General features: G+C 34.7%; 1 pseudogene; it reads left to right on the plus strand.

Moving 5' to 3' along the window:
- Positions 1-15008: 15008 nt before the first annotated feature.
- On the plus strand, positions 15009-42686 carry LOC129516805 (cell cycle progression protein 1-like; annotated as a pseudogene).
- The last annotated feature ends 29403 nt before the right edge of the window (positions 42687-72089 follow it).

Genomic DNA, 72089 nt, shown 5'->3' on the forward strand with positions numbered 1-72089 from the left:
GATTTATTTTAATTAAGAAGACATCTTTCTTTATTTCCTTTTATGTTTCAAAAGAAAAAAAATATATTAGGAGAGGGGTAACGTTTCAGGAATACAATTATTATTTCATATGTTCTGTGCCAAAGAAAATGGATGAATTTTTTCGTCTGCCATATGAAAGCTATAATATTTGATCAATCCTTCCTTTTCTAAATATTAGAAAAATTTCTCAGATAAATCCAAGAGATAATTAATTCACGCAATCTCATTCTTAGTGAAGAATCAACAAATAAAAAGAGCATTTTAAGTGAAATCGCGGTTACATATGCATGTTAACTACGATGGTTATTACTTCTTTTTTAAAAATTTTTATTTATTTATTCATGAGAGACAGAGAGAGAGGCAGAGACATAGGCAGAGGAAGAAGCAGGCTCCCTGTGAGGAGCCTGATGCGGAACTTTGTCCCAGGACTCCCCGGGATCATGACCTGAGCCAAAGGCAGACACTCAACCACTGAGCCACCCAGGTGTCCCTGGTTATTATTTCCTTAGCTGACATTTGAAATATGAGAGAACAGTAACATAATTTGTTATATATCAGATCTTCATGACTTACATTCCTAGCTCCCTACAATTGAGAACAATCATTATTTTTTATTTCAAGTTTTTACTTCAGTTTTAGTTAGGTAATATATAGTGTAATATTAGTTTCAGGAGTAGAATTTAGTGATTCATCATTTACATATAACACCCAGTGCTCATCACAAGTGCGCATCACCCGTTTAACTCATCCCACTCCCCCAAAGACTTCCCCTCCAGCAACCCTCAGTTTATTCTCTATTCTTAAGGGTTGCTTAGGGGTGCCGGAGTGGTTCAGTCAGTTAAGTGTTCAACTCTTGATCTCAGCTTGGGTCTTGATCTCAGGGTTGTGAGTTCAAGGCCCATGTTGGATGTGGAGCCTACAAAAAAAATTTGAGAAGAATTTCTTATAGCTTGCTTCCCTCTCTTATTTTCCCCTTCCCCTGTGTGAATCCATTTTGTTTCTTAAGTTCTACATATGAATGAAATCATATGGTATTTATCATTCTCTGGCTTGTTTTGCTTAGCATAATACTCTCAAGCTCCATCCACGTCATGAGAGCAATAATTTAATTACAAATATTTCCTTTAAATCATATTTTTCTAATATTCTTCAAGCTGTTCTCATCCAGTCAGAATTTCTCTTTAAGTTTTTGAAAGTGTGACTGAAAACTTTAACAACAAGCCAAATAAATATATAGTGATATGGCAAGCAGGGAAGAAATAAATCCAAGTCACTTTCACCCATCCAATCACCCGCTAGAAGATGAATTATAGGTATGAAAGCAAAAGAAATATGTGTTGCACCACTGGGTGATAAAAAAGAAATATGAAAGTAACAGAATAACTGGTCTTAGGACTATTTTATAACGGCCACTTTTTCCTTACCAATTTCCCCCCTTTGTTCTCTCTGTCAATTCTGGGGGGAACTGCATCGCAGTCGCAAATAAATATGTAACCAAAGGCCATCTAGAATTGTAGGTTAAAATAAGGAGTAATCCATTATATAAGGTCCTGAATGTCAGCATTCTCTCTATTATCTCAGTGGTAAATTGTTTTCGTTTAGAATAATTATAAGTTAGCAGTGCATTGTGCTCACTGTTTTCCTGCTGAACACTAACTGCTGAATGCTGAGCTGAACCTTGTCTCCATGGAACAAGAGAGGTATCAGAATGTAAATGAAGCAAAAAGAGGGCACCTTGGGGATGTAAAAGCCATGGGGATTAACGCTGAACACAAATCATAGCTCCTCAGTGAAGAAGCTCTATGGTTTTAATTTAGCACACTTATCACTGGGGAGCCTCAAATACTGGAGAAGTGATAGTATTTAGGAGTGATAGGACAAGGCAATGGCTGGAATCTATGTTTTGTGTTTATTCCGTGTGACTTTTTTTCTCCAGAAAGACAATCCCCTAAAGAATCTTCAAGGATAGACCCTGTACATTCTTTTTGATTTTTAGTATGTTGTTTTAAAATAAAAGCAAATTAGATGTGAGTGGACAAAGTACATTGGAAAACAGTATTTTTTTTTCCACTAAGGTAGGGTGACAGGTCTGGGACAAGTTGCTAAATGTGAGACCAAGAAATTGTATTATTTATAAGTGTACTGGAAAAGTGTATTGGCTTGGGTATTAGAAGTAAAGGTATTATGCTTACCCGTCCACAGTAAGCAGCTGTGAAACTTGATAAAAAATATGAAGTGGGACACCTGGGTGGCTTGGTGGTCGAGCATCTGCCTTCAGGTCAGGTTGTGATCTCGGGGCCCTGGGATTGAGTCCTGCAATAGGCTCCCTGTAAGGAGCCTGTTTCTCCCTCTGCCTATGTCTCTGCCTCTCTCTGTGTGTCTCTCATAAATAAATAAATAAAATCTTAAAAAATATATATGAGGCAACTGCTTTTAGGCATTAGCAAACATGCTGTGATCTTTTAGAGAAGATGTAACTCAAGGTGAGCTACACAGTTATCTCAATTTTTCGCCCAGAGCACTTTTCAAACTTTATGCAGAGGACTGGATCGCAAGCAGAGATTAACGGAATTTCTGGGAAGAGGAAGCAGAAATCAGGTATCAGGGTTGCTGAGGTGTCTGAATCTGTGGAACAAGGTACCAAAGATGAGTTAGCTCTGCAAGAAAATGAGCACAGAAATCTGAAAAGGTGTTTCCTTGAGTTTTTGGCCAAATACTAAGCTGTATGTACCCAGGGTAAGACTCCATGAGGCCCAGCAGAAAACAAACAAACCATTCCAGAGGGCTCTGAGCTGAATAGAGATCTTAGAAGTCAAACAGTGCAGAAAAATACCAGTCAGAATGGAGAGATCTTGGGTAACATTTCAAATATTCAAAGAAGCTCCTAGAAGACAGGAGGGCTACCCTAGCCCCAGGGTAAGGGCTACTCTAGACGTGTCCTTACAAAATTTAAGAGTTATACCTATTTTTTCTCATCTATATATTTTATTTTTAACACACAAAATTTATTAATAGCTTAATTGGATATATGTCTTATTAGTTAAAACATAATTCATTCTATGGTTAACTTATTTACAAATTTAGTTCTTATATGATTTCTTTTTTAAAAAATGCAAAGCAAATATTTTATTTTCAATAGTTAAAAAAGCAATTTACATATGGTCAAGGACAGTAATTTTAGTAAAAATGGAAATCAATCACTGTACTTTTTCTTGAGCTCTTCAGAGAATTATCTTTTTATTTGTCTGTGTGATTGATTAATACATGTGTTTTTTTCAGATTTGACATAAACATCAGTTAAAAATCATCCATAAATTCACTCACTGCTAAAACAAAGCTTAATATTCTCTAACAGGGAGAAAAACCAGACTCTAAACAGAGTAGCACCGGGTAGAGCATAAGAAATGCAGTTGATGGTATTATAATAGCAGTGCACGGTGACAGATGGTAGCTATGCTTGTGGCGAGCACAGCATAACTTATAGACTTGTGGAATCATGTTGTACACTTGAAACTAATGAAATATAGTGTGTTAACTATACTACAATTAAAATATACAGCGTAATATCCACAAGTCCACCATACAATAAAAAATACAATACAAAGAAGCAAGAAAATGTGATCTGTAACTTGAACAAAAATGCAATGAATAGAGGGGTGCCTGGAGGGGCTCAGTTGGTTAAACAGCTGACTCTTGATTTGGGCTCAGGTCATGATCTCAGGATCCTGAGTTTGAGCCTTATGTTAGGCTACATGCTCAACACAGGGTCCACTTGGGATTCTCTTTCCCTTTCTCTCTGTTCCTCCCTATGCTCATGTTCTCTCTCTATCTCTTTCTAAAATAAAGATGTAAAAACATTTTTTAAATGCAGTTAATAGAAACAAACCTATAGATGACAAAAATGTAAAAACAGCTACTGTAAAAATGTCATTATTTTAAAGGAAAAGATTAACATAATGGACAAAGAAATGGGGGGTGTCATTAGAAAAATAGACACAGTAAGAAAAAAAACAAATGTAAATTCTAAAACCACAAAACTGCAATAGAAGAATTTTTAAAAAATCACTAGGTAAGCTTAAAAGAAGTTTGGGTACTGCAGGAGAAAAGATCAAGTAACTTGAAGACTGACTGACCAGTAGAAATTACTGAAACTATAACACCAAGAGAGAGAAAAAAAAGAACCACAGTAATGTGTGGCATAATATTAAGTGGTCTACCGTTAAGTAATTGGAGTCTGGGAAGAAAACGGAAGAGAAATTGAGAAATAAAAATTATTTGAGGATATGAGTGTCAAAATGTTCCAAATTTGATGGCAAATATGTTCAATATCCTCCAGACAAGATTTAAGAAAAATACAGAACACTCAGTTAGTTACATTATAGCCAAATCATTGGAAATCAGAAATAAAGAGAATTGTATCAAAAAGATTAAAATACCTAGGAATAAGTTTAACCAAGGAGGTGAAAGACCTGTACATTTAAAACTATATAACATTAATGAAATAAACTGAAGAGAACACAAATAACATTAATTCTTCCAATTACTAACATAATTCGTATTATTAAAATGTCTATGCTACTGAATGTAACCTACAGATTTAATGCAATCCTCATCAAAATACTAATGACATTTTTCACAGAAATAGAACAATCCTAAAATTCATATGGAATCACAAAAGACACAAAAAGCTAAATTAATCCTAAATAAGAAGAACACGGCTGGAGGCATAATGCTTTCTGATTTCAAATTATATTACAAAGCCATAGTAATCAAAACGTATGGTATTGACATAGAAACAGACACAGAGATCAATGGAACAAAATAGGGAGCCCAGAAACAAACCCATGCATATATAGTCAATTAATTTACAACAAAGGAGCTAGGAATATGCAATGAGGAATGGACAGTCTCTTCATTATTGTGAAAACTGGACACTTAGATGCCAAAGAATGAAACGAGACCACTACTTTACACTGGACACAGAAATCAACTCAAAATGGATTAAAGACTTAAATGTAACACCTCAAACCATAAAATTCCTAGAAGGAAATATAGGAAAAAATCTCCTTTGTATCAGTCTTAGTGATAATTTTTTGGCTGTGACAGCAAAGGCAACAAAAGTGGGACTATGTTAAAGTAAAAAGCTTTGCATAGTGAAAGAAATCAAAAATATGAAAACGCAACAACCTACCAAATAGGAGACTGTATTTGTAAAACATATATCTGATATGGGGTCAATAACCAAAATAAGGAACTTTCTACAACTCAATAGCAAAATATATAATTCCATTAGCAAATGGGTAGAGGATCTGAATAGATATTTTTTCCAAAGAAGACATACGAATGGCCACTAGGTACATGAAAAAGTGCTCAACGCCACTCAACATCAGGTAAATGTAAGTCAAAACCACAAGGAGTTGTTACCTTATACCTGTTATGATGGATTTATTTTGGTGTCAATAGATAAAAAGTGTTGGCAGAGATGTGGAGAAAGGCAAGTCTTACATTATTGGTATAAATTGGTAAATTGGTGCAGCCATTGCGAGAAACAGTATGGAGGTTTCTCAAAAAATTAAAATGGAACTTCCATATGGTTTAGCAATCTCGCTTCTGTGTATATATCCAAAGGAAGCAAAATCAGAATTGCAGAGGAAATTATCTGCACTCCCAAGTTTATTGTAGTAATCATAATAGATAAGGTGTGAAAACAACCAGAGTGTTTATAATAAGTGGATAAAAAATGGAATATGTATGGAATGGAGTACAATTTAGGCACAGAATAAAGGAAATCTTGTCATTTATGACAACATGGATGAACCTGGAGGACATTGTGTTAAGTGAAATAAGCCAGACACAAAAAGACAAATACTGTATGATCTTGCTTATATGTGGAATCTAAAAGAATTGAACTCATAGTAAGAGGAAATAGAATGGCAATTATGGGGAGCTAGGGCACGGGGGAAAAGAGGGGGTTTTGACCAGGGTACAGATGTTCAGTTATAAGATGAATAAAGTTCTGGAGACCTAATGTACAACATGACTGTAAGGAGTAATAATTTATTGTTTAGTTGAAATTTGCTAAGTGAATAGATCTCATGTGTTCTCACCACACACACACACACACACTCAGAGGTAACTATATGTGATGGGTATATGTTAATTAGATTGATTTCATTTCACACCCATTTTATATGGATACCAAAACATCATGTGGTAATGTTAAATATACACAATTTTTGTTTGTCAATCATACCTCAAGAAAGCTGGAAAAGTATATATATATTAGGCACTCATAGAATAGAAATGAAAGAATAGAAAATTTATATACCATGCACCTTAATCATAAGACACCTGAGGTAGCTATATTAATACCAGATAAAATATATTTCAAAAGAAGAGCTTTACCAGGTATAAAGTGACATTTCATAGTGGTAAAATTTCATCATGAGGACATAAGTGCTTTGAAGAAAGGCTAAGAATTACTTTAGTAGTACAAGAGAAATAACAGGATATTTTATTTCTTTTGTTTTTTTAATTTTTATTTATTTATGATAGTCACACAGAGAGAGAGAGAGAGAGGCAGAGACACAGGCAGAGGGAGAAGCAGGCTCCATGCACCGGGAGCCTGACGTGGGATTCGATCCCGAGTCTCCAGGATCGCGCCCTGGGCCAAAGGCAGGCGCCAAACCGCTGCGCCACCCAGGGATCCCCTTTATTTCTTTTGTTATTCTCATACTCAGAATTGTTTCTCAGACCACCTGTACTTATAATTGTATATCAGTTTTAGTAATTTCCATGGTTTTCTTTAATGATTTTTTTCTTTAATTATTTTTATGATTATGGCAGACCTCTCGGTCTGCATACTAGTCATTTCCTCTGTCTTCCTTGCTTTCAGAATCCTAATTTTGTTTCGATGGTGATATGGCTCATTCCAGAGGTAAGTCATGATTAGTTTATAAATCAGAACAATCCATTTCCATTCCATAATGATGGAAATATATATAGGCCTTTGTTTCTCATCTGGCAAAGAGAATATAAAAAGATTCTGCTTCTGTGAAAATTTGTCATTACGTATAAGGGAGTGCTGTATAGAGAAAAAAATTGTCCTATGCTTTTCATTCCTATTTGGGGGCACTTTTGTAAAGACATGTTTAGAATTGCAGCAGATATTCTGAGACATTGGTGAAGGCACTCCCAAATCTTTGAGTGGAGCAAAAAAAAAAAGTTGTAGTTTTTGGTAAATGAACTAAACTTTAAATGACCTATCTCTAGACATTTTGTGATATGAGACTATTAAATGGCTTCCTTGTTTATGTAACTAGTTCTTGAGAATTCTGGATCCACTTATATTTTAGGCTATTAGTCAACATGAAGAACCAAGGGAAATAATATATCTAGATATCTTATATTCCATCCAAAGTTGAAAAGGTTGTTAAATAAAAATGAGGGTTTTTCCCCCTATTTTAATAATATGCTTCGTGTATAATAATCTAATCCACTAAATATTTTTACTAATATTTTTTGAAGATTTTATTTATTTATTTGAGATACAGAGAGAGAGTGAGAGAGCATGAGCAGGGGAAGGGCAGAAGGAGAAGGAGAGGGGCAAGCAGACTCCTCACTGATCAACGGAGCTGTAGTCAGGGCTTGATCCCAGGACTCTGAGGTCATGACCTGAGATGAGGTCAGATGCTTAATGGACAGAGTGACCCATGAACCTGAACTAATGTATTTTTCAAACAATGCCATATATTAATTGAAGTAGTCACAAAAACTTTCCTATTATTTATGCCTTTTATACTATTTTTAGAATGATTTTGATTTTTTAATATTTACTACTTTTATATTATGTTATTTTATGTTATAATATCTTAAGATTTTTATTACAGATTAAATAAAACAGATTATTTGAATCAACTAGACTAAGATGTGACTTGTTAGAGACTGATGGTATAATGTGTGTCTAATATCCCTCTCTTTTTAATTGATCATCAAATGGTGGATCTCTGATTGTATGCTCAACTGCCTTTTCTTAGGACCTTTTCTCTGTTCTTTTAAATAAATGATATTTCAACTACTCTCTGCATTTTGTACCATTATAAACTCCATGATTATTTTCGATGAATTTTCAAAAAACTAAAAATAAACTTTCATCTTTCTTTTCTTCCTAAATTTTACTATATTATGTAATTTTTGATATATCATTTTATATCTTTTTATACTGATAAAAAGTCCATATTAATTCATTCCTTCTTTCATGTATTCTTGGATTTTTTTTTTGTTTTATTTGGCAAATATTTCTTGAATGCCTACTATATTTAGTGTCCAGTGAAAACATTATAGATACCAAGGTGATTTCACATACATCATAGTTTATTTATATGAAATAAACACAGAAAATGAATTAAAACAATTATAAATAGTTAAGTTAGCTTTTAATGTTAGTTAAGTTAGTAATTTAAGTGCTGTAAGAGTAGTTTGTCTATGACATTATGGTAACATTAAAGAGAGACATATGATTTAGTATTTCTGAGGTTAAGAGTAGGAAAGATATAAAATATTGCTTCCAATGACATTTTCCCTTTATTTTGTAGAGAGTTTGTGAAAAAATAGCCAAAATTTGTATTAGATCATCACCATCCCATAGAATAGTGTCTGTGATGGTGAAAATGTTCTAATAAAGCATACACTAGCCACATATGGCTAATTAGCCTTTTAATTGTAGCTAGTGTGACTGAGGAGCTGAATTTTAAATTTTGAGTTAGACTTATATAGCCACATATAGCTAGTAACTATCATGGTGGACTATGAAGCTCTAGAACAGGAAAATGTGAAGAAAGGGGCATATAAGTTTGAATTCTATTGATTTAGATATGGTGTGATAAGACACTTTGAGAAAAGAGGGTCACTCTTCAAGGTATAGAGGTTTGTAAAACTGCAAGAGAGTTTGAAATTTTAAGTTCTAAAGGCAATAGACTCATTAAAGTCTTTATGGTAAAGACCAATTTACATTTCAAAACACCATTATGACAGTAGAGGAGGGAAGGAATGAAGTCCAAACACTGGATTCAGACACCACTAAAATTAATGCACATGCTACATTATGAGGGCAGGAACTAAAACAGAAGCAGTAAAACAGGTCGGGGAGAGGACAGGAGAGTGGAACTGAATATATTCACTTGATATTTGGGAGGTAAAACTGGAAAGAGTAAGGGTTATATTAAATGTAAATTGTCAGGGGAGAGAACATTATTAAGGATGACCCAGGTTTGGCTCAGAGGAAGGTGTGTTTATTTTACTTAGACTGGGGTTGAAAAATGGATCTGAACTTCAAAACAGGGTTGACCTCTTACAATATTAATTAACAATTATCCTTCTGTCTTTCTGACTGGTTCTGAAAATTGATAGAGTGCTCCAGGACTCAGTGCTACTCTTCTCCCCATGCTTCTCAATTTGTGATCATCCCTATCACTCAACCTTATAAGCTGATAGCTCTTCAATATGTACTTCTACCTCGATAACTCCACTGACCTCCAAGCTCTTATGTTTGTTGTCTACTTGATATTCTAACTGGATGTCTCATACGCATTTCGTATTTAACACGGGCAAAATGAAACTCTTGATGACCACCACCTCAACATATTTCTCCAGGCAACATCATTTCACTCAGATGCTCAAACTCAAAACCTAGAACCCATCCTCAATTCCTTACATCCCTTACCCCACTGTATCCAAGCCAGTAGGAGGACATTTTAGCTCTGTTAAAAACAGGCCTGGCATCTGTCCACTTTTCTGTATCTTCACTGATGCTTCCCAATTCCAAGCAAACCTCAGTTCTTAAACTGAATTATCATATCCTCCTACCTGGACTTCTAGCACCTTCTCCCACCTTTATACATTCTGTTCTTCAGGAAGCAGACAAGTGTAATGTCAAAATAAATCTAATCATTAACATTTACATGAACTAAACCTTCCTTCTGTTTCCCATTAAATACTGAGAATGAATTCCAACTTCTACATATTTTGTCTACCACTCTCCCTCATTATCTATAACCTTGCTTAGCTTTTTTAGGTTTCTCTGTTTTTCCACCAACCAAGTTCATTGTTCCATTAAGGCCTTTCTTTACACTTGCTGATTCCATTACTTGGAATGCTTTGCCTCTCATTATTGTCTTGATCAGTAACTCCTTAGTATCATGAACGTTATCAGCTCAATTCTGCCTTTTTGACAGTGACTAGTCTGCTCTAGTCACTGGGACATGACAATGTGTTGCTTTACTTATGCCACAGCACTTAAAATTATTATATACATCTATTTATTTACTTATTTATTCTTTCCTCCTCCTAGCATGTAATAACTGTGAACATACATATTGCCCAATTTGTGGGTTCATTTTCCTATAAATACAGGTTAGAACAGATGAGATACAGGGTCTTCAGTGTCATTTCATACAGATCATAGTGATGTACATTAAGACATTTCATCTTATAAGAGAAAACATAATTCCACTAACTAGTATACTCGTGTGTCAAGATTCTGATTCTCTTTTCACTGATCATGACCAACATGACAATTGTACTTCTCCAAACTGTGCTTCTATATATTTTCCAGCTTCCATTCTTCATCTTTCTTTTAAATATCATTAAATTAGGTAGTGGTGGTCATTCAAATATCTACTTTCCTTTTCCAGGAAATAACAGATCTGGTCCCAATATAAACTGATGCAATTATTCTAGTCCTCCAAGGGCCGTCTTATGTCTTTGTTTTCAATTCTTGAGGGATGCTTTATTATCAACTCCATAAACTATAAATATCAACCTAAAGGGCAATTGAAGGGTGCCTGCCTGGCTCAGTTGGCTAAGCACCTGCCTTTAGCTCCTGTCACAATCCCAGGATCTTGGGATAGAGCCCCACATCAGGGTCCCTGCTCAGCGGAGAGCCTGCCTCTCCCTCTGCCTGCCGCTGCTCCCACTACTTGTGCTCTCTCTCCCTCTCTCTGTCAAATAAATAAATAAATAAATAAATAAATAAATAAATAAATAAATTCTTAAAAAAAATAAAATCTTAAAAAATAAATAAAGGGCAATTGAATATATAGATTTCGAGTTCAGGAGGGAGAAGTACTGAAAAGGAGATTTGGGAAATCACTGATATACCTGTCCATTGTTCCTAAACCTGTGCCATTGCCAGAATCATCTGAGCATCTTTTAAAACATAGGGACAACTGGGTGGCTCAGTGATTGAGCATCTGCCTTTGGTTCAGGGTGTTATCCCAGGGTCCTGGGATCGAGTCCTGCATCGGGCTCCCTGCAGGGAGCCTGCTTCTCCCTCTGCCTGTGTCTCTGTCTCTCTCTCTGTGTCTCTCATGAATAAATAAATAAACTCTTTAAAACATGGATTCCAGGAGTTTGTCATCAGATATTGTAGTTCAGTGGATCTGGGCCAGGACCTGAGAATTTATATTTTTATATAATCAATAGGTATTTCTAGTAAAATAATATCAGTGTGGAAACACTTTTAGAGATGGTATTGTAGCTCATGCATGCATACTGAGTGACGATACGACTGAAGACAGAACCCTGTGGAATCCTGATAGCTGTCAGGAGATGGATCAATGTTGTCCGATGTGTAGACTTGGTTATGAACGCAGGGAGGCAAAATGGACAGCAGACAAAATGATAAACCAGATCAAGGGATGGCTGGCTATTGTTGTTTAAGGTTGGAAGGGGACATATTTACATATTAAGGAGATTTAGAGAGAGATTCACTGTAGGAGAGAGAATGAATGATTTATTAAAAAAAGATTTAGGAAGTGATTGGAGAGAGGAGGTTAGCTGAGGGCTGATTGTCATTTAGTGACTTCCATCTATCAGCGACTGTAGATGTTAACTATTTATCCTCACATAAACCTTACAAGGTAAGTGTTAATATTCCCTCTAGCTAATAAGAAAACAGATGTTCAAAATCCTTAAATAAATTGGTCTTGTTCAAGCAAATACATAGAATATATAGGAATTAGATGTGGATTTCCCTGACTTTTCCCTGTTCTTTCATTTCTGAACAATGTTTAGAATTGAGGAGTATGAGGGAAGGGAATGCATATTTGAGAAGAGGAAAATTTCTTTTTTAAAACTCATGGTAAGAAGAAGAATGCATGTGAATGAGGAGAAATAAAAGGTTGAGGAGGCAGTGTCAGGATTTAAGAGAAGCTGCAAAACTTTAGAATAGCCATTGAGGGAAATTAGGCAAGATACTTGACCGCGTATAAATGAAGGTATAACTTGTCAATATTCTGAACCACATCTTTAGGGAAAAAAAGTCTATGTTTTGAATGATTTCTCAAGTGCTTCTGGAGCTAAATATGAGTACACATTCCTAACAGCAATTAGTCACAGATTTTCCATTATTTTGTTATATCTATACTTGAACAGTAAGCCCCAAGAAATGTACATCATTTTAAAAAGTAGATTCTTGCCTTAAAATGGAATAAATTAAACTTAAATAAGCCAAATAATATTTTACATTCATTGGGGAAGCTGATTATGTAGGAATATTTTCTTGAGCATCATTTTGTAAAGCAAAAAATCTTATAATCTAAATAATCACCATTTAATACATTTTTATAAATATGGATTTTTCTACAGTGAGCATATATTTTTTAAGTAGGTCATACTTGCCATGAAAAATGTTAACTAAAAGTAGGCATAGTTTTGAGTATGTGTTTGCATACTCATTTATCATTCACATTTCTAGTATACAGAAGCACAGAAAAACATATAAAATTGCATATATATATTTGATCTTGTCTAAAATGTCAAGAAAATAGCATTTTTGATAGAAAAGTTATAGGACATATTTTTAGATATAATTTGCATTCAACCCACATGAAAGCTGTAGAAATCCGTTCTGTTTGAAAATTAATTATTCCTGTCCTCAATATTGCCTTTGACAAGGTAAGAAACAGTTGGATTCATTCTAATTTGCTTCAAGGAGTGGTAATTAGAGAGGGTGTGAAGAACAGCTCTCCACTCAATTCTCTCTAATTATTATAAGATACGTAATAAACCTCTTAGAAAAGCAAATGCTTTGAGTCCATTATCCCCACCTCTCTAGAAATATAAAGTAACATGTTCTTTCTCTCTTTTGGTTTCATTTAAAGAGAAATATGTTGACAACCTTTGCACATTTTCATGGGAAACCTTTTTGGAAGGTTTTTAAGGTTAAGATATGAAGTAAACTAAAATTCTCTGAAAATTTTCACAAGTTTTGTTATCACATCCTATTCTCACATCTTGTGTTATTAGAGTGACCTTATGTTTCATTCTTCATGAATTTAATTTGATTTCTCTCCTGCAGCTGAGCCTATTGAGATATGCTTGAATCCAGATTGTTTTTATTATTTTCATGCCTAATTTTCAGTCATTTGCAGATATCTTAAACATCTTCATTCTTTTTTCACTGCAATAGCACATAAAAAATCCAAGCTCTATGACACTTTACTAGACTTCCCTTTATGTTGACCAGGCGTCAGTAGCCAATTTTTACTGGTGTCAGTTGCACAATGTGGTTCAGTCTCACCTAATCACAGTGTGATTGTTCCCTATTTTAGTGAAACTTATGTTCTAGAAGAGTCACAACGTTTCCATAGTTTTCTTGTGACTAATGTCTAGAATTGGCAAAGTCCACAAACAAGAACTGAAAAGGCAGAGCATGAAATTGGGATAAGGAAAGACTGGGAACTAGGCTTTAGATTCCAATATATACATGATTTTACATAACAATGGAGTTTTGGAAAGACCAGTACTTTTTGTCCTAGAATTAGGCAAATGTGGTAAGCCAAATTGTGGTCCTCCAAAAATGGTGCACTAATCTCTGTTGCCTGTGAATATGTTAACTTGCATAGCAAAAGGATCTTTGAAGATATAAATGAGGTTGTACACATTAAAGTAAGGAAATTATCCTGGATCATCTAATTTCATGAGCCTGTAGAAGCAGAGAAAAATCTTTAGCTGGAAGAAGGTAGAAGAGAGATACATCAAAGGGGGGTATCAGAGAGATTCTGAGCATAAAAAGAATTTGGCATGCTATTTCAGGCTCTGAGATGTCAGAGATCACTTGCAAGAATAGGGGAGAGGCTTCTGGGAACAAAGGGGGGAGTCCCTAATGGATAGCTAGTGGGGAAATGGGGCCTCAGTCCTACAACCAAAAGGAATCAGATTTTCCTAACAACCTGAATGACCTAGAGAACAGATTCTTCTATAGAGCCTCTTGATAAGAACCCAGCAAGGTGACACTTTGATTCTAGCCTTGGAATCCAACCCAAAGCAGAAGAAACAATTGAGCCAATACAGACTATGGTGTACAGAGCTGTGAAAAAATAAATGTGCTGTTTAAAGCCACTCGATTTGTGTTATCTATGTAGCAATGATAGAAAATTAATACAACAATTAATATCTTTAACAATAATTTGGGTGTGAAGTTTAGTTGACTTTATGTAAGCAAAATGACCATAGTGATTTCTTAAAATAAAGCGTTTACTTAATCACATCAAAATTCATTGATTGCCGTTTTTATGTTACATTTTTACTAACCTAAAAGTTTACTTGTGATCGATATTAAATATGGGCAATATTTGCTAGGCTTCAGTTTCATGGGAAAATGTTTTCATTTATGTTTTATCAAATTGCTACAGAAATTGAAGAATAAGAATGGATTACTTTGGTTTTATAATGATCAGAACAGTTTTTATAAATAAATAACCAGTTGCAGTTAAAAGGGTTCTTCATTTGGGGTACCTGGGTGACTCAGTTGGTTAAGTGTCCAACTTTTGAATTGAGTTCAGGTCAGGAAAAAGTGTTATTCACTGAATATCAGGACATCTGAGTTCTTTGATGACTGTGACTCACATCAACTAGTGTCCTTGAGCAACTCTCTGATCTCTCAGGATGCCAGCTGCATTGTCTGTAAAACAGGAGAATTTGTAAAAATGATCTGCAAGACCCTTGCCAGCGCTGAGAGCCTGTGGTTCTGGGAACGTGCAATCAGGGACAGGTGGAGACTGACAAGTAAGAAATGGAAAAGGGGAAACTGTTCCTACTTTATCTTTCTTAGAGAGTAGTTGTGAGGATAAAAATAATAACAAAAATATTGTCCCTTTCTACCTTCAGGTATTTTCCATCTGGGATTAGATTTTAATTCATTTGGGCTAGCCAGGTGTTCACTTACTATCCCATTGTCTTTCCCGGGCCTCATATCCCTCCATATGTTGTTTACTTCACCTTTCTGATTTGAAAAATGTTTAACATTCGCTTAAAAGAACCGAAGCAAACACAAGTTTTGATATTTTCCTTCTGTCGGTCATCCATTAACATTTACTTTTTTCCCAAATCGGTGAAATCTGTCCTTGAATTTTTCTGTCTCCACATTGTTTTTAAAGTCTTTTAAAACATTTTATTACATTTCTAAAAAGAGAGAGAGAGAGAGAGAGTCTTTGTTTTATTCCGGAGATAACATAACTGAACCAGGGATAAGAGTCAATAATATTTTGTTAGAGAGATATTTACTGCCTATTTTTAAAGTATGCCCAGTTGTGCCTTATCATCAAGTGCATGTAGCTACAATTGGGGCTGGCATTATATTAATGCAATGAAAAAATGACCAATGCGTTAAGTAAAACAAATGGAAATAAAATTATCTCAAATGCCTGAATCACTTCAAATTTTGAAAACTCAACTATTATAAAATTCTCTTCTAAATTAATGTATTTTGTACAACATAATAGATTGCCTACAGGGGTCTGGGAAATATTGTTAGACTTATTTTATTATATAGCTGCTTAAGGTTGAGATTTTGTGTTGCAGGAAGTATTTTAGGATAAATATAGACCTAAGGGATTGGAATTTTTTCTTAATCTGGATTATAGAGGCCATACTTGTAAGGAGTTATTTTTTCTCAGGATATTGTTTCTTATAAGTGTGTGTATGTGAAATTCAGGCTAAATGTTGAGTCCTCCCATAGCCTGCTTGCTTTTTGACACATAGGAAAGACCCTCCCTGATACTGCTTAGCACAGCAGCAAATGGTATTAGGCAGGGTCTTCCCCATGTTTCAGAAGGAGCAGCCTAGAGCACACTAGACTACGGTCAGGTTCCTATAGCTGCATACACCACCCCTTCATTCATTCCTAGCAGTTGACTTGGGCTTTTATTCAACATAAATTTTCCTGAACTCCCTGTTAGCAAACCTTACCATGAACCCTAACAACTTCTATGTGTGTATGTGGTAAAGCATCCCTTCCACATGGAGCACCCCCTACCACCGCCACTAACCTGTGCTTCATAATTTCCCTTCCTACCTCTCACTAATGACCTCTCCTCTCCCTAAGTTTTCCTTTTCTACCTCTTATTTGGATTTTTTCTGAGATATTTAAACATGATTAAGTTTCTCATATCTTAAAAAATCCTTTCATTTCAGCTACTTCTTATTTCTCTCCTAATATCCCCAATCCCCCAATTTGGTGTGTAGTTTCTGTTTTTCTATTTCCCACTTCCTCCTCAGTCCACTTCGTTATGACTTTTAATAGCACTAGTCCCTTCTAAGTGGTTAAATGCACTGGAAATTTTTCCAGAACTCATTTTATTTGACCTCTCAGTGGTGTGGGACCTTGTTGGTAGCTCATTCCTTATTGAAACTCTCTTCCTTTTTCCCAAAGCTATATCCCCTGGTTTTCTTCTGTCTAACTGGCTGTTTTGTCTCCTTTGATGGTGAATGCTCTTCTCGTACTCAGGTCATGAAATTTCTCAAAGCTGTGTTCTGCACTCTCTATACTTTTCTTCCTCTGTACTCTCCCTAACTCAGACTTCAGTCACATGTGCAGAATTTCCACGTTGTTTCTCCATTGCCTTTTTTGCCCCCCTCTCAGCCCCATAGGTAACTCCTACTTGCCCTTTAGCTCTGATGTCAAAATATCTTCTTCACTGTGCTTTCATAGATTCATATTTTTTTGTGCTTTTGTGTTTTTTTACTCCTCATTTTGTGTGGCAGTTAATCTCAGCTTGTACCTACACATTGATTAATATGACACTGGAGTAATTTCCTCATCCCACTGGATTGTTAAGCCCATGAAAGTTGAAAATATATTAACTTTTGCTTATAACTGAATCTTTTGTTTCTAGGTACTCAAGAAAAGTTTTTATATTGATTGAATGATTCTTGTCATCCTTAAACTATACCCAAATTGCAAGCTTCTCCATACCTCTGCAGGGCCCCCAATTATATTTTTAAGCTTTCTTACCCTCATCCTCCCAGCACTAACTCCTCACTCCTTGTCAATACTTCTCATTAGCTTACATTTCCAGTAAATATTCCTATACTCTTTACCCCTTCAAAAAATGTCTTCTACCTATTTGCCTTATGGCTACTTCTCATGCATCTAGCATGAGTTCCACTGAGTGGAACAATGTGGAATGCTACAAATCCTTCCCTATCTATTCCTCTTCCACAGTGCTTGCCCTTTTTTCTGCTTCCAGCACCCCATCTTTGCCCCATACACAAGAGGAATATCTCCACCTTCTGGCTCCTCAAGAAAGTTTCTTATAAGTTCATCATGCATGTGTGCATGCACACACACATGCATGTGTTAGGGATGTGGCTGAGAGTTTTATGATTCATTACTTCCCTTTTGTTTCTCTGACATCTCTACCACCACCTTGTAGTTCACTCTGTACTTAAAAAAATAATAATAAGACTACCAGTTATCTAATTGCACATGAAAAACACAAAGCAAAACAAAACAAAACAAAACAAAAACTCTTCTTGGTCCTAATTTTTACTTGACCTCAATCTCTGTAAGATGTGAGTCTGTTAACCACCCTACCACTTCTTAGAACTCCCCTTCTTAAAGATTCCACTACACCATTCTCCTCTGATCAGTGATCCATCCTATGTGTTTCTAGATAAAACTCAGTGTCTTCAATATAGCACATACACCCCTTTTATTCCTTTCCGCCATGGCAGACACATTCACCACCATACTGGTACCCATCCTGTTACTCAATCCTGCTTGAGTCATTAGTCACCAATATGTGCCTTGTGTCTGTCTCTTTCTTGATTATCTTGTTTATCACATGCTGTTTTGCTTGGATTATTGCTCTTCTCCACCCTTCTCTCTCCCATCTCCTCAGCAAACTCTTTTCTAGGGTGGGGGGGTGGGGGGGGGGACAAAAAATAGCATTTATACTGCCTGCATCATCTAGCATGCCAGAACTCTTTCCTTTGTTCCCATATTTTGACTTCATCATTTTTTCCATGTTGCTCTAGTGTTCATAGTTTGCATCTTGTCTTATGACTCTATAACTAAACTGTGAGCTCCTGCATGGCTTTGTTCCTACAACAACTTGGGACATATACTAGTTAGTTAATAAACATTTGTTATAGTAAAATTTGAAGAACAATAAATATTTGCCATGGGCAAGATTCTTGTAAAAATAACCAATTAGTATATTGATAAAGTAATTTTCATAGAAAAAATGCAGTTTCTTTTTGTTGCTGTTAAACTTCCACTTTGCAGACAATAATATTGCCAACTTGCAAATAGGTTAGAGCCAAAATTTTTGGATTTTTCAGAAGCATAGATAATGTCAGAACAAAAAAAATTAGATATCATTGTAGGGCACTTGTTTATTTTTAGGAAAAATCTTTGCTATACACACGTATTTTATATTGGTATATTAGAGATACTATTTATGTACAAATGTTCCTTGGCTTACAGTGGAATAAAGTCTTGATAAACCTGTTGTAAATTGAAATATCATAAGTCAAAAGTACATTTAATATGCCTAATCTGCCAAACATCATGGCTTAGCCTAACCTACCTTAAATGCGCTCAGAACACTTACATTAGCCCCAGTTAAGTTTTAGTTGGGCAAAGTCATCTATCACAAACCCTACTAAATAGGGTTAAACTGTTGAATATCTTATGTAATTGATTTAATACTGTACCGAAGGTGAGAAACAATGGTTGTGTGGGTACAGAATGGTTGTAAGTGTATGATCACATGATTGAGTGGGAGCTGCCATTGCCCAGCATCATAAGACAGTATTGTACTGCATATCACAAGCCTGGAAAATATCAAAATTCAAAATTCGAAGCACAGTTTCTACTGAAGGCATCTTGCTTTTTGCACCCTCGTAAAGTCAAAAAATTATAAGTAGAGCCACGGTAAGTCGGAAACTCTAGTTTCCATTAGCTGAATTTTGAGCATATTTGTATCATAGAACAACAAAGAAGAATCTACTAAAAATAAATATACCTAACTTTCAGCTACCTCTTCCCCCTTTAAGAATCTCAAATGCAATTTAGAGGAAGATAAAGTGCTGATAATACCACAAAGGAGGCCATTCATTCCTACACAATTAAACTATTTTTCTATTTTTCAAGTGCCTTTGTGTTTGAAAAATAAAGTTGTTTAAAAGAAAGTCTTTCCTGGAGGCAAATTAACCAGAACATTCCTTCTCTCTCTACCAAGGTGGATGATATACTACTGCTAACGGGATTGCTAAGGAAGTTTAAACTCCAAACAAACAAAAAGATCACTTACAATTACGTTAAACCCTTTCCCTCTATCTACTTGATGTAATATATTTTTTTTTATTTTCTTAAGCTTTATGAGATATTCATGCTTGCCAGTACTATTCTAAGAGGCTCTGCATACATTATTTTTTTTTAATAAGAGGTAATTTCCCTTTCATTAATGCCAACAAGATCTATCTACCTTTTTTAATTGATTCAAGATTAATCAGTCATATTTTCTAATAGATATTTATTTTGATTAAAAGGTAAAAAAAAATAACCTGGAATAATTCCCTCTTCATCTGATAGGCACTCTTATCATGTCAGTGAACTTAACTTATTTTGAATCCATAAAACTACTCCCACTTCAGTTTCTATTAGTTTTCTGCATATTTGGCAATTAATACTTTATTTCTTACTGCTACCTATGGCTGCACTAATTTTCTTGCAGATGAGATTTGTCAGTCTCGTTCTATATTTATCCCACTGGAGAGGGACTTATTGGTCTTTTGGTTGACAAGCTTCCTGATCCTCAGTGTGGTCCCAAGGTGGTTTACATGAAGACAGAAGCAAAAGCAAACTCACTTTAAATCTGTATCCTGTTGCCAAGCACTGATTATTGCTAGAATTTTAAGGGTTCATTTTCAAATTCTTGCCCCAGATGGATATGAAATCTATGTTGTTATGCTGATTTTAATGGACTGGGCATATTAACTGAATGATAATGTAGTTTTTGCATCAGAAATGAAGTCTCATAAATCCTATTTGTCTAATTTATCTGTGCAGCTTTTCTGCTCAGCTTCAGTTAATATCATTAAATTCTTATCTAATTATAATGCAAGCAATCTGACTGCCAGAACCAAGACTGTGTCAGCATTTTCTTTGCAAACTTCTAATCTCAAAGGCTTGGAATAAACCAACCCAAAAAATGATGTTGGCTGATACACCTTGGAATGCTAATTCTCATAGCCAAGAGAGTTGTGTGCTTCTCGTTTCAAGATAAGCTTATGTATGAGAAATACAATTATTTTAATGGCAAATATTTCTCATGAGAGGCTGTTTTCTTTTTTTATATCTGAAAGATATCATCAGTTATTGCTATAATCGTAATATACAGCATTCCCCTTCTTGGTAATCTCTATGTCTCATTCAGGACTCTCATTTTTTTTTTTAAACTCTCATGTCTTTTGGATAGAAGTCCTTTGTAAATTTCCGGGAGGCATTTCTAACTGCAATGTATGATAAAAGTACAAGTAAAGTTGCAATAACCCAAAAGTGCAGGTTTGTTTTGTTAGTTGGTCTAATGCCATCCACGAAGATTTTGAACATATTGTGAGCTATATAAATTGTGCCATTTAAACATCACATGAAATATTTAAAATTCTCTGACTATTTTTGTTGAGATGTATCTAACAAAACAACGCACAAATCTTAACTGATCAGTACGGGAGTTTGACAATAGCATATACCCTATACCTACCACTTATAGTGAGATTAAGAACTTCTTTCTTTCCCTTTCAGAATGTTCCTTGATGTCCCTTACTAATTATTCTATAATGCTCCTTCAACCATTATCCAATTTCTGTCCCTTTAGAATAATTTGTTTTATAAGTTTTATGTAAATAAAATCATATTGCAAGTATTATTTTGTGTCTGCTTTTTTGTGTGTAGTAAGTCATTGTGCTTATCATTCTTTTTATTACCAATAATATCCTGGTGTACATATATAACCCTTCCCTTGGATGTCTGGCTCACAGAGCAGATACAAGGTTAACTTTATAGATGTATATCATAGAGTTGTCTAAAAATGTTGAACCATTTTATATTCCCATCAATAATATATGAAAGTACCAGTTGCGGTACATTCTGATCAATTGTTAGTTTTGTCAGTTTTTTGGATTTTTGTTTTTCTACGTGGTCTGTAGTTGTATCTGATTGTGGTTACAATTTATATTTTTCTAGGAACTAATGACATTAAAAACCTTTTCATATATTTATTATCCATTCATAGCTTTTCAAATATTTATTATCCATTCATAGATCTTCTCTTAAAAAGTGTTTATTCAAGTATTTTGCTTACTTTTTGTCATGTTGTCATTTTTAAATTATTAATTTGTGCTTTTTACATGTTTTTGAAACAAGTGCTTTGTTAGACATATGTACTATAAATACTTTTACCAGGTTGTGGCTTACATATTATTTTCTTACTGGTGTCTTTTCATGAGCAGGGCAGAAATTTTTACATTTCAAAATTTGTTATCTATCAGTTTTTTTTCTTCTGGAATTTGTGTTTTGTTGTTGTCAGTCTCAGGACTCTATTTTCTTTTAGGTTGTGAAAATGATCTGTTTTCTTCTAGAAGCTTTACAGTTTTATGCTTAGGTCCAAGATCTATTTTGGTCTAATTTTTGTGCATGGAATAAGGTGAGAATGAAAGTTCATCCTCCCTGCCCCCACCAATATCCAGTTGTTCTAAGAATATCCATCGAAAATATTTCTTTACCTGATGAATGGACTTAAATCAATTGTCCAGGGTATATTTCTGGACTCCTTATTCCTTTACAATTCTACTTATCTGTTTTTTTTGCTAATAAAACCCTCTGTCTTTATTATTTGGGTTGTAATAAGTCTTAAAACCAGGTATTGCAAATTATTTAAATTTGATCTTTGTTTTTCTTGTCAAACTTGTTTCAGCTATTCAAATTGTTTTGGGTGTTCAATGCCCTTTTCTTTCCATAAAAAAAAAATAATAATAAAAGTTTTAGAATAGGCTCATCAATTCTGACAAAAAAATACTTGTTAGAGTTTTTGTTGAGATTGGTACTAATCTGTAGATCATTTGGGGAAGATTTGACAACAGCAATAGTTAATTCTACATGTCAACTTGGCTAGGCTATACTGCCCAGTTATTTGGTCAAACACTGGTCGAGATATTGTTGAGAAAGTATTTGTGGATGTGATTGGCATTTAAAACCAGTTACCTTTGATGGATCCCTGAGTGGCTCAGTGGTTTAGTGCCGCCTTCCGCCCAGGGCGTGATCCTGGAGTCCTGGGATCGAGTCCCACTCAGTATCCCTGCATGGAGCCTACTTCTCCCTCTACCTGTGTCTCTGCCTCTCTATCTCTCTGTGTCTCTCATGAATAAATAAATAAAATCTTTAAAAAAATAATATCAGTTAACTTTGAAAGTAAGGCAGAATACTCTCATCAGGCCTTATCCAATTTTTTTGAGAGTCTAAAAGACAAAGTCTGAGATTTTCCAAAGAAGAAGGAATTTGCCTTGATATTGCAGCATAGAAATCTGCTTGACTTTCTAGACTGTTGGCTTGCCCCATGGATTCTAGACTTAACAGCCCTCACATTATGTGAGTCATTTCCTCAAAATAAATCTCTCCCTCAGACACACACATACATACACAGATATATATATATATATATATATATATATATATATATATATATACATGCATGTGTATATATATATACACATACATATACACACATTATATGCATGTATATATATACATTTGTGTGTGTGTTTGTTATATGTGTGTGTGTGTGTGTGTGTATATATATATATATATATATATAGTTTGTTCTGTTTCTCTGAAGAACCCTGAAAAAACTGTGTTTTGAATTTTATTTTGCTTATTTTATTTTATTTTTTTTAGAGAGAGAGAGAAGGGGGAGGGGCAGAGATAGAGGGAGAGAATCCCAAGAAGGCTCCACTACCAGCACGGAGCCTGATGTGGGTCTCAATTTCATGACCCTGAGATCATGGCCTGCGCCAAAATCAACAGTCAGACACTTAACCAACTGAACCACCCAGATGTCCCTTGAATTTTATTTTTTAATTGTGGATTAAACTAAAGAGAAATTCAAATGGTTTTATGTAATGACATGTTTTTCTTTGGTCATACTATTTTCAATTAGTTCTAATAATTTGTAGATTTGTAGATTTGTACCCTATTTATTGTTTGCAAACTCTAAGAGTTTTACCCCCCAACAATGTTTTGCTTTTCATTATTTTGCTTTACTTTACTCATTAGTTTTTCCATTTATGTTCATGAGTTATTTAGTTGATTGGTTGTTTGTTTTTAAGCAATGCTTTTCTCTGATTTTAGGATTGGAATAATGAGTGCTAATAAAAGTACTTCTCTCTTCATCTATTTAAAGAGAATGGACACTATTTCTCCTTACGTATTTGTATAATTCACTGATATAGTCATTAGTGTCTGTATTGTTCTTTGTTGGAAAGCATTGCAGTTTATATTGACAAATTATAATAAATGTGGATTTATTTCAATTTTTAAAATTTTGGGCAGTTTTTTAAATCGATGTTTTTCAAGAAAATTGTCCATTTTATTTAAGTTGCTAATTTTATTACCATAACGTTGTTCAAAATATCTCTTTATTAACTTTTTAATGTCTGTTTCACTCTTACTATTGACTTGTCATGCTAAGAGTTTATCAGTATTTTTTTTTATCTTTTCAAAGAACCAGACTTTGTTTTTGTTAGTCTTCTCTATTTTTGTCTATTTTCTATTTCATTCATTTCACATTTATTTTTATGATTTTATTTATTCTGCTTTATCTTCCTAAGACAGAACCTTAAGTCACTGATTTAACTATTTTAAAATACATTTTCTAATATGGGCAATATAAAACTGTAAAAATAGCATTAGCTTATATTCTACAATATTATGCTGTTCCTTCATTATCATCTAGTTCAAAATATTTTCAAATTTTACTTGCAATTTCTTTCTTTTTTTTAACCTTTGGATTTAAAGTGTGTTATTAATTTTCAATTTTGTGTGAATTTCTTTTAGATATCTTATTGCTAGATATCTGATTTACTTCTCTTATGGGCAGAAAACATTATCTGTGTGAGTTCAGTGCATTTTAATTTTATTAAGATCTATTTTATGCTACAATACCTGATTTATATTGGTAAATATTGTATGCAAACTTGAATAAAATTAATTTCTCAAATTTTCAGTAGTAATATTCCATAAATGTAAGTTAGGTCAACTTGGATAATACTATTCAATTTTTTTTAACTTTACTGCATTTTTTTTCTGATTTTGCTACCAATTTCTGAGGGAGAAATTTCTGAGGGAGATAATATCCTATTATCATTGTGGGTTCTTTTGAATTTATCCCTAAAGTCTTCTCAATTTTTGCTTCGTGTAACTTGAAGCTCTTTTGGTTGGCATGCACATATTTAACTTTGTTATGTATTCTTAATGAATTCATTTTTTTATCATTATGACTTGCCTCCCTTTATTTCTTTGTCTTGGAGTCTATTTTGAGTTCTATTAATACAACATGCATTTTCTTAAACTAAGAATTTGCATTTGTTTGTCTTTTCCCATACTTTTAGTTTCAGATTGATTCAGCTCAATCCCAAGATCATGACCAGAGCTGAAGACAGACACACCTAACAGGTTGAATCTGTACCCCTGTACATATCTTTTTAATTAAAAAAAAAAAAAGGATTCTTGCAAATTGCATATACTGGAATCTTGCTTTTTCTATAATCCAATTTGACAATCTTTTGCTTTTAAATGGGGTGTCAGTCCATTTATTTTTAATGTAGTTTTTGACATGGTTGAGTTTAAATATTCCATCATGACTAGTATTTTATACTTGTTATTTTTCTTATGTTTCTCAATTTCTGCTTTATTTTAGTAAATTTTTAGAAATTAAAAATATTCTATTTTATCTTCTGCATTAGAGTTTTTGACTATGACACTTTGTGTTAGTTTTTATTGGTTTCTCTAGAGTACAATGTAAAAACCTTATTATATTTACCATTCAACCACCTCGTTTTTGTTGACATGTATTTTACTACAGCATATGCTAAAATCTCACAATAAATTGTTTCCATTTTTTCTAGAATGCTTAACAATCTCAACGATCTTTAACGATAAGTAAGGAAAAATGCAGATATATGTCATATGTTATATATGTATATGTAACATTATATTTACATATATATTTATATGTATATATAAAACCTTTTACCCTTACTCTGGTTATTATTGCCCATAATTTGGTTATATTTTGTTAATTTTCAACAGCCTTAATGGACTTTTAATACTTTAATTATTAAAATAATAAATACATATTTTATGCAAAAGTTTTTTTTTTAAGATTTTTTGTATTTATTCATGAGAGACACAAAGAGAGAGGCAGAGACATAGGCAGAGGGAGAAGCAGGCTCCATGCAGGGAGCTTCCATGCATACTCGATCACGGTACCCTCAGGATCATGCCCTTAGCTGAAGGCAGACGCTCCCAGGGATTCTCAAAAGCTTTTAAAAAAAAATGTTATTCAATAGCAATTTGCTTTGCAATTTGCTAAGATTAAAAATCATAGTATCCTTATTTATAAATAAATATATTTGCCAGTATTCCCATTTTTATTTTTACTGTGTAATTATATGTGACTCCGTGTGAGATTTTGCCATTCTTTGCTTGTGAGTCCATCGTTGTTGGTTTGGTTTTCCAATATGCATTTCAGACCCCTTCTATCTTCCAGACTCCTTTCCTACAGATACTAGGAAGCTTTTTTTTTTCTTCAGATTTTGTTTATTTATTCATGAGAGACACACAGAGAGAGGCAGAGACACAGGCAGAGGGAGAGAAGCAGGCTCCATGCGGGGAGCCCAACATGGGACTCGATCCTGGGACCCCAGGGTCATGCCCTAAATGAAGGCCAATGCTCAATGGCTGAGCCACCCAGGCGTTCCCAGATACTAGGAAGCTTAAAACTACATTTCTGAGGCCCTCTTGTAGTTAGAGTTCTTTCTGAGACTGATTCTACTACTCTGATGTATGCTCAGTAGACTTGGATTTGGAACTGAGTCATATGAGGAAAGACATAGAATTTGGAGATCTATTTTGCTGCTGTGAAACACAGTGGAAATATCATCCTCCAGGAGGCGGCAGGTATACAGCCAACTTCCAAATTTAGCAGCATCTTCCTAATCCAGTGGCCTTTGGATCAGGGCAGGAGCGTGTAGATCCGAAGCCAATAGCTTCTTAATTCAATAGCTGTCACAAGTAGCTGCTTTCTTGGCAGGAGAGTTTGACATTGCAGGGTATCCCTGATAACTCATTTTAGAGTCTGTATCTGGAGTCCTTCTAAAGAATCTATAACTATTTACTATTTCCTTCATGTAACTAGAATGGACTCTCCTATTTAGCAAAATTCTGACCATTACTTGCAATTGGGAATTTCTTCTATAAGCAACCAGTTAGGAGCTTAATAGTACTAACAAAATTATACTAAACCTAAATACTTTGGAGACATTTTAAAAATGCCATGAGGGGCCTAAAACTGAAAAAGAAAATAAGGAATTTTAAATTTGGTGGAAATATCATGAATTAGACACACATTACTTTGTATAGTAACAGATTTATATAGCATTCTGTATCACAGGTAGTAAAAACTAAGAAAAATTAGGGAAGTCAAAATGCTTTCATTGATGAAACATCTTCCTTTAACTGAGTATATCAAATAGCTTCCTTTAACTGAGTATATCAAATTGTGATCCTGAGAGATTGAATAAAATATTTTAACTGCTAAGTTGATAAGGAATTAAAAAAAAGAGAGAGAGAAAAAGGGAGGTATTAGATGATAAAGCACTCAAATGCCGTTAAAATTAGACAACTCTGAAGTTTGGACCTGATAAGTGATTCCCCGTGGGTACTGACAGTCCCTTCATGCAGTATCATAATACACACCAGAAATGTGCATGGTTAATTTTTACTGATTATTTGCTTGGTAGGATCCAAATCACTAAGAGATATGTAGGTTGTTAGAAATTTGTGGAGGGCAGCCCGGGTGGCTCAGCGGTTTAGCGCTGCCTTCATCCTGGGGACCCAGGATGGAGTCCCACGTCAGGCTCCCTGCATGGAACCTGCTTCTCCCTCTGCCTGTGTCTCCGCCTCTCTCTCTGTGTGTCTTTCATGAATAAATAAATAAAATATTAAAAAAAAGAAATTTGTGGAAACGTGGGAAGCCATTCCTCTTTCTGTGTTTTCTCTTGCTTTATGTAAAACTCTATAAATTTGCATTGAACTATATATATTGGTATCTTTCTACCATTCATATTACTGTGTCAGTCCAGCAGGTTAATATATTTCAAATGGGTAAACTATTAAAATTCTTTTCCAGTTATAAGCTAACAAATTTGGATTTCAGATTTCTCAAAGTTTATCAATTTTCTATATATTTCTTGTATTTTCTATACTATTAATTTCTATTGCACATCAGTATTCTGTTTGTATTTTCTGCTTCCTTCATTGAATAAATTAATACTCAACTCAAATTGTGTTTCATTGGGGCCATTAACATGAATATGCTAGTGTTCTATATTTCTTCAGTTATGTATTTCTTCAGTCATAATGAACATTGTATTATGCATTAGAGACTACTTTCCCTTTATATTCAGTTATCTATCATCTATCTATCATCTATCAATCTATCTATATAAAACTATATTCAGTTATATATATAACTTTATGTTCAGTTATATATATATATAATTGTATGTATATGTGTGTATATATACACATATATGTATATTTATCTTTTATTCATAGGTCAACCTTAAAAGTTGTTCCTGTATTCATATTGATTTTTATTACACTTCTTTAAAATTGTTTATAGATCTATTGCTCTTCTTTTAGGTTTTATTTTTTTATTTTTTTTTATTTTTTTTATTTTTTTTATTTATTTATGATAGTCACAGAGAGAGAGAGAGAGAGAGAGAGGCAGAGAGAGAAGCAGGCTCCATGCATCGGGAGCCCAATGTGGGATTCGATCCCGGGTCGCCAGGATCGCGCCCTGGGCCAAAGGCAGGCGCCAAACCGCTGCGCCACCCAGGGATCCCTCTTTTAGGTTTTAGATAGGATTAAAGATGGATAACAATTTTTGACTTTGCCTGGAGAGCTGCACCAGCTATATCTGGACTTTACATTATTTATGTCTTCCTCTATGCTGAATGACTGAAAGTGTTTTCCCCAAAATCATATATTGAAATGTACGGTTCAATGTAATGCTATTAGGAAGTGGGGCTTTGAGAGCTGGATAAGTCACAATAGTGGATAGCACCATTTATAATAGAGGACCTACAGAACTCCTTAGCCCCTTTTCCCATGTGGGGCTACAGTGGTAAGATGGTCATCCAGGAAGTGAGTCCTCATCAGACACCAAACCTGTGGTTTCCATTAACTTAGACTTCTTAATCTCCAGAGTTAAATGTGTGAGAATTAAATGGCTGTTGTGTATAAACTATTCAGATTGTGGCATTTTGTTACAGCAGCCTGAACAGATTGATACTAATCAACCTAAAGTCCTTGAGGGATATGGTAAAGACTGAGTCAGACTAATCCTTAAGACATACCTCTTTAGGTCTACTACAATTTATATGAATTTTTATGTTGAGTAATGTTGGTGTTCATTTTAATGGTTATACATTATTCCATGTTGAATACTTAATAAGAGATTTTCCTATCAATATTGGTGTTTAAATTTCTTACTTTTACAAACAAAGCTTCAATAAACTTTCTTGTACCTGTCTTACAGACAACATGAACAGGATTTTTTTTCTCTAGGGTGTACACATTGAAGTAGAATTGCTAGGTTGTAAAGTATGTGCATCTTCAGTGTTACTAGGTTGTGACAACTTCTTTTTGAAATCTTATACTGCTTTATATTTTCATATGCAATGTGTGTTCCCACTAGTACTTGGTATCAGAATTAAAACTTTGAAAGGCTTTTCTCAATCACACTTTTGTTTTCATTTGTATTTTTCCAATGCAATGGCTAATATTTTTATATTTATTGGCCCTAGTTTTTCTATAAAATATATACTCAAGTGTTTTGCCTTTTTTTTCCAATTGTTCTTTCTTTCAGATTGATTTGAAGGAATTCCTTATATTCTGGATATTATTCTTTTGTTGTTGTTGTTTTTTTTTTCAAATATCTCCTCCAAATCTGTGGCTTAACATTATACTTTTTGTTTTAGATATCTTCTGTAATACAGATATTTTTATTGCAAAATAATGTAGTTTGTAATTTGTAGATTATATGTTTTAATAAGGAAATAATTCTGTCCTAAATTCACATAGACATATTTTTTATTCCAAGTATTTTTTAAAAAAGATTTTTATTCATTTATTCATGCGAGACACAGAGAGAGAGAGCCAGAGACACAGGCAGAGGGAGAAGCAGGGTCCATGCAGGGAGCCCGACGCAGGACTCAATTCCAGGGCCCCCAGATCATGCCCTGAATCAAAGGCAGACGTTCAACCACTGAGCCCCCCAGGCCTCCCTATTCGAAGCATTTTAAAGTTTAGCTTTACAAACTTTAATCTACACGGATATTACTATTTTCATAAGAGGTAATGTAAAAATGATCTGGTTTCACCTGTTTTAAAAACAGATAACCATTTGGCTCTGAACACTTATTGCATAATACCTCCTTATCCACTGATAAAGTGCCACTTTTGTTATATATCCAGTGTGGATATTCTCTTATGTATAGATATTTCCCTTTTCAAGTTTTTAATAGTTTAATTTAGGATATATATATTTAATTTCATAAATAAGATTGGCATGTAATTTTCTTTATAAAACTGTCTCTGTTTTGCTGTGATGGCCAGACATGGCCAGACATGATATTAGATCACAGAGATACGGACTAAATATTAGAAATGATAGAGAAGTGATCTGGAACATGGCTACTCCACAGCCCTGAACTGCTTGAACTTTTACATTAGAGAGCAGTAGAGTTCAATCTTACTTGAGCTCTATTTGGGGGATCCGTTCATTTTTTGTCTGAAAATCTAATCTCAAATGATCTTATATATCATATAAGCTGGTATTTTCTTGAGCTGGTCTTAACATTTTAAGTAAAACATATTCATTTTTAAAGCTTCCGATTCATTGCGATGAGGTTGTTCATAATAATCTCTTATGATCTGTAAAATGCTCTACAATTACATGATATTTTGCATATCGTATGTTATTTGCGAATATTTGCGAATCTGTCTTTTTTTCCTTAATGAGTTTTATTTTGTTTTTTGTTTTGTTTTGTTTTGTTTTTTAGGATTTTATTTATTTTAGGGGGGAGAGAGAAAGAGCAAGTGGGGAGAGGAGCAAAGGGAGGGTACAAGCAGAGCCTGACATAGGACCTGATCCCACCACCCTGAGATGGTGACCTAAGGTGAAATCAAGAGTCAGATGCTTAACCTACTGAGCCACCCAGGTGCCTCTGGTATTCATCTTTTTTTTTTTTTAAAGAATTCAATTTTATTCTTTCTTAAGATTTTATTTATTTATTCCTGAAAGAGAGAGAGAGAGAGGCAGAGACACAGGCAGAGGGAGAAGCAGGCTCCATTCAGGGAGCCCGATGTGGGACTCGATCCTGGGTCTCCAGGATCACACCTGGGCTGAAGGCGGTGCTAAACTGTGGAGCCACCAGAGCTGCCCTGTATTCATCTTTTTAATAATCTTTATTGATCATTGTTATTGATTCTTCGTGACATAAGAGATCATTGCTAATTTCTCTTCTCAGGAATAGATTCTATAGCAGTAAGCTTTATTACTTTAGGTATAAAAACCACATAACCTAGAATTCTTTTAAGGATGCAAGTCATTAAAAACTTGTTCTGTTTTTTTGTGTAGCTGTTAGGCTTTAGTTTTCCACAGCTTTGGCTTGGGTAATTGATACATTTAAAAAATATATATATATAATTTCATATTTATTAATTGTAATTATAAACATTAGTCTCATAAAAATCTTCTATGTTGTTGCAGTCCCATTCTTATTTCCAAATCTGTTTTTATTTTGTTTATATTTTCACCATGTGTCCTAGAGATTAGTCTGTTTTTCTGGTTTTGGAAGTTGTTCTAGCTTTTATTTACATAATGTATTATTTGTTGAATACATTTATTTGTTGAATACTACCTCACTCTGTTTTTAATTTATAATCTTTTACTTGTATTTTGTTCTGTTTGTTACTATTATTGTTATTATTATATAATCCCTCCAAATATTCTTTGAATCATATTCCTAAGTGCTTGGGATACAAGAGGAATGTAAACCTTAGGGGAATAAAGGGACTCCTTCTAATAGATTTTCCTGGGGAGCTAAGTTTTCATCATGTCCTTTATTTAGTAACTATTTAAATGGCTTTTTCAAAATGTTTGGGTCCTAGTTCTGTAAAAACTCTTCTCCTGTAGTTCTTTGATAAGATGAAAATCATGCAATTTCACTAAGAGATCTGCTTGGGGACAGACTGCAATAATATTCAAGTCCTGATGAATGCATTAGATATATTGGCTCTCTGAACCCTTGAGAGATAATAATGAATAAGAATTTTGCAGTGGAACCCCAAGTCTTTATTTTAGCACATTTCCCCAGGTCATTTTGATGCACAGCCAGGATATCTTTCCCACTGTCTCTAAACAGTAAAGTGTTTTGCTTGAAATAGGTAGAAATTTGTGTGGAATGAATGGACTTTATTTCCCAACCATATGCAAAATGAAGCTGAAAAAAAGTTTTATTTTAAAATCTAAGGCATTAAATGAAGTGCTAAAGGATTCAGTTTTGCTTCATTGTGTTATCTGGTCACAAGTGTCTGGTATCCCTTGTCTAGTCACAGAAGCAAAGATGGTTTCTGAACATGAGCTAATTGGCAAATATGATGCATTTTAAATGTATAAGGAGAAAACCTTTTTTAGTATATTTGATGGAGTTTAAATGTCTCAATTTTCAGGTTCCTTTATAAAAATGATTTTGGCTTTGTTAGCAGTGTGGTAGTGTCACACTAGGAGTGTAAGATTTGAATGACATTTGTGAAAATCATTCATTTTCTGCCAAACTCTTCATAGTTCATGCTCATTTTCAGTGGTCAATTATCTCCACCTCAGAGTCCTACACAAGTGATGTACTTATTCCCAAGGGATAGGTGTCACTTCCATTTGATCGTACTAATAAGATTCCACATAAGGGCGAGCAGCTCTTATGCATGTTGGCAGAGCTGGTCCTGCTGATTAAATGCCCTTCAGAGGCACTCTATAAATTAAGGCACAAATCGGAGCTCCTGATCACCACAGCTCTTGTGCTCTCACACTAATTCTGTGATGCTGGGGAGCTCAGACATATTTCATATTTTTCAATTTCTCTATTTCCATGATGCAGAATTTGGAGAATATGAAAATGCATAAAACACACTTGAAATCATATTAACATTTTAAACTCCAAGCTTTTCTCTGTGAGATAGTGGGCATTTATCAGCTGTTTGATGAACTGCCATCTTTCGAACACCCTCCTAATGTCACAGGATCAGTCCTTTGTTCTCAAGTTAGAAGCTAGAGCAGCATCTCTCAGCATTCCTATTGTCTACATGGTTCTGTTACTGAAAGTTAGAGTTTGGGGACCCAATCTGCAATCTTAAAGGTGTGAGCTATAATTCTGGTGCTCAGTGGCAGTGGCAGTGATGTTCTCACCGAGGCCACCTCTACATTGTGGTTGCTGGCCCAAGTTGCTGGGACTAGCTCTCCAACAGAAGGTTGGAGTTAACCAACCTTCTTAGATAACCTCCTTATATCCTTTAATAATGTACTAAATGTTACTTAGAATGGATTCTCAACTCTGCAACAAAGAACTCTGAACTTGTACTTTCTCTCATACTTGCTAACTGCATTTTGATTTTCTTTTTGTCTTCCAAAAAATGCCATTTGTCCCCATCTTGGGGCTCCTCATTTGATGTTCCTTCTGCCCCAAATACAGATATACTCAGAATTGGCACTTTTCATCTTTAGACTTCTGCTCTAACACCAACCATTCAAAGAAGCCATCCTGGCCATTCTTCACCTACCTAGTGGTCTCTACTATGTTCCTCATTTAGTTGGTTTATGTATGTTCATGTCTCCCTTAAAACATGAGGAGAGAATTCTAGTTTGTTTTGTTTACTGAAGTGTTGTCAGAATCTGAAGTAAAGCCTGGCAAATAGTTAATATTCACTTTATATGAATGAATGGATGAATGAAAGAATATGCTTAAAATATTGTTTAATTTTTAAAAAAGATTATTTATTTATTCATGAGCGATAGAAAGAGGGAGAGAGAGGCAGAGAGAGAAGCACGCTCCCCATGGAGCAGGGAATCTGGCGTGGGGCTAGATCCCAGGACCATGGGATCATGACTGAGGGGAAGGCAGACACTTAACCAACTGAGCCACCCAGGTATCCTGTATTGTTTTATTTTAAAGAGCTTTTTAAGGACAGTATTAAGAATCATAGGTTTGGGGATGCCTGGGTGGCTCAGTGGTTTGGTACCACCTTCGGCCCTGGGCCTTGGTCCTGGAGACCTGGGATCCAGTCCCACATCAGGCTCCCTGCAGGGAGCCTGCTTCTCCCTCCGCCTGTGTCTCTGCCTCTCTTGGTGTCTCTCATGAATAAATAAATAAAATCTTTTTTTTTAAATATAGGTTTATATTTTGGCCTAGTAGGAGAAAGAATTGAGAAATTCAAAGTAGAATTGAGCTAGAGGCAGAGAGGATATCAAGAAAAGTGAGACTTTTTCAAAGGGAAAATGGTGAAGCCAAAGATAAACCCAAAGTATAGTAATTTGAGATTATCACGTGTACATGCCTAGCAGGCATGTACTCAGAACCTCATGAGAAACTGCAATGGATAAAAGAAAATCTGAGAAGGCTAAGATGTCCCTGCCATTTTAATGCTTGGAATACTTAAGGAAAAGGAAGGACAGTTTAGGGAGCCCGCGTGGCTCAGTGGTTGAGCATCTGTCTTCCGCTCAGGGTGTGATCCCTTGTGTAGGGGTTGAGTCCCACATTGACCTCCCTGCAGGGAGCCTGCTTCCCCTCTACCTGTGTCTCTGTCTCTGTCTCTGTCTCTCTCTCTCTGTGTCTCTCATGAATAAATAAATAAAATCTAAAAAAACAAAAAAGAGCAGTATATAGAAATGGAAAAGGGAAATACAGTAAAACATGTGTGATGCAGTCCTGCCATTGTTGAAAATAAGTTTCCCTAAGAGTTTATTTTACATTGCTCTGAATGAAAAGTCTGAAGCCATGATTTGGGGATAGGTTCTCCATTATCAAAAATAATTGTTTAAGATTTGTGTTCTAAAATTTATTCCTATGAAATAGGGGATGAAGCACTAATAATTTTTGAGAGGAAAATTAATCTCTAAACTTTAATATGTAATAGTGGAATACTAGTTAAATCCTAATACTGACAAACTTGCAAATTATACCTTGTTAATCATTTTTCTAATTAGTGGATAGACATCTTGAAGCACCGTGATCGTTTAGATTTTAATTGTCAAATAGTGTTATCTACAGTTACTCCTTATGTTCTAAACAAAATAAAAAGAACAATTATGTCAAGACAGCAGCTATAGTTTTGATGATTGTAGATCATGGCTAATTGGGTAATGGGCATGATTCAGCTCCATTGCTTCTCTGGTCAAAACAATTATGACCATAATTTCCCCTATGCCATGAGCATATATATGTTTTTCTTTCCAAAAAAATCTTAGTGTATAATGTAAATAAGTACATAAAGTTTCTCTCTCAAAAGGAATTACAGATTACACTTCAATTCACTTAAAAGATATTCAGAAATTATTACATGCCAATTAATACATACTTACTACTATCCATAATAACATTTACATAGTGTATTAATAACAATGAGCATTTATTGAGCTCATATTATGTATAGGGAGCTCTTACCAGGGCTTTACATAAATTAATATGTTTAATCCTCAGTGTTATCTTATGAGACAGGTTCTTTTTTATTCCCATGTTATATATGAGAAATATAGCTCTGAGGAAGATCAAATGACTTATTCAAGTTTGAACAATAATGAATGAATGAATGAATGGCAGGGTCAGGATTTTCACTCAGGGATCCTGCCACCAAGTCTGTGTCCTTAACCAGAGAATGATACTGCTGTGGTAGTGGGAAAAAATAGTTGTTTTGAGTTAGCCCAGCTCAAATTTGGGCTCAAATTTCAGTGCTGACTGTGACTTGAAAGCTATTCCTCAATCTCTCTCAAATTTAAAATCTTCATTTGCAATAAATAAGCAAAAATTAGTAAACAAATAAAAATCACGAAGCCATAAAAATACCTCCTGTGTATGTCTGAAACTAGCATAGTGTTTGAAGATAAGGTAAGTGTGTAAAAGCCCCTAGCACACGGATCAGAATATGCTATGTCCTCAGGTGTCAGTAGTACTTTCCTTTCTGTGTTAGAAAATTGTCAAAATAGACCAGAAATCCTTTCTCTCGCCATTTTCTCCATTCTGCAATTTGAATGGGAGTGGGCTACTGTTGGGAGGCCTCCCCCAACTCCTGGCCCTGACACATACACTAAAACAGATGTGATTGTCAGGCTCGTGCATGCTGGAGACTGTTGTTTCCTCCTATTCCAGAAGCCTGAACAGTATCACTTCCAATATTGTGATTTGCCTCGGTCCTTGTGTTTATTTCTTGGCTAATTTTTAAATGTAATATTTAAGAAGAAGAACCCCTCCTAACTGGTATATCTGCTTCTTTTATTTCAATTAATTAATTAATTAATCAATTTTAGAGAGTAAGAGAGAGAGTGCACTCAAGTAAGTGTGGGGAGGGGAAGGGCAAGGTGGAGTGAGGGAGGAGAGAATTTCAGTGACACTCTAAGCTGAATGAGGGGGCTCAAGTTGGGATCAAGGTGAGGTTCAATCTCAGGACTCTGAGATCATGACCCTGAGATCATGACTTGAGTGGAAACCAAGAGGCAGAAGCTTAACTGACTGAGCTACTCAGGCAACTCTGCCCTGTATATATGCTCTTTAACATTAATGCTATTGGATATAATTATCTGTCTGAAAAACTAACAAATTGGGTCCTTTCCTTTATCTTTTTTTTTCTATTTGGGTACAATTTTCTTTTAATTTATTGATTTCAGGTTTCTGGATGATTGTAATACATTTTTTTTCTTTTTGTAATAAATTTTCAATTATAAAAGCAGACTTCTTACAGAACTATCATTTTATAATTTTCAGAAATGCACAAAAAACTTTCAGTTGGGGATTCCTTTAACAAATAAAATCATTTTAAAACTCCCAGTAGTGATGCTTTCTCTTTGATTCATGTTATTGGAAGTAATCTGTAGAACTAAAAATATTTCCCCAAATCAAAATTTATAATACTTCTGAAAAAAAAAAGACTGTGAAGTATTAGATTTAAGAACTTTATAGTCTCGGATTATCATTCTCTCCCTGTTGCTGATTACTATGGCTTACTTCCATTTTTAACATTCAAGTGTAGATCATGTAATGAAAAATACCATTAATAGCTGACCACACCACATCACTGAAGAGATCAGAAACTGAGGCTATTTAAATAAATCTCACATTAAAAATAGACTGGCCTATAGGGGTTCTAGTTTGAGATAAAGCACAGGCTTTTTATATACAGGTGTGGCATCAGGGTCTCCTAGATAGTGTGACATAAGGAGAGCCATGAGACACTTTTCTCTTATTAACCTTACATTCTTGCAATGTTTGTCCCAACTTTAGCACATTTCCTCAACCAACCAAGAGAAATATATTTGTAATAACAAATAAGTTGTGGATCTACAAATAACATTAGGTAAATAACATTAGGTAAGTTACCAGTCAATTATGGCATATGAAGTTCTTTTGTTGAGAAAACAGTATTTCTTACTATGTGGTTGATATCATATGCTCTAGTGAAAAAAAAAGAGAGTTAGAAGCAAGTGGAAATTCAGAAGTGATTTTCTGACATTATGAGAGGAAGTCATAGAAGTGAAAGAACAATGAGAACACTGGAGTGTTAAAGAGATAATAGGGCAGCAAGCGTCAGCCGAATAATTGAAAAGGGGAATTAATTAAATATATATCTGTTTCTTCCTGGGCTATCGGTCTGTTTCATACATTTATTTTTTGTATCCTTTTACCAATATCACGCTCTGAGAATACTCTAGGGTAGAATAAGTCCTGAAATTAGGTGATACAAGTCCTCTAGTGGGTATTTGTATGGTCAATTGTCTGATCAAATGTTTTGCCCCCTTTTCCTGGCCTCTTGTCTTTTTACTATTGATTTGTATTAGTTCTATAGATTTCCTGGACAAAAATCCTTTGTTGGTTTTACAAATTGCAAATATTTTATTCTTACTCCTGGGCTTGCCTATTCATTTTTTTAATGACATCTTCAGATACAGAGAATATTTCTTTTGACAAAGTCCAATTTATCAATTTTGTTCTTTTCCGATTAGTGCTTTATGTGTCTATCAAAGAAATCTTTGCTTCTCTGAATGGCTTGGAGATATTCTCCTATCACTTCTTTTAGATGATTTATAGTTTCAGCTTTTGCATTAAAGTCTACAATATATCTTGCATCAGATATTTACTGAAAAGAAATGAAAACATATGTCAACATAAAATCTTTGGCAAGAATATGTACAGCAACCTTATTCATAATAACCCTATGACAGAAAGCAAATTGCTATGAAGAAGAAATGGATAAGCAAATCCTATTGTACTCGTACAATGGAATACTACTGAGCAATAAAAAAGAACATGCTACTGATACACTCACAACTCTGATGAATCTCACACATGTTATGCTGCACAAAAGGAACCAGACACCAAGGAATACATTTCTATGATTCTATGTGTATGATGCCCAAGAACAAACAGAATAATTTTAAGGTCATAAAAATCAGAAAGTGGTTAACTTTGTTACTAAGGTGGTGATAAGGTAGGTTCTTATTGTCTAATAATGAGCAGAAATAACTTTATGGGATTACAGAAAAGTTCTATATCTTGTTTTGGATGGTGGTTATATGGTGTATACAGCTGTCAAAATCTATCAAAATGAACACTTGAAATCTCTACATTTTATTGTATGTCCCTTATACATCAATAATAAAAAGAAATAGGACATTAAAAGGAATAATGGCATTTTATTAATGGCAGTTATAATGTGAACAGTCATTTCATAAATAGTATGCCCCTTGGAGTTGTACTGTCTGCGAACTATGGCTGTGTCCAGTGGCCATAGCAACCTACACACAGATACCAGGAGCAGCATTACTCTGACTTGATGTAATAATATACAAGCAGCCATTTAGCAACAGCCATTATTTTGTGCTTGCTTACTTAGTTTTAAGCACTTTGAAGCTATTATTTCAATTAATTGATCATTAGAGGCCACAGTAATTTTTATTATCAACTGACTATGCAGCTTTTCTTTGCCCCTTGCTAATGAGGTCAGTAACGTGAGTCTATGACTTTAAAATGGTGAAAATTCATCAAAAGCCAATGTGTATGAAGATATGATAAAGAAGAAAAATATTCCTAAACTAGCAAAGTGTGACTGTCAGTTTGTTTTAATGCCCAGGACTAGCCCTAGGCAAATATTTTAATAGGGAAGTTTACCTTCAGTGTCTCATGAACCCTTCCTCTAATAAAATCACATCACTTTAATAAAAAGCACATCCCTTTTACTGCTGACCCCAAACACTCCATTTCACTTCATGGAGCTTGCCTAGAGTTTCTGTACGTGTCCTGTACATATTTGCTATGTTTCTATATGTGTTGCTCATACTGAATCACTCATTCCACATAGTAAGCTTGCTTGGTAGGGACATTTATTTCTTCATTTGACATAAGATGGAACTGACACACAAATATTAAGTAACTTCCCAGAAACAACATGGTTCAAACCTAAGAGATTCAGTATTGGAGTCAATGCAATTCGATGCCAGAGCTTTGCATCCTCGATCACCATACTTTGTGTCTCTCTCAAATGTCCCTTCATTGTTATACTATTTACCTCTAAAACATATGGGTTTACATTGCCTCTTATTACCCTCTCATTTCATCAAACGTGCACTCTGCCTTTCCCCACAGGCATACAAGGTGACACTCAGACACCAACAGCTAATAGAGGAGATAATATTATTCATCAAGTCCCTTTAGTACAAATTATTCATAGGCAACCGTCTTCTCTAACTATCGATTCAACCAACATGTATTTACTAAACACTCTGTATGAGAAACTTGTTGACTCTGAGGGTTCAGATACTAAGAAGGACTCTCCTGGAAGATAGTCTCAAATTTCAGACATTTCAGGAGGGATGATATTCTGATGCTGGTGTTACTGCTCTCCTGGAAACAAGTCAGTGTTGTCATCTTAAAAACTGATGCCACCAATCCTATCTTTCACTAATTAAAATTCCAAGCCCTGAAGACTACAAAAGAGAAACAGCTAGGGCTTAGAACAGGATCTGAAACATAAAGGTTAGAGTACTTTTTACAGGCTGTGGCCACCACCACTGTGACAGCCAACACACTCGGGTAGAGATGGTGTAGCCCATTTAGACCTGAAAAGTATCTGAAAATTCCAATAACAGTGATTCATCTCATGGTTGGACTGTCACCAATCATGAGGGTTCTGATCTAGAGACAGTGAATTCTTAACATGGTATAGCCAGTGACAGTTGTGGGCTCACTCTAGAATATATATCTTTAGAGCAAGAGAGGCTCTACGTATTGCAGTCAGAGCAGGGAGAGAGCCAAACACAGGGTAAATAGAAGAAACTGCTTATCCAGCGGTGATGGAAACGAAACCAGCAATTGAGAGAGAAGAAGTGTCTATTTTGGAAATGTCAGTGATGATTCTGATATTATTAACCTTAAGGCACCTAAGTTAGAAGAAATTAGAAATCAAGAAGCTGTAGTTGTTGAAGGAGCATAGAGTCCAGAAGACTTCAACATGGGCTAGGGGTGCTGGGTGTCTCAGTCAGCTGAGCCACCAACTCTTGGTTTCAGTTCAGGTCATGACCTCAGGGTCCTGGGATTAAGCCCAAGAGGGACTCCCCGCTGAGTGTGAACTCTGCTGGAGATTCTCTCCCTCTCCCCCATCCCTCTGCTCTCTCTCTCTCTCATAAATAAATAAATAAATAAATAAACAAACAAATAAATAAATAAATAAATAAATAAATAAAATCTTAAAAAAAACAAACAAACAAGGGCTTTTCTTCCAGTAGCCAGTATACATTCTGTCAGCCAGAAACTGTATTTTCATCCCAGCCTAGTGATGATAAATCAAGTAGTGATGAAACCAGTCATCAGCCTAGTCCTGCCTTTAGATGATGCCGTGCTAGGAAGAGGACTTTCTAGTTCAGAATCTGAGAAACGGCTACTCCCCGAATAAGAAATGGAACCCTCTAAGGAGTTGTGTGAATGCCAGTTCAGCAGTGGTCTCAATAAGTGTGTTATACTTGCCTTGGTTATTGCAACTGGCGTGGGGTTTGGACATTTCTATGGCACAATTCAGATTCAGAAGCGTCAACAGTCAGAAAGATATGTGAAGATGAATCAAATGATAGGAAGGATTCTCTTTCCCTATGTCAACAGGAACAAGAATATTTTATAGATTATAAGTCATTGAAGGGAAATCTTGTAAGATATTGGGCCCTTATTGAAGAAGAGATGTCCTTTGACACTCAGAAAAAGAATCTCGATACAGAGAAGCAGTATTAAACATATTTCTGGAAAGAGAAGAAAAAGCCTTATCTTCATTACAGGAAGAGTTAAGGAAACTAAGAGAACAGATTAGGATATTGGAAGATAAAGGGACAGGGACTGAATTACTTACAGAAAATCAGAAACTCAAGCAGCATCTGGAAGAAGAAAAGCTGAAGACACAGCTTCTTTAATCAAACGGAGACTCTGCAGAAGCAAAGATGCTAAGGGAGGAGCTAGAGAGAGGATGACTAATAACCATGGCTTTAAAAGTGGAGCTCCAGCAGCAGGGCTCTAGTGAGTCATGCTGCAACCCAGACTCTCCCAATGTAGTGACTGAAAAAAAGAAAAAGGAAATAGAAATCTTACGGGAAAGACTCACTGAGCTGGAACAGAAGCTAAAGCTCAAACAGCAGCATTCCGATTTGTGGAAAAGCCTGTATAGTGAGGCAAAAGATCAAAATGTAAAACAAAAAAAATGATGGAAAATAGAAAGGGAGCAGAGAAAACTACAGGATTAAAAAGAAGTTGAAGGAGATAATTTTTTGGTTCAGTTAAGAAAATATTTGATGCCATGAAGAATTCCACCAAGGAGTTTGTGAGGCATCATAAAGAAAAAATTAACCAGGCTAAAGAAGCTACATAGAAAATCTAAAAAAGTGTTTGAATTCAGTTAAATCTATTTTCAGGCATCTCAAAGAGACACCAAGAATATCTTTGATGAAGAGGGCAATCAAAGATTTGGTGCCACAAAAGTAGAAGCAGCTAGAAAACCAACCACAGTCTTTAGTGAATATTTACACCCACAGTAAAAGGCACATACACAAAACCAGAATAATAAGGGCCCTACTGTGCAAAGAGAGGAAAGGAGAGAAATGCCAACTCACTGAAGAATTTAGAAAAAAATACAAACTGATAGAAATGCAGCGCTGTGTATGGCTGTAGTGAAAACTATGATTCTTTCAGAATGTCTTGTTCTGGTATATTTGAATGTGATCAACAGGAATCCAATAACCTTTTTAATATGAAAGCATTGAATGCTGTAAGGGTAGATGAATTCAGACAGTTAATTAAGAAGCATTTATTAGAAAAAATAGATAGTTTTCCTCATTGGAGAGAACTCAATACATCAATAAGTTTTTCCTAAATGGTGTCTTTATACATGATCAGAAGCTCTTTACGGGACTTTGATAATGATGTTAAGGGCTATCTTAAAGACATGAAGGAATATCAAGTAGATAATGATGGGGTGTTTGAGAAGCTGGATGGATACACATATATGGACATTTCTTTGGTCACACTCTTTCCCCTTCATATGGATCTAGTCAACCAGATAAAAAGCAATGTATGGTAAATATTGAAAACTCCAGGCATCAAAAACAAGACCAGAGGCCCCTCAGCCACAATCTTATAAAAGGGGAGGTAAATGACATAAATATGGTCTCACTAGTGGAAGGCACATGGCAAATCTTGAAATGGAATTGGGGTAGTTACCTTTTGAGGCTAAATTTTGATCATCATGATTAAGTTAGATGAGAAAATGGCAACAGAAACATGGATGCTTTCTGCCATGTTTGGTGTTGAAACTAAAATGAAATTATCAAGATAATATATTTCTATCATTTCTAAGTATCAGTTCGATGACTTCACGTTATTACTCAGAAGCATCAAGCAAAATCTTACTAACTTACATTTTCCTGCAGTTTAGCTTTGTTGAATTTTTTTTGGCACTGGGAATGTTCAACTGTAGGTTTAAGGAAGCCAGGCATGCAACGGATTTTGTGCAGGAAATGAATCTTCCTTTCCGTGCATGAGCCTAAAGCAAGCTCAAATCATATGACAAAGTGTAATTAACATTGATAGTCGCATTAAATTTGCAGTAGAGCTTGAAAAAAGTACATTGTGATGGAATTTCATCTTTAACATTTTATAATCTTGTATTTGCTTCTTGTACTTTTATGGATTCAAGAGCCTGTTGACTTGTGAAGAATTCTCTGCCTTCTTAGGAGCTTGCTGACTTGTTCTTTTGTGAAATTTCTTGCACATCTGAATATTGTGGAAGAAACAATAAAACTATATCATGAGGAAAACTAAAGGTCTTCATTTAAAATCTGGCATTTGTATTAATGTATGATTTTATACTTTGTGGTTTTTTTATACATTTCCTCAGTAGTTATATTTGGTAAAACCACTGGGTTTATTTGCTAGTTCCATGAATCTTACTCAGTGTTCACAGGAGTATTTATGCAACCTCTGAATATTTCTCCCCAGCAACGTCTACTTCTCAAAGAAAGATTTAAACACAGTTCAGAATTTCATCTTTTGTTGAGTTTCCCTTTTAATTTCCATTCATAGTTATATATGTGACTTCCAGTTCCACCTTCTGGCAAGTGAGTGTAGAAGAACACAGCAATTCTATCATAGTTGCTTGAAATTAGGAAAGCACTTATTTCCTAGAAGTAAACAAATATTCAAGTAAAAAAGGCTGTATTTTTCTGGAAAAAAAAAAACATTTACCATCTATTCTTATGTCTGCTTCCTATCGCTGCTGTAACAAACTACTACAAATCTGCTAGCTAAAACAAAACAAAACAAAACAAAACAAAAAACCCCACAAATTTATTATCTTACAGTTCTGGAGTGCCAAAATCTGAAGTGGGTTTCACTAGGTCAAAATTAAGGTGTTGGCAGAGCTGGAGGTTCTAGGGGAGAATCTATTCCCTTGAATTTTCCAGAGGCTGCCTGCACTCTTGGCTAGTAGCCTCTTCTGCATTCAAAAGTCAGCTGAATCACTATATTGTGCAATTGAAACTATTATAATACTGTATGTTACCTACCCTGGAATTAAAATAAAAGCAAATGAACAAACGAATTCCCCAAAGCCAGCAGCGCCTAGCACCTTTACATTTCCCTCTCACCTCCTGCTTCCCTTTCAACTTGTAAGGACCTCTGAGACTTCTTCAGGCCCTCCTGAATAATCCTGGATTATCTCTCCATCCAAAGATTCTTAATTTAATCACAACTCCAAAGTCCCTTTTTGCCATGTAAAGTAACATATTCCTAGGTTTTAGGGATTAGGACGTGGACATCTTGGAGCAGGGGACATTTTCTACCTATCACATTATAGGAACACTTTCTTACAGTTCTGTATTCCATAATAACTCTTTGTATTGGAAACACACCTATCCATAAATCATATAATTAATAGTCGGGATATATGTTATGCTTGAAGTAAATTTCTTTTGAGACTTCCTCAAAAGTGTCCCAGAAGGAAAAAAAAAAAAAAGCAATCTGTAAACATTCTTAATTGGCACAGAAATCACTCCACAGAATATCTAGATATAGACACATGTATTTTAATAGACTCTTGTCCCTCCGTCCTCCCTCCTTTTCCCTCTCCTCCAATCCTGTCTCTCTTGCACACACACATACATGCACACACATCTACAACATCTCTACTTACTACTAACAGCAAATGCACAGTGATAAAGAAAATATCTAGTTCAGAAGTATATCGTGCTTGGTCTTAAATAAAAAGCACTCATATAAGGAGAAAAAAATATTTAAAATGTCCAAGGGATTGCTTGAAGGGTGTGAAACATCCTTCCCAGGAGAAATAATCTCATAGTTTAAGCTAAATTTATGGCAAGAATTTGACGGGTTGGCTCAGTCCTCTGGTCCCTCTGGGGCAAAATGCAATGTGCTGGACTTGGCAGATGAGTCAGAAAGCAAGAATTCTCATTGAACTTGCTTCTGAGAAGGAAAAAAAAATCTCTTTAATGAATGCTTTGGAAAGGTTTCTTGAGCACTAACCTTGGTAGATGTTGGATTCAAGATCATTAACCACCCAAGATAAACAGTCCATGGGAGGTAGTGTTCTCCCCATACGTGGGTTGCAAATGGACTAGTTGTTCACAATAGCTGCAGTAAAATGAGAACAAAGTTAAGTAGTGATGAGTCAACTATGCAAGCCTCTTTCTCTAAAAGTGCAAGGACAAATAGCATCAATTTCCAAATTTGAAAATTACTCAAAAATATACAATTTATTCAATTCAAAAAATTGTCAATGAATTATTTAGAAGGATCAGCAGAAAGAATGATAGGATTAGATTTCCAAATCTTCTTCTTAGTAGCTGAGGGACTTTGCTTAATAAATTACTTAGCCTCAACATATTTCAGGTTTTTTTCCTTTAAAATGAGGGGGACAATACATTTGCCCAGTGTTGCAGTGTTGTTGTGAGGATTATGATGACCTGAAAGAATAGTCGGGAATCACTCGGCAATATACTGTCAAGCAATGAAATTCCACACCAGCTTTATTAAATATTCATACTTGTAAAGCATTTATAACAATGCCTGACACGAGTTTGTAAATTATTACCAAATGTTAATTCAAGATATGAAATGTAGTAACAAATGAAGCTGCGGATTTTTAGTCTTTCTTTGTCAACTTTAGAATAATCAGTATCCAGTTACAGTGTGCAATTCAGTGAATTATGACACATGTGTACACTCGTAAAACACTCTCCTGATCAAGATAAATAACATTTGCATCACCTTCAAAAGTTCCCTCATACCTGTTCATGGTGTGAGTATAGATTATTTTGAACTTTATAGAATTTCATATAAATGGAATCATGAAGTATAGATTCTCTGGTGTCTAGCGCCTTTTCCTCAGCATGATATTTCTGACTTCTTCTAGCACAATGTTACTGCATGTTTCCTTGGTTTCATTTTATAGCTGCATAGTATTCCATTGTGCTGCATATAATAATATTCATTTCCTTGCTAATCAACATTTGAATTGCTTTCAGTTTTTAACTATTATAAATAAAATTACTGTGAGCATTTTTTTAAGAGAGAGAGAGAGAGAGAGCATGTGCATGAGCCAAGGGGATGGGGGTTGGGCAGAGGGAGAGGGAAAGATTCTTAAGCAGGCTCTACACTCAGCACAGAGCCAGTCACAGGGCTTGAGTGCACAAACCTGAGATCATGACCTGAGCCAAAATCGAGAGTTAGACATTTAACTGACTGAGCCACCCAGGGCTCCCACTCTGAGCATTTTTACCTGTCTTTGTGAGGACATAAGTTTTTATTTCTCCTGGACAAATCTCAAGGAATGAAATTTCTGGGTCATATGTAAATGTATGTCTTCAAGAGCAACTGCCCAATTGTTTTTGCAAAATGGTTGTGTCATTACACTTCCCCATCAATGATGTAGTTTTCTCCAAATAACTGACAACAATCATTTGCACCAGTTTTTTTTTTTTGCGCCAGTTTTTATTGTAGCCATTTGCATGTGTATAGCAGCATTTCATTGAAGTTTTACTTTACTGTTTCAACTAATGATGTTTATTAATATTTCATATATCTTAAGAATTATTCTCGAAACAAATTTTACATTGTATGATACTAATTTGAATTTAAATAAAACTTTAAAAAATAAAAGTAATAAATAAATAAATAAAAACTTAAAAAAAGAATTATTCTTAAATTTTTACTAAATTTTAAAATGGTATTACTCATTGAGTTTTAAAAATTCTTTATACATTCTAGAAACAAGTGTATCTGTATATATATGTGTGTGTGTGTATATTATATATATATGTGTATATATATTATATATATTCTCTCTTAATTTGTGATTTGCATTTTTTACTTCATTAAGCTTGTCTTTAGAAGGTTAATTTTTTATTTTGATAGAGTTCAATTCATTATTATTTTTCTTTTTTGTTTCATGCTTCTGACATCCCATCTAAGAAATTTTTGGTTATCTATTACATTAAAAATGTTCTCATATTTTTTCCCTAGAAATTTTACAATTTTATTTTTTATTTTTTATTTTTTTTTTAATTTTTATTTATTTATGATAGTCACAGAGAGAGAGAGAGAGAGAGGCAGAGACACAGGCAGAGGGAGAAGCAGGCTCCATGCATCAGGAGTCCGACGTGGGATTCGATCCGGGGTCTCCAGTATCACGCCCTGGGCCAAAGGCAGGCGCCAAACCACTGCGCCACCCAGGGATCCCCGAAATTTTACAATTTTAACTTTTACATTTAGTTCTATGGTTTATTTCAAAATAATTTTCAGGGATCCCTGGGTGGCGTGTCTCTGCCTGTGTCTCTGCCTTTCTCTCTCTCTCTCTGTGACTATCATAAATAAAAAAAAATAATAATAATAATTTTCAAGTATGATGTGAATGAATTTAAGTTGTTTTTTTTCTTTTATGGCAGATGTCCTGTTGTTGAAGTCTCATTTCTTTTTTTTTTCTTTTTATTTGTTTGGATAAATAATTTCTTTTTAAATTTTCTGTTTTTGGGAGGGGGCTTTTTTAAGCTTTTATTTTGATTCCAGTTAGTTAAGGTGCACTATTACATTAGTTCAGGTATATAACTAGTAATTCAACAATTCTATATATCACCCAGTGTTCATCATGACAAATGCTGTCCTTAATCCCTGTCACCTATATCACCCATCCCACCACTCACCTTTCTCTAGTAGCATCAGATTTTTCTATAGTTAAGAGTCCGTGTCCTTGGATAAAAAAAAGATGTGGTACACATACACAATGGAATATCACTCAAACATAAAAAAAAAAATCTTGCCATTTGCAACAACGTGGATGAAACTAGAGGGTATTATGCTAAGTGAAAGAAGTCAACCAGTGAAAGACATTTACCATATGATCCCACTCATTAGTGGAATTTAAGGAACAAAACAGAAGATCATAGAGGAAGAGAAGGGAAAAATAAGATGAAATCAGAGAGGGAGACAAATCAGAAGAGGCTCTTAATCATAGGAAACAAACTGAGGCTTGCTGGAGGGGACCAGGATGGGAGGACAAGGTAACTGGGTGATGAGCATTAAGGAGGGCACGTGATGTAATGAGCATTGGGTATTATATGAGACTGATGAATCACTGACCTCTACCTCTGAAACTAATACTATGTTATATGTTAATTAACTGAATTTAAATTAAATAAAATTTTAAAAAGAGTCTGTTTCTTGATTTGTTTCTCTCTCCCTCTCTTTTTTCCTCTTTACTCATTTGTTTTGATTCTTAAATTCTACATATGACTGAAATCACATGGTGTTTGTTTCTCAGCTTATTTCGCTTAGCATAATAATACTCTATAGTTCTATTCATGTCAGTGAAAATGGCAAGATTTCATTCTTTTTTACTGTTGAATAATATTCCATTGTGTATATATAAATCACTTTTTTTTAATTTTATTTTATTTTATTTATTTATGATAGGCACACAGTGAGAGAGAGAGAGAGGCAGAGACATAGGCAGAGGGAGAAGCAGGCTCCATGCACCGGGATGCCTGATGTGGGATTCGATCCCGGGTCTCCAGGATCGCGCCCTGGGCCAAAGGCAGGCGCTAAACCGCTGCGCCACCCAGGGATCCCTATAAATCACTTCTTATCCATTCATCAAGAGATGGACACTTGGGCTGCTTCCATTGTTTGGCTATTGTAAATAATTCTGCTATAAACATGGGGTGCTTGTATCCCTTTGAATTAGTATTATAGTGTATTCTTTGAATAAATATTCCCTGTATTTGAATAAATACTCAATAGTGCAATTGCTATTGGATAATAGGGTAATTCTATTTTTTGTCTTTCTGAGGAACCTTCATACTTTTTTCCACAGTGGCTGGACCAGTTTGCCTTCTGACTAATAGTGCAAGAGGGTTCCTTTTCCTCCACATCCTCACCAGCCCCTGTTGCTTCTTGTGCTATTGGTTTTGGCCATTCTGACAGATGTGAGATGACAGCCCGTCATGGTTTTAATTTGTATTTCCTGACCACAAGTGCTGTTGAGCATCTTTTCATGTATCAGCCAACTGGATGTGTTCTTTGGGACAATATCTATTCATGTCTTCTGCCCATTTTTAGTTGGATTATGTTTTTTGGGTGTTGAGTTTATCAGTTCTTTATATATTTTGGATACATCATTTATTTTATTTTATTTTTATTATTTTTTTCAAGATTTTTATTTATTCATTCATGAGAGACACAGAGAGACAGGGACAGAGACACAGGCAGAGGGAGAAGCAGGCTCCATTCAGGGAACCTGATGCGGGACTCAATCCCACGTCTCCAGGATCATGACCTGGACTGAAGGCGGGGCTAAACCACTGAACCACCCAGGGACCTCCTGGATACACAATTTAATGCCTTTATCAGACATGTTGTTTGCAAATATCTTCTCCCATTCTATAAATGCCTTTTAATTTTCTTCATTATTTCCTTCACTATGCAGAAACTTTATTTTGATGTAGTCCCAACAGTTTATTTTTGCTTTTGTTTCCCTATTCCCAGGAGACATATGTACAAATGTTGCTATGACTGATATCAGAGAAGTTACTACCCGTGTTCTCTTCTAAGATTTTAATGGTTTCAGGTCTTATATTTAGGTCTTTAATCCATTTTGAGTTTATTTTTGTGTACGGTGTAGAAAAATGGTCCAGTTTATGTTGTTTGCATGTAGCTGTAAGTTTTCCCAAAATCATTTGTTAAAGAGACTTTTTCCCATTGGATATTCTTTTCTGCTTTGTCAAAGATTAATTGACCTTATGATTTTGGATTTATTTCTGAGTTTTCTATTCTGTTCTACTGACCTTTGGGTCTATTTTTTGTGCCAATACCATGCTGTTTTGACTTCTACAGCTTTGTAATATAACTTGAAGTCTGGAATTGTGATGCCTCCATCTTTGTTTTTCTTTTTTCAAGATCACTGTCTTTTCAGAGTCTTTTGCAATTCCATAGAAATTTTAGAATATTTGTTCTAGCTCTGTGAAAAATGCTGGTGGTATTTTGGTAGGAGCTGCCTTAAATCTGTGTATTGATTTGTATACTGTAGATATTTTCACAGTATTTGTTCTTCTAATCAATGAGTATGGAACATCTTTCCATTTCATTGTGTCATCTTCAATTTCTTTCATCAATGTTTTGTAGTTTTCAGAGTTCAAGTCTTTCACTGCTTTAGTCAAGTTTATTCCTAGGTATCTCACAATTTGGGTGCAAATATAAATGCATTGTTTTCATGATTTCTTTTTCTACTGATTGATTATTGGTGTATATGAATGCAAGAGATTTCTATACATCGATTTTGTATTCTGCAACTTTCCTAAATTAGTTTATCAGTTCTGGAAGGTTTTTGATGGAGTCTATTGGGTTTTCTATATACAGTATCATGTAAGAGTAGACATTCCTGTCTTGTTCCTAACTTTAGGGGAAATGCTCTCAGTTTTTCCACATTAAGGATGATGCTAGCTGTGGGTTTTTCATAAAAGACCTTTATCCTGTTGAGAAATGTTCCCTCTAAACTTACTTTGTTCAGGGTTTTTATCATAAATGGATATTGTAGTTTGCCAAATGTTTTTTCTGCATATCTTTTTTCTGCATCTTTCTCTTACTAGTGTGATGTATTACTTTGATTTGTGAATATTGAACTACCTTTGCAATATAGGGATAAAGTCTGCTTGGATCTTTTTGAATGATTTTTAAAATGTATTTTTGGAATCAGTTTGCTAGTATTTTGTTGATAATTTTTGCATGTGTGTTCATCAGGGATATTGACGTGTAGTTCTCTTTTTTAGTGATGTCTCTATCTGGTTTTGGTATCAGCATAACGCTGGCCTCATATAATGTATTTGGAAGCTTTCTTTTCTTTTATGTTTTGGAATAGTTCCAGACGAATATGCGTTAACCCTTCTTTAAAAGTTTTGTAGAATTCACCTGTGAAACCATCTGTCCTGGACTTTTGTTTGTTGGGAGTTTTTTGATTACTGATTCAATATCTTTGCTAGTAATTGTTCAAATTTTCTATTTCTTCCTGTTTAATTTTTGTAGTTTAAATGTTTCTAGGAATTTATCCATTTCTCATAGATTGACAATTTGTGGGCACATATATTTTCATAATATTCTCTTATAACTACTTATATTTCTGTGGTTTTGGTTGTTATCTCTCCTCTCATATTTGTAGTTTTAGGTATTTGGGTCTTTTTTCTCTTGAAAATATTGAATGAGGTTTATTAATTCTACTGATTTTTTTCAAAGAATCAGCTCCTTGTTTCATTTGATCTGTTCTCTTGTTTTTTTTTTCTTTAAAGTTTATATATCATTTATGACTGCCTTTTATTTCTGCTTTAAGATTTTTTCTTTACATTATATTTTTCAAATTTAATTACAATATATTTTGGTGTGGATCCGGCTTTTTAAATTTTGATGGGAGTTCTCTGTGCCTCCCAGATCTGAATATCTGTTTTCTTCCCCAGATTAGGGAAGTTTTCAGCTATAATTTCTTTAAATAGATTTTAAGCCCTCTTTTAATTTCTTTAAATAGATTTTAAGCCCTCTTTTCTCTTTTTTTCTGGGACTCCTATAATATGAATGCTATTATATTTGATGGAATCACTGAGTTTCCTAAGTCTACTCCTGTTTTGAATAATTCTTTATTCCTTTCTTTTGTTCAGCTTGATTACATTCCGTTACTCTGTCTTTCAGGTCAATAATCCATTCCTCTGCTTCTTCTAGCCTGCTGTTCATTCCATCAAATGTGTTTCTCATTTCATTTATTGAGACCTTTATCTCTGCTATGTTTTTCCTTATCGCTATGTTAAGAGTGTCACTCAGTCTCCCAGTCTTTCCTAAAGTCCATTTAGTATCCTATGATCATTACTTTAAATTCTCTACCAGCTACGGTACTTATATTGGTTTTGCCTAAATCCCCAGTTGTGGCCTTGTCCTATTGTTTCATTTGGGATAAATTTCTCTGTCTTCTCGTTTTGTCTAAGCCTCTGTGTATGTTTCTGTTTTAGGAAAGGCAACAACATCTCTTGTTCTTAAGAGTAATGGCCTCATGAAGAAGAGCTCCTGTAGTGTCCTGCCATAGAGCGTCCCCTCTTCCCCAGGGCCTAGTACATCCAGGAGTGTCTCCAGTGTGTGCTGCATATTCTCTGCTGTTTTGTGCTGCCTATTTTATCCTTCAGGTCTGTCACTTGCAGAGGCTTTCTTTGCCCATTGTGGGCAGTGTTTGGTCCTTGGACTGAATGTGGTGTGTTTTAACTAGGTGTTAAACTGTTTGAACTATAGTGTGTAGTGGGGGTGAGGGGTGGGGACTAGAAGTGAGAGGGCTTGTAAGCAGGTTAGGTAGCCAGTGTCTAGCGAGTGCTGGTGCTATGCTGGTTGCTGCAGGGGTTGCTGTGCTTATGCTGAGGGGCTGGCCAGTTCTTTTGTTTCCCCTTTAGGGAAAGGGGTTTCTCTGTGAATGGTGTCTCTCTAGTTGCAGTCTGAGATGAACAAATAACCTCTGCACTGCATGCTCCAGTTGCAATTCACATTACTCTTTCTATACTTTATGTCCATGGGTTGTTTGCCTGCCTTCTCTACAAGAGCAGCACAGTGTCCTCCAGGCTGTATCCCAGACAAGCCCACTGGTCTTTAAAACTCCAGGTTTTAAGTCCCACTGGTTGCAAGAAATCAAGAAATTCAGCCTCTCTCACTTTTCAAGCAAGATGCTATGGGAATTCATTTCCTTGTGCACTCCCCTGTGTGTTAGTCCATTTCTCACCTTTTCTCTGACACCAGGGCTCCCTACCCACTGCAGTGGCCACAATCTGTTTTTCTCCCACCACTGGATCTCTGCACCTCCTAGCTTCCTCAATGTGGCCTCTTCCCTACCTTTTGTTACAGAATTTGTTCTATCAGTCTTTAAGTCAGTCTCTGGGCGTATTTAGAATGGCTTGATAGTTATCTAGTTGTAAGACAAGGTCAGCTTAGGGTCCTCCTACACTGCCACCATCTCCCAACCTCCTCTTTAATTTTTTATTTTTTATTTTTAATTTTTTTCCAACCTCCTCTTTAAGACTCATTTCTGGAAATGATTTCCTCTTATCTCAGAATTACCTCAACCCATTTCTCAGAATTCAATAGGCCATAATGTGTGTGTGTTTATTTCTGGACTTTCAGTTCTGCTCTATTGAGCTATATGTCTGTCTCTTTGTCTAATTTATAGTACCTTGATTATGATAACTTTATATAGTAAGATTTAAAATAAAGGTAATGCAATTTTTCCATCTTTTTTTTCTTTTTCAAGATTGTTTTGACTACTCGTCATTTGCAGCTCCATGTGAGTTTTATAAATAGATTGTTAAAATTTAGAAAGGCATTTGTTATACTGATTGCATCTGCAGACCAACCGATAAATTGGTATCTTAATATTGAATTTTTTCTGGTTCATGGTTTCATGAACATGAACCAGTAATGATCACGGTTTATATCATGGTTTATATATCCATTTACTTAAGATGCTTTTTTATTTCTTTCAGCATAACTTTGTAGTTTTGTACTTATTTTATTAAAATATACCTAAGGATTTCATATTTTTGGCTGCTATTCTTAATTGAATTGGATTTTTAAATTTTATTTAGAACTTTCATTGCTCTCATATAGAAATTTCTATATATTAATTTTTATGTTGTGGTCTTGCTAAATACATTTATTATTTTTAGTACTTTTTCATAGATGCCTTAGGATTATGCGTATATCATGCATTTATGAAAAAATACCATGTTGCTTTTTCTTTCCATTCTGTAAAGTTTTTTATGTCTTTTTGCTTGTCTCATTGCACTGGCTAAGACCTTTAGTGTATGATCAACTTTGGTGGCAAGGATGGACATCTTTGCCTTGTTTCCAGTCTTAGGGTGAAAGTATTCAGTCTTCTATCATTATGTTCCTTGGTAGCTATAATTTTCCTTATTATTCATCTTAAGGAAATGCTTCTCTGTCTAGTTTGTTCTGGGTTTTTATCATGAGTAATGACTTTTATAAAACAATTTTTTACATGTATTTACATTATCATGTGTTTTTCTCCTGCTCTACTTGGTTATTAAAGTAAATGACATTGATTAATTTTTCTGAATATGTTAAATCAACCTGGCATATCTGAGGTAAATCCGGCATCATAACTGTACATTACCCTTTCTGTATATGACTATAGCCTACTTGTGAATAATTTTTAAAGAATTTATGTGTGTATACTCAAGAAGGATATTGGCCTGTAGTTTTTGGTTTTTATTTTTTTTCATAATATCACATTGATATTATTTTTTATGAGACAGAGAAGAAAAGAAGGAATATTCATACACATAGAAACAATCCAGGATCATGTAATATATTATAAAATTCCCACAATGCAGAAAACTTTTATGTATCTTTCTCATTAGATTTAACAAACCTCAAGAATAAAATTTTCTTACTCACCTGACAGCTTAGTTGAAGGTTTTGTTACTAATTTGGTAGATGTGATTGTTGTTTGGTAAATATAAGCTTTTACCTCCTGTATGAAAAGGATATATCTTCCTACCCATTGATATTGAAGCTGGTCATGTGATTTGCCTTGATCAATAGAATATGGAGGGAGTGATCAGGCTAAGGGTCATTTTTAAATCTAGGCCTTAAGAAGCAGTGCATTTTTTTTTTTTTTGCTTGCTCATTTGAATGTTTCCAACCTTGGCACTGGGAGAAGAACATACCTTAGACAGATGCTACTCCTACAGCCTAAGCCCAGAATGAAATACTGGGAACAGACCTCAGTCTAACTTTTATTCCAAAAGCAGAACTATTCCAGATAACATGAAACCTAGTGAATAAGCAGTAAGAGTTTACTGCTGTATGCCCCTGGTATTTTTGTGGTTGCTTGTGCAGATACGCTGACATATATACACTTAAAAATGAATGAATATGGATATGGAATTTTGCTTATAGTTATGGCTGAGTAGCTTCCACTGGGACCCCTCTCCCACAAATCACAACATTAGGCGGTGAACAATATAGACAAAGGATAATTGCCTGAAGTACTAAAGATCAACCAAAAGCAGCTAGATACTGGAGAGTGGGGATGGTAGTTAAAATTTGGAATAGAGGAATGAAACATTGTGAGTTTTTTTAGTTTTTTTTTTTTTGGGGGGGTGGATTGTGTCTTGAGACTGAATAGCAGTCAGGGCCATGAAGAGCGATTAGAAGCCAGATAGGGAAAAAGCCAGAGTTGAGAGTGAAAGGCAGCCATTAAAGCTGGAGAGTGAAGAGGAATATCTCAGGAAAGGGCTGGAAGAGATACTTCAAATTTCTGTCAATACGTTAGAAAAATGAGTAAGAAGATCGCCTAGGAGTAAAAGAAATTGAACTATGAAGATAGTTTGAGATTTGAGAACTGTTAATTACTTGCTAATACTAAAAAGTATTGCTTTTCAGAAGGATATAAAATAATCCAGGGCCTCTAAAACATATCATCCATAAGGTCTTAGATAGAATAAAAATCAATAAACATATAAAGAAACTGGAAAATATGACTCAGTATCAAGAGAAAAGGTGATCATTGGAGACTGACTCAGATGTTAGAACTAGCAGACAAGGATGTTAAAGCATCTGTGATAACTAACTATATTCAAGGACATAAAGTAAAATATGCTTATAACAAACGAGAAAATAAGAATCTCAGCAAAAAATTAAAATCTTTTAAAAAGACCAAAAATAACATTCTAGAACTAAGAGTATATAAAACCTGAACATATGTATATATACACACACACATACACATATTAGCTGAGTTTATCAAAAATTTGGAAATGAGAAAAATAATCATAGTGAAGTTAAAGATAGGTGACTAGAAATAGTGAATAGAAAAGAGGAAAAAATTTATGATACAATATGAATGATATAAGTGAATTATGATATGAATTTGTGTTTGATATGAAAACAACTTGAGGGATTGGTGTGACAATATCATAATCTCTGGTATATGTGTAATTAGGATTCCAGAAAAAGGACAGAGACTGAAAAGAAAAAAATGGTTGAAAATATAATGGTTGAAAAGCTCCCTAATTTGATAAAAGACACAAATATTTATATTAAAGAATTTCAGCAAGTTACAAGTGTGGTAATAACTAAAGAATACATCATTTTAAGTTATTGAAAACCAAAGATAAAGAGAAAATTGTCATAATGACCATAGAAATGACAAACAACATTCAGAGGAACAGTTATTTGAAATAACTTTGACTTTGCATCAGAAACAATGGAGGTCAGAAAATAGTAGGAAAAACTTTAAAATACTAAAATAAAAGAACTATTTACTCAGAATTCTATATCCAGCAAAGAATATCTGTCAATAATGAAGGTATAGCAGCACTTCCAGGTAAAAGAAAACTCAGAAATTCGTTACCAGTAGACCTCCATTAAAGAAATGCAGAGCAAATTACTTTAGACTGAAGAATGATCATAAAGGATGAAAACATGAAACTTAGAATAATAATGATGAACATTGGAAATGATGATTTGAGAGGCAAAATAGAACACAGCAACCATTAATAACTGAAATTAAAAGAGGTCAGTTGTGGGGAGCTTGGGTGGCTTAGCCAGTTGAGTGTGAAATTCTTGATCTTGGCTCAGGTCATGATCTTGAGGTCATGAGATGGAGCCCCATGTCCAGCTGGGTGCTCAGTCTGCTTAAGATTCTCTCCCTCTCCTTCTGCCCCTCCTCCCACTCACACACATTCTCTCTAAAAAAAAAATTATGAAAATTTTAAAAAATAAAGAAAAAGAGGCCAGTTGAGGATTTAACCTTGGCAGTAATGATGAATGATACACTCTGAAATAGGAAAATATGAAGATAGGAGAAAAAAACATGTAAAAATAAAAACAGAATTACACATCCTAATCTAAAGTAAAAATGTAGCTATCAAGACAGATATGGTCAACAGTCATTATTTGTGGCAATTATGTTCTCTAAGTTCATCTCAAAACACTGAATTAGGTAATACAGAGCCTTTGCTCCTAGAGGAAATGCTGAGTTAGGTTCCTGAAAGCTTCTGGTCACAACATTTTCATCAATCAATACCTAACCTGGCTTTATCTTAGTTTTTGTTTAAAGACACCTTATTTAATATATATTTCTCACCACTAATTTACTATATGGCTTGTGAATGATGTAAAGCCAAGGACTGTGGAGGCTATTGCATTAAATAGGTTCATTTGCCAATGTCCTTGTAAAACAAGTCAGTCTCCAGTTTCATCACTATTGAAAACTTACTCCTCCACATAACCCTTTTATACTTAGCAAATAACTTAAACATTTTTCCCAAAGACTCCTGACCTGTAGAATTCTCCAACGAAACATGTGAGCCAGCCAGCAGTAGCCAAGAAGTGTTCAACATTTTGTTGAGCATGGTTCTGCTTTTGTGCTTCACAATAATGCTATATACTATACTTAAAAAAAAATCTGTTTTTTCATCTCATGAATCCACCTATTGAACCTCTTTTCCTCCCTCTCTATAACTTTTATTACACACTACAGATATTACTTTAGTGCTTTCTTGAATGGGCTCATGGACAGATTGGCAAATTTCCACATTCTTTTTCTGGTTATGGCATACTGTTGATTCATTAACATTGAACTTGCAGTCAACAGCACAGTAACTCATGCCTGAGTGAAGCTTATCTAACACATTTTCTCCATAAGGCACATCATAGTCTTTTTTGTACTCAGGAACACTAGACAGCGCTTCAGCACTATGCTTGGGGGCCATTTTATACAGCTCAATCACCAACAAAAAGCATGAAAATGAGAAAAACATGGCAATAAATAGACCATGAAAAGAACACTTGCTTATAGAGTGAGCTGAAACAAGAAGGCAGAGCATTGCCATGAGATCTCAGTTGAAAATGCTAGTGACTCACAATTTTTGCCCCTCTGCACATGTCCACAAATGACTGTGAAAGCACCATTGTATAAATGTTGGCGGTTACAAATTAATTTTGGCAAGTAAGTGATTCACAATTATGGAATCCTAAATAATGAGGATTGATTGTTCTTGTATTTGCTTCTCAGGAAACTCTCTGTTGACACATTTATATTAGAAAATAACTTAAGATCCAAATTAGTGAGGAAAAACAAAGTGAATTATTTAGATAAATTCATGGTTAGTGGTATAATTAATAGATTCTGGGATATTCTTTATAATCTTGAAATAAAAGAAGGAAAGAGGTAATAGCAAATTCTTATTGAGTATATGCCATTTGTGAAACTGTTTTAAGTGCTTTATCCTTAAATTATGCAGGAGCTCCAGGAGGTACTGGTGTTACACTTGTCTTATAGACCAGAAAGCTGAAGCACAGGAAGTTTTAGTAATGTTATATTTTTAAAAAATTGTGTTAGGCTATTTTTTCCCTTGTCAGGGTACAGATAGCTCTTACTATGTGTTGTTCCACTTCTTCATTTTAAATTAAAAGTAACTATCACCTTTTTGAATATATGGCTATTATTCCAAAATAAGAAAAAAGGAAAAAAAGTTATATTTTATACTCACATACACGTGTAGTATTCACCAATTCATATAAACAGGACTTTTAAAATTCACATTTGTTAATTTTGTGGTGTGGTATTGTAATACCCTCTCTTTTCCAGAAATTTTAACTAAATCTCCTTGTGTGAAGACTGCTTGGGAGCAATCGAGGAAGCAAGATGTGCTGCAGTTCTGATTCAGTGTGGAGAGGGATGATGCCTGAGTAGCTCTGAGTATTCGGTAAGGATGGGATCTTAGAGCAAGAGAAAAGCCTGACAAGTAAAGTCTGAAATGTTGTGATGAAGTGGGTTTCTGGTCAAAGAATGGGCTGGTTTTCATTAATAAATATCATTAATATCATTAATATATATCATTAATAAATATAATTCCATCTAGGCATACTCTTTTTTAAAAGTGCATTTTCAGTTTAGTGATATCTTTCTGAACCTTGAAACACACTAAACATAATCATTTCCATCCTATTTTTGTAAGTTTTATCAGTGAAAACAAAATGACTTGTTTCAATTCACATTAATTGGTACTTGTAAAGTGGAGTGATTTTTTTTAATTTAAATATGTTCGTCAGCTACTTATGGGAAAAAATTCTAAACAAGTCAGGCCTACACACAGATAAACTAAAATGTTAAGATGGGAAAAAATATTAGTTAAATTCTCAAATGTAAGACTAATATAAACGACAAGTTTTACACTTTTGATTCTGTTAGGAACAAAAAGATACATACCTAGGATTAAGTAAAATAAGGATTCTCAGTCTAAACCAGTTGTTCTCAAACCAGAATGTATATCACAACCACCTGGAGGACTTTTAATAAATATAGTCTCCAGGTTCCCATATTTAGAAAATCTAGTGTGTGACCTAGCAATTTGCATTAAAACCTTCTCAGGTACTTTTAATGTTCCATGAAAGGTGAAAACATCTATTCCAGACTGTATTGGTAACCAACATATACAAATTTTGTTTATTGACATCACCTAGAACTTTATTGTACATTTTTCTTTAGTTTGGTGACAGGTCTATCACTGTTATTGTAATTAATTACCATATTAAATTACATCTTTGGCTGACATTTTAGGCATATTATCACGACTTCTTAAGACAAAGAAACATACTTAGAAGTACAACATTTGACCAAATCTCATGGTTGGGCTCTTAAAGAGCATGTAGACCTTTTTAAAACATTAAGGAGTAAAGGGTAGTAAAAATGAGTTGACCATTTTCCAGTAGTGTTCAATGTCAAGGGCTCAGGGAAAGGAGGTAGTGTGGATGTTCTTTTTCTATGTTCTGAGCACAAAGGAGGTAGTGTGGATGCTCTTTTTCTATGTTCTGAGCACCTAAAAAGTAATTTTTATCTAAGTGTAGACTATTAACTCATTCCATATCCAAGTACAATGCTATTTTTTTAAAATTTCAGGACTTTTGATTACACTTATATTTTTAGTGGCATGAATAATTGTCAAGTGGCTGCCTCGAATAACTTCCTAGCTTTAAGACCAGTCTCTTAGACTATATGAAAAGTGGAGCACTATACTTTTCAATCCATTGGTGTAACTTCTCAAGGGAAAATAAAATACTGCAGTAAAAATGGCCATTATATTTCTGCTTCTTAATCCATTATTTATCTTCAGTGCTGTCACCTAGATTCTAATTAGGTCTTTGTGCAGGTCTCTGAGCATTGGAGACAGATTGTTATATTTTTCTCTGGCCTGTTAAGTATCACCAAACAGGCATGAAGGATGATTCTGTCCTTCTCTCAGACCTACTTTCCTTTCACATCTTTAGGAAATAATATTTTTGTTTCTGTCATTTATAATCTACTGGGTCTGCTGGTAGTTTTGCACTTTGGGATGTTTGTATTATTAATGGGTGTGGTTCACTCTGGTTTTCCACTGTATGCTGTTAACATTACAAAGTATTCCTTAAAAACGAGAAACAATTTTTCCTGTTATGTGGTTTTCTAAGAGTGTCTGGTACAAGTTTATAATAACAAAAAAGAAAAATGAACATACATTAACATAATAGTTTGTGGGTATGTTTGACAAAATAAAATTTTACGTTGAGGCAATCTCATAAACACATACATTATATTCTCAGAGACTACAATATGTGAATATAACAGTGTTGACATTTTTTCTAGTTCAAACAACTTGATTTTCAAGAGTAACTTAAAAGCTATTTATATAGCTTTATGAAACTATATTAAATATAAAAATACCTAAGTTGGAGAGTAATACTAAGTTTAATTTTCATACTCAAAGTATTATAAATCAAGAAGAAAATGTAAAACTTGTGACATAAACAAAAAAATTTCAATTGGTGAATTTTATCTGGACCAGTAAGCAATACTGTTTAGTAAGAAAAAGCTAGGTTTATATTACTTATCTACCTTCCCTTTCCACTACCACTACAACTATTACCAAATTGGAAAACAAAGAACTAATATTACATTTCAAATTTTTTATGACATTTTTTAGGTCATAAAAGGTAAAGCATACTTTCATTTTGGGAAATTGCAATGAGAGAGGATTATAGACTTTCTTTCATATTAATATTTATCAAACTTATTTTTAGGAATTATATATGTTCCTTAAAAAATAATCATCTCGGTGGGTTTCTGAGGTTTTCACTTGCTTTGTTCTATTTAGATCACGCCTCCCTTCTCAGACTCCCTTTACATTAAGCAACATGGAATTGGTAGCCATAATTAAAATTTATTTTGTGTTCAATCTCATGTGGACGGCCAGAGAAGTGGACACTGTAGTCACCTGCTGATATTCCTTCTGTCTCTAGAACTTCTAATTCCCAATGTTTCATCATGTCAATGCAGAATGTTGTGTTTCAAAAACAATAAAGACAACAAAGGAAAAGCATTTTTACTTATGCTTTTTTTCCAGCTTACCATTCGGCATTGAGAGCTCTTTTGCAAACTATTTTTATGACCTTCCATCTTTCAAATCTGTGCGGTCGAAATTTTGGAAACCTGGAGTGATAATTTCTACAATATTCAGGAACCACTGGAAAATTCCCTGGGAAATATATCACTTGTCCAATCCTGAAACAAATCTCATCGTAGAACAAGCATTTTGTTATAGGATTTTGAAAATAAAAAGGACTCAGTCCCCTTAAACTACTTGTGTTTCTTCTTTCTTACCAAAATGCCTCAAAAATATTAAAATCTAAAAAAAAAAATTAAAATCTTAAAAATATATAAAAAGTGGACCTTTCATAAATATGGTTTAGTAAACTGAAGGAGCTTATGTATCAGTCATATTATAATGCATTTTCTCAATAGGAATCTGAATAATTTTTAAAACATTAACTGGCTTACATCTTTTTTAACACACACACACACACACACACACATTCAAATCAATTTGTTGAGTGCTGTTTCACCTTAATGAGCCAGAATCCTATGACTCACAGGTATTTCATTCTCTTCATCTGAATGTTAAATATATCATTATTCTATATTGGAATGAGATGCTTCCAGTTTATCTGTTTCTATGATTTGAGTGAAAGCAGGGAACACTTCTGCTAAGATGACTGCCAGTTTGCTCCCACATGCTTCAAAAATTCCACAACTAGCACTCAATTACAGAAAAGTTCCAGTGAAAAGCAAAATACATACACTATATCTTCTGGGGTAAAAAATATTCTTGGTCCCTGATTCTTTCTTTAAACTTAAACTTAAAGCTAAAATAACACTGACTTGCACAGAAAAGATTGGAAATTAAAAGATTCACTGAGGCCAAAAAAAAAAAAAAGGAAGAAGCATTCAGTTTCATACAAAACAGAAATATCTTGCTGATTCATCTTCAGATAGCACCTATCCCAGAAAAACGTTTAAGTTGCTGACTATTAATATTGGCAGTGATATTCTAACAATTAACCTTTTTCACTGGCTCAAAATGTTTGCTTTTTTTTTTCTTAAGAAAATGCTATTGCATATGGCAGTAATAGAAGTAGGGGAACATTGGCTATTGTTAGAAATAGCTATGTTCCCATTTAGCTACAAAAATTTTAGTTCAAGTACCTAAGAAATAAAAGAATGATCCCAACAAACCAATAAACCTGGGCAGTCTGTAACTTAGGCAGTCTCTGAGATTTTATCCTTTTAGAAGAACTTTTCTCAAGACTGGGACATTTTTAAAAAGATTTTATTTATTTATTCATGAGAAATCCAGAGAGAAAGAGGCAGAGACACAGGCAGAGGGAGAAGCAGGCTCCATGCAGGGAGCCCGATGCAGGACCCAATCCTGGGTCTCCAGGATCATGCCCTGTGCTGAAGGCAAGCACTAAGCTGGTGAGCTGCCAAAGACTGGGACATTTTAATGACACCATAAAGCTAGGTAATTCTCTAACATGAATCAGGAAATCACTAATATTGAAACACTAATATTTTATTGTAATATTCCAAATCCAATATTACTCCTGGACATATTGGCATGAACGAACCATGCTGTCTACTTCTATGTCCATTTCTTCCCATTTTTCCTTTTTTCAAGATTTTATTTAGAAAGCCTGAGTGGAAGGAGAAGGAGAAAGAATCTCAAGCAGACTCTGTGCTCAGTGTGGAGCCAATGTGGGGCTCAATCCCACAACCCTGAGATCATGACCTGAGTGAAAATCAAGAGTTGGACACTTAACCAACCTAGGTGCCCCTCCCCATTTTTCTTAAGAACAAGTGGATTGTGATACTGAGTGCTGAGATTTTTTCAATGACTCTATCACTGGATAATAATAATAACTGACCATAGTAATAACCACCTACAAGGTGCCAGTTACTGTGGTAAGTTTTATATGTATTGTCATTATTTAATGCTAAAAACAACCCTATGTATCCCCAGTGCCTAGACCAGTGCCTACTACTAAGCAGGCATTCAATAAACATTTAGTAACAAATGCACAAGCTTGTGATGGAGATATTATAACCCTACATTACAGATGAAAATACTGAGAATAACTCCATTTTAATCTACCACCAAGAAACAGTGGAAGGATTTGAAGACAGACCCACCTAATTGACTCCAAAGTTTATGCTTTGATTCTCCATACACAAACCTTCATGTCAATTCTCTGAGCCAAGTTTTTTATTAAGAAAACAAATTGTATATCAAATGATTTCTAAGGTCCTTTCCAAATTAAATGCATTTAAGAAATCCATGACCAATCTTGACTTTAACAACAAACTAACATCAAATACAAATTTGGGAGGTGGATATGGAAACTGAGAGTTGATCTATTTTTTTCCACCTTGGAAAAGATGGCGATTTTTCTGGATTTGAGGCTAAGTGTAAAAAGCAGCCTCAGGTCTTTCCTTCTATAGATCTATATACTCTCTCATCTGCAGTTCTAATATCCAAGAAGTATTAAAACTTCTTAAGCTTAGTTGGCTGCAACATCTGGCCTGACTTGGACTTACTTGGCTGCAAATACTAACTTGAACTGATGTAGACCATTTCCAGTCTTTATTTATCACATTTATGAATATTCATTTGTTTTCCGGCCAAAATATTAGTGTACTTGGCTGTGAGGTGCTATTTTCACTCCTTGAGGTAAAGCAGTAGAATGTTAACACATTACACAATTAATGCAATATTATCTGCCTATAAACCTAAAATAATCTTATTTTATATTTTACAATTATAATAGTAATTATAAAGCATATCTAGTCAAAAAGTTTTGAGATAAGGGACAGTGGATTTGCTCATGCTCTAATGATTAAACCTGCAGTCATTGGAGGAAGAGAGAGCTAGGGACAAACTTTAAGTTTTAAGAGTTCTAATTTCAAGATACCAAGGCATCCACTCAAGAGTTGGGTTTTCTTACTTGTGAAAAGGAGGCCCACTAGAGACTGCAAAATTATTCAGACAGAAATACTATTAACCAAGATAGAGTGTCCTTCATGAAACAGTTTGGCATTTTTGAAGGTAGAAATACAACATAGAGTTTCTAGGAATGTCCTAGAATAGACATATCCTCATTGCGCTGTTTATTCTAACTGTTAAAACAGTAAAACTAATATAAACTCAAATAATTCTATACATACCCAGTTGGCTGTCACATATCTTCATTTTGTTTCTAACTTTTACCCATCCTTGTCCTAGTTGGAGAGCAATCAGAGCATTTCAAGGTAACATAATAAGAGAGAAAGAAAGAGAGAAAAACACTTTCCACCTGTGTACTATTTCCTGGTTTTAAATAGTTTGTTACTAACATTATCCTACTGAGTATTTACATAAATCAAGTAGAGAAGGAAGTAAAGGGGTTACTATGGCTCCATTTAACAGATGGCAAAATTTATGGTCTAGAGATTAAGTGATCTTCTTCACACAGCTGAGGGATTAGGATCTAGAATCTAGATTCTTAGTTCAGTGAATTTTCCACTACGTGACAGTGACTCTGCAAAGTAACCGTCATCATTTGACTAGGGCTACCCCTAGGATATTATCCTTTTAAATAGATGTTATATAAAAACCATGTCTATTATTCCACAGATATGTCAACAAGTAAGAAAAAAAATTATATAAAATGATAGTGCAGTATGACTCACAAGATTTCTTGATTGCTCTCCAAAGTGCTTTTCCTTGTCTATTCAAGACACAGGACAAAGTTCCTAAAATGGCACTGTTAAAACTCCTCTATATCTTCTTTGAGAATCTGGAGATTGGCCAAGCATTCGTTTTGACACTGCTGGAACTAATGCTGCACTTTATAAAGTGGGTCACAGCCTGCTCCGGAGATGGCTTAAAGATGCTGCGGGCTTTGACTTGGGTGAGCAGAACTGTTCTCGTACACCGGCTGACTTCAGTGGTCCCTTGCCAAACTTCCCATGGGGATTCACACAAGTCAGATTCTGAAGTAAGTAGAAGTCCAGGCTTGAGGTGAACCTAGTATTTAACTGCCTTTGATTTTCCTTTGCAAATAATTAGTCTCCTCCCTTCCTTATTTTTACTGACAATACAGAAATGCAGCAATTTTGATATCTTTTATGGCTAGGCTATACTTTGACTGAATTATGCCCTCTTCAAATTTATATGTTGAGGCCCCAGTCCCTGCTGTGATGACATTTGAAGACAGGATCTTTGGGGGATAATTAGATTTAGATGAGGTCATGAGGGTGGGGCCTTTAAGATGGGATTAGTGCCCTTATAAAAAAGATGCACCAGGGGATCCCTGGGTGGCGCAGCGGTTTGGCGCCTGCCTTCAGCCCAGGGCGCGATCCTGGAGACTCGGGATCGAATCCCACATCGGGCTCCCGGTGCATGGAGCCTGCTTCTCCCTCTGCCTGTGTCTCTCCCTCTCTCTCTCTCACTGTGTGCCTATCATAAATAAATAAAAATTAAAAAAAAAAAAATTAAAAAAAAAAAAAAAAAAGATGCACCAGGACACTTGCTGTCTCTCTTTCTCTGCACCATGTGAAGACATAGCAAGAAAGTGGATTTCTGCCGGCCACAAAGAGAGTTGTTACTGGAGAACGGTTACACTACTACCCTGAATTTGGACTTCCCAACCTTCAAAACTGCGATAAAAGAAATTTCTGTTGTTTAAGCCACACAGTCTATGGTATATTATTATGTCACCTCAAGCTGACGAAGGCAAGGTAATATGACACTGTAACTGCCATCTCACTGGACTCATTGACAATAATGCTTCTATCTACTCTTCTAAATTGGCATGAGCACTTCTGTCTACTTTTATAGTATGTATATACTGGATATAATTCAAATTCATGTTTCATAACATGTAGTGGGTTGAAAATGAATGTGTTGGCTGTGTAAGAAACTTGGCTGAGAATCCAGCTTCTCGTTAGTGTTGGGTTATCACAGAACAGGTTAAAGTTTTGTACGGAAAAATGTTTTGGATTCTTCCAAAATATAGAATCTCTTTTTGGATAAATATTTAGTCAATTAAAAATCAAGCTCCATCTTGAGGTTCTCCTCCTATTGTACTTTCTAAGATGACATCTGGATTTGGGTAACTCACTGCATCCTCATTGGTGTTGAGGAGGAACCCTTCAATCTACCTTTAAGCAGATGGATGCCCTTGATTTTGTCTTGTCACTGGGTGTCTCCTGTACATTTGCTGTTAATGTCATGGCAGGTGGACTTGTGTGTCTACTCTCAATATGGTCAGGGTCAGGTGGAAACTCCTTGCTGACTTGGACTCCATTGATTTTTCCTGAGTCTGCCACACCCAACCATGTTCCAAGCACCATCACACAACAATCCCATTGTAGCATCTGGTTCTCAGTACCACACAAGGCCTCCCAGAAGGAACAAGACAAACCCAGCCTCATTCTTATGTGACAAGGTGCTAATCGAACCCTTGAAAAGAGGTAATGAGAAAGAGGAGATGATTTGAAATGGTCTGAGGAATATTTTAAAAATAGTTTTATGATGAGATGCCTGCATGCCTCAGTTTGTGGAGGATTCAACTCTTGATTTCAGCTCAGGTGATGACCTCATGGTCCTGGGATCAAGTGCTATCTTAGGCTCCTCACTCAGCAGGGACACTTCTTCAGGAGTCTCTCTCTCCCTTTGCCCCTCCTTATGCTTATGCTCTTTCTCTCTCCTAACTAAATACATCTTTGAAAAGTAGTTTGATGATAACCTCAAATAGTTTTCATTAGGCTGAAACACATGAAAGGAATGCAAGTGCAATGAAATATTCAGTGAATATGTAAAATTTAGGATCTTCCATATAGATGCATGTTTTGTTAGATATTAATGAATATTTTTCCTCTTACCAAATGACTGTTACAACAATTCTAAAAGATATAATATCATCGGAAACGTGTTTTGGTACCCTCTGGTCAACTGTGTTTAATAAACCCTAAGCAATTCTGAAGAAGCTACAGTAATCCTTACCTTCCCAACATCATAAGCTGATGTCTTTTATTCTTGAGTAGTCACATTGTTGCCTGGATCTACTTTGCTCTGACAGTTAGTCATGAATAAAATCTGTGTAGAGTCTTATACTAATCCTGGACGAGCTTTTTCTGAATATGAAAATAACAATACAAACTGCAGTGATGTGCAGGTTTTGTCAATGTAAAGCCAGCGTCTCCAGTTGTGCTTTGTGCTCTAAATTTCTTCATTTCCTTCCCTTGGTTGGCAATAGTTTGTTGCCTGTGTAAATATTGAACTTCAAGTTCCCAAACTCAATAATATTTTGAGAATGATCTTCAATGTCTTTCTTTTAGTTTGATTTAATTAATATTATCCCTGTGAAAGTATCTCTCTGCAACAACAGCAACAACAAAAAAAGCTTTTGCCTGAACAGGATAATACTAGAGTTGGAACAAATCCTGAGATTGTCCAGCTGTTCTTTGGAGACAAGAGAACTAAAACTCTGAGTACTAAATGAATCATTCATTGTCAATCAGATGCTACAAGCAATAGGACAAGAGTTAGGTTTCTTAATTTGTGATCCAATACTGTTGCTTTATAATCTTAAGATCACTTTTAAATGTACTCTTACAGATATTAATTAATTATTTTCATAATGATAGTCCCATGATTTTGGACTTGAAAATTATTTTTTGTTGCAATTCATCCCATTCATTATATACTGAGTATTATATATTGGACACTGTTCAAAGAATTTGTCATAGATTAACTTGTTTACTTCTCAGAGCAACTCAATAATAGTTTCATTGTTATTTTTTTTTTCTTGATAGATGAGGAATCAGAAGCACAGATACATAAAGTGATATGTCCTAAGGTACTTCACTAGTGAGTGACAAAGTAGAATTTTAACCCAGATTGCTGCCTCCAAAGTATGTTGACTTTCATAGTAGAGGTGCAAATAAACTTAGAACCAGAATTGCGAATCACCTATACCAAATTAAACTATTTTCTGGATTTATTTTTCCATACAGTTCTCCTGGCTCAAACTGCTTTCCAGCTTTTGCCTCCAACCGTCCCCCTTTTCATCATTCTCTCATTTTAATATATTTTATCTTGTTTGCATCTTTCCACACATCTTTGTGTATCTGTATTGTATGCATCTTTACAAGTCACTTTATAACTATTTAAGGTAAGAAAGCAGGATACAAATAAATAAAAACCAAATAATTAAATAAACAAACTAGTCAATCTTAAGTTAGTCTACTAGAAAGCTAGAATAATAGAGGCTAATTGTTCATGAATGTGGTGGTTAACTGTGTGCAGTCTAGCTGCAAATTTTGAAAAAGCCCAAGCACATCCAATCACAAAGTTCTACAAGATGGAAAGGGTAGGTAGAGCTATTACAAATAGGAACAAAACAGTTCTGTGTCATTCATAGAGTCTTACTCTGGCAGGCATGAGTTCTTTCAAAACCACATTAATTAGACATTGCTTTTTTATGACTTTTCTGGTTTGTTATTTTGTTTTGTTTAATACAGTAACTCTTATACCAAAAACCCAAACTAAAAAAAAAAAAAAACATTGGTTAACTCAAGGAAAAAAAATAATTGAAATTTCTCATCTCTTACAGAGAGAATTATATCAAATGAACATTATTTTTTCTGTTGGTAGGTATCTCTTGTGGGCACTGTCTAAATTTTTGCTCTTAATAAATTGGAATCATTGGCAAGTATCCGTATAAATATAAAGTAGCAGACTAAATTTTTACATGGATATCCTATACCAGTACAATAAAAAGAGATCCAACATTTTATTATAAATAGCTTATATTTAATGCCACCTGTAGATATTTAAGAAGGAGCTAACTTTCCAATATTTTATTTGCCAAAATAATACTAAAAATAAGCTTTTATAAACTGCATTCTGTTGCATTTTTTTCTTGCTAAGAATATGTCTAAAATTGATGAATAAGAAACTCCTCATAGTCAAATTAGCCTCTCTAGATTCCCATTATGAGATTTCCAAAGGTAAATTTATTCTTCATTTGAGCATTGATACATTTTTAGGACTTTATTTTTAGAACTTCTGGGTAAATTTAGAAATTCAGCAGTATTTACGACACCAAAATACTTTGTTGGATTTTGTTTTACAAATTTTCTAAAAGCAAATCTAAATTGTTTCAAAAAGCAAATGTAACTAACCCTTACAACCCCAGGTTTTTGTGTAGAAATAGAAATTATTTTAGTTCAAATTTCGTTAAAGATTATTTATAATGGAAGCTATAACTCTCTTTGCAAACTAGTGCTTCCAAGTTTGAATAATGATATGTTAATTGAATTAAAATTGATCGAAACTGACAACATTATATATTTGCTAGTACTTCGATTTTAGCCAGGAGAAGAATGAATATGCTTTAGTATTCAAATGCCACCTTCATGTTTAAATTCATTGCTGTACAGTGGAAAGAGAAACAACAGAAGCAGCTGTCTGCTTCCTCCACATTTAGCCAGAAGTTCAGTAACTCCAGAATAGGCAGGATTAGATACTGTCAAACACAGTTGTCCAATTCTGTGCTGCAGATTTTTTTAATATTCCACTTTAAAATAGTAAAATGTTGAAATAGGTAAAATATGCAACCATTTCCATTTGCAAGTCACAATGAAAATATAGAAGATAAACAGATTCTATTTAGCATTGTAGATTTCCCAGTTGAACTCAGTTCATTTACTAAAGATATGATCTTTTTAATAACTGAATCAGAATTTATTAACCAAAATCAGTTTCCAAACATAATACTTATAACACTCACTCTTAGTCAGTGAAAATATTTTGCTAACCTTTTCACCTTTACTAATTGGACATTGTCCCTTCTTTTTTAGATTATGCCAGCAGACCACAGTTGTCTTCTAGACATTCAGTCCAAACTGATTATGCAGTTAAACCATTAACATTGCTAGCCCAGGAGCATACTTAAAAATATTACGTTGGAAATATTCTGACAGTCATAACTTGAGGGCAATTTGGGAACTATTTTCAGTTCAGATCCAAACTGAAAATTAGCCTTCTTAACAAAAAGTTAATTTTAGAATACTTTTCTGACCAACAGAGCATGGGTCAGAAAACAAACAGTGGGAAGAGGACATAGAAGAACAGAAAGAAAGGAGTCATGTATGCCCAAAAGAGAGGTTGTATTGGGCTATTATCAGTTTACTGATAGCCCAAAACAAATATTATTTCCCAACACAAATATTATTTACAAATTTTAAGATAAAGTATATCTTCTTCCTTAACTCATCATCTTTTTTTATCTACTCATTTTTTTAAAAGGACACAAACCAAAGTTAAAAAGTCCTGTAAAATATCTAATATGGAATCTTAGCAGTAGAAATATGTGAACTATATCTTAAGAGGTTTTGCTGAGTGCAGCTTGGTGGGTCTGAATAACCTCTGTACTTTTTATAACTTTTTGTGCAAACTTAACCTGCATTATAGTAAAGGGGGAAAGGAGTGGTTATGCAATTTTATTTTCTACCAGTTTATTGAGTAATTATTCCTCTTTCCGCATACACAATCAGGCTGAATTTGTCTATACATTGCATTGAGGAGAAACATTGTCTCTGTGAAATGAGCAGTGTAGAAATTAGAGTAACTAGATGATACTCTGCAATGGTTGCTCATTCCCAGAAACAACCTCAGGTGGGAGCTAGGGGAAAGAGGGCTGTAAATGTTCTCCTAGACACAAAGACAAGGAACAAATAAATGCAAAGGAAATTTTGCTCTTTTGCTAGTTAGTTTCAAATCTCTAGGGCATTATAGGTAGCCATGTGATAAATGAATGACAGTAAAATGAAAATGTTGAGGAGTTTAGCAGAGTACAGCATCAGCTATTATTAATCTGATGAACTTTTCACTTGTAACCTTTGAAAGTATATTACCATAAAGTGAAACATGAGAAAAAATTTCTGTTGAAGATATTTTTAGGATTTAAATAGTACAAAGATTGGCAATATTAACAATTTGAAGCCCTATTAAATGTTTCATGGTTAAGAATTTTTAATGAATTATATTACAGTTAGATTGACATTCATAGTCACTTTTAAAAATAGATAAAATGAGTGCTCCTGAAAGGTTTATAAAGTTGTATTTAAAAGAATATATTGTGAGGCACCTGGTTCAGTCGGTTAAGTGTCTGCCTTCAGCTGAGGTCATGATCCTGGGGTCCTGGGATCCAGCCTTGCATCTGGCTCCCTGCTCAGCAGGAAGTCTGCTTCTCCCTTCCCCTCTGCGTGCTCCTTCTCTCTCTCTCTCTCTCTCTCTCTCTCAAATAAATAAATAACTCTTTTTAAAGATACATTGTTATATAAAGGAACTTATAGAAATCACTTTGGTAGGGTACTTGTAACTCCTGTTAATTTAGTTTCTTTTCAATTTCTAAACGCTAATTTAGTATTTACTTATGCATGCCTAACATTTGTATAAGAAAAAGATATTTTAAGTATGCCATACACAATATCTGAGGAAGATTAAAACTGGTTCAAAGATTCCTAGAAGATTTCTGCTACTGAACATAATGTAGTAATTGGGACCAGACTTGCCATTCTCCCATGAACATCTATAAAACCAAGCATAATAGATGACACATTCATGCCCAAATATGAGATAACAGACATAATGAACTATGGTTCCTAAGATAAA

The sequence above is a fragment of the Nyctereutes procyonoides genome, unplaced genomic scaffold (assembly GCF_905146905.1).
Source record: "Nyctereutes procyonoides isolate TBG_1078 unplaced genomic scaffold, NYPRO_anot_genome, whole genome shotgun sequence".
Taxonomy (NCBI): Eukaryota; Metazoa; Chordata; class Mammalia; order Carnivora; family Canidae; genus Nyctereutes; species Nyctereutes procyonoides.